The 72,089-nt window shown below is 41.8% G+C and overlaps 2 protein-coding genes and 2 non-coding genes across 4 annotated transcripts; 2 read left to right on the top strand and 2 right to left on the bottom strand.

Moving 5' to 3' along the window:
• Positions 1–29,074: 29,074 nt before the first annotated feature.
• Positions 29,075–29,181, top strand: LOC133813004 (small nucleolar RNA R71). The gene has a single exon (XR_009884056.1). It is a non-coding gene; the product is annotated as a small nucleolar RNA R71 (small nucleolar RNA).
• Positions 29,182–31,994: 2,813 nt separating this feature from the next.
• Positions 31,995–33,922, bottom strand: LOC133796331 (thioredoxin domain-containing protein 9 homolog). The gene is made up of 4 exons (XM_062233803.1): positions 33,745–33,922; positions 33,364–33,639; positions 32,565–32,723; positions 31,995–32,456 (listed from the first exon to the last, which is right to left on the bottom strand). Exons 1-4 carry the CDS (start codon positions 33,763–33,765, stop codon positions 32,283–32,285), a joined length of 630 nt encoding a protein of 209 aa, XP_062089787.1. The 5' UTR covers positions 33,766–33,922; the 3' UTR covers positions 31,995–32,282.
• Positions 33,923–37,753: 3,831 nt separating this feature from the next.
• LOC133813588 (small nucleolar RNA R71) lies at positions 37,754–37,860 on the bottom strand. Its single transcript, XR_009884598.1, has one exon. It is a non-coding gene; the product is annotated as a small nucleolar RNA R71 (small nucleolar RNA).
• Positions 37,861–38,218: 358 nt separating this feature from the next.
• Positions 38,219–39,424, top strand: LOC133818823 (uncharacterized). The gene has a single exon (XM_062251899.1). It carries the CDS (start codon positions 38,219–38,221, stop codon positions 39,422–39,424), a length of 1,206 nt encoding a protein of 401 aa, XP_062107883.1.
• Positions 39,425–72,089: the final 32,665 nt, after the last annotated feature.

Below are 72,089 nucleotides of genomic sequence, written 5' to 3' on the forward strand. Positions count from 1 at the left end.
CAATCTAGGGACGTGCCCTACAACAACACTATGGGCCCATGCCCTACTCTACGGGTGTTACAGTTTCCTTACCTGTATCCCGAGCTTTCCGATGCACCAAGGTCACAAGCACGGTCCTCTATCACGAGCCTCTCCAAAATCCTAGTCACAGCACATATAAAACACTTTTAATACTAACCAATCCCAAAACCACTTCCCGGATCCAATCCCGTACCATCGGGACCTCTAATTCCCTAAAACAATGTATCGGAACCATCCCCCGAGCCCCCAGGCAAAAGCCCTAAAAATGCGATATTTGGCTGCCAAAAATAGCCTAGGGTCGTGGCACTCCCATCAAGGGACGCGGTGCCCAGAGGCTTTTCCCTCATCCTGATGCAAGCTTGCGCCGCGGCACCCCAACGCGAACCCAGATTTCTGGGTTTTCCCCTGCATTTTTCCCGAGCCAAAACAACTCCAATTCAACCCAAACAAGTACCTAAGCCCCAAAATCAATTTAAAACCCCAATTGAACCCTTTAACAACCTATAAACATAAAAAAAAAAAACTCAAGTACACCATCACACTCAAAATCCACTCTTGAGTTTCAAATTCCTAAAACTTAAACCATGGCTTCCAAGACTTAAACTAGAGCTTGAAAACTATAAATCATGCCTCTAAAATCTTAAACCACATCAGATACGAAAATTTAAACATGTTAGAACTCTTACCTCAATCAAGAATCTGGCTTGAACTCTTCTCAATTCCAACCTCCAACCCCCTTCCTCTTGATTATCCTAACTGAATTTCCAAGCAAAACCAGCCATATTTCCTTTAGGTTCCCACACTCAATCTCTGAAAATTTAGACTTAAGTTTAATGAAAACAGAGCACAATTCTTACCTTTGAACAATCCTAGCTTAAATCTGGTTTTGGTTGCCTCAAACTCCTTTGAATTTCCTCCTAGGTTTCAAGTTCCAACCCTCATTCTTGCTTCCCTTTCTTTCTAGCCTTTTCTTCCAATTTTCAGCTTAAACCAGTATATGACCAAGTGTTATACGTGAACCATCCTTCCCTTCAGCTCAAACTTATCTATCCTTAGCCAATTGACCATTCTACCCTTCCCTCGAAATTCTCTCCTAACTAAACCTCAAGGGCACTCTTGTCCTTTCACCTATATTACAATTCTACCATTTTTCCGTCTGAACTTGTTACTCTTAGCAGTTACTAATGGTTACTCAGGTTATTCAACCACCAATAACCATTAACCACTAATTCTCAAATTTACAAGATTCCCAAAGTGCCCCTAGGCACCTCCCGAGCCAGATATAAAATCCCGTTGTGACTTTTAAGTTACTAGCTCTCTAGGACCGTCTCGGCACGTGCATCACATTAATATCACCACACTCACGTGGTACAAATCACATAATACAATTATCACATTTATGCCCTCAGCGGGCTAAAATTACCAATTTACCCCTATCATGCAAACGGGGTCCACATGCATATCTATACCACCTAAACATGCATTCTAATCACATACTCATTTGAATTCATATATTATCATGTTAATTCGCTTATTGCCCTCCAGGCACGCTAATCAAGGTCCTAAACCTTATTAGCAACTTGGGGTGTTACAGTAACGCCCTGGATAGCCAAGACCGTTACACTGTGTGTTTATAAAAGTGCTAAACTTGCTAATCAAGTCGTTTAATTAAGAACGTATTACTGAAACTATAAAGGAACTAGGGTTAAAATGTTTTGGTCTTAAAAGTCACATTTCTCATAAAGAAACATTTTCTGTTTACACGGGATCCCAAAAATATTAAGATTAAAACCATTTACAAAAGATTCAAGAACAAAAAACAGTATTAGCCATATTAAGGGAAAACAGACAATTAGGCAGTCTCTGTCCTGATCCACTCCTCGGCCATGGTGACCGAATAGCTGCCTGTGTACACTCAACCCCGCAGCTCTCCATCTCAAGATTGGTCCAACTTGCCTTTGCCTTTGCCTGCACCACGTAGCACCCATGAGCCAAGGCCCAGCAAGCAAACACATTAACAGAGCATAAGCAATCAACATAAAATCCAATATCTCATATTGCATAACATATTCTCAACCATATAATCATTCAGAATAATCAAGTATTCAGCATACTAAACATATCAACTCATATCATACATCAATTCACAAATGATAACTAGGGTTAGCGCCCTCAGGCCGCACCCTCTGTTATCCCACTGACTCCGGCCCGCTTAAACCGAGCTCAGTGAATATTAAGCTGTCCTCGGCTACCAGTGGCCAAGTCGCGCCCTGTGCGCAAATATTGTGTACGACACCCTTAGGCTGCTATCACATGTCCCATGGCATAATACCATCATTGACATTATACAGATATCGGGAGCTCTTAGTCCCATCACATTACAAACAAATAACCGGGTGCAGTTTTCTTACCTTTGGATTTGTTAGCCTTGTTCACTGTGATCCTTGAGCACGATTCCCCCTTGAGCCCTAGCGTACACCTAGCCACAGCCATAGATCAGAATCATCACCAAACCTCAAATCCAAAACCTAGCCTCGGGACCAATCCTGATCCCCCCAGGAATTCCTAGTTCCACCAAACAAGGTGGTGGAATCGAACCCCGAACCCTTGGTCAAAAACCCTTGAAAATGACCCTAAAACCCATTTCTGGAAACAGGGAAGTGCTACAGCGCTATAAGCAGAACCAAAATCCCCCATAAAGCATGGCCTAGTGCTACAACGCCCAAAGGCTAGCGTTGTAGCGCTAGTCACAGACAGCCAACACCACATTTTCCCTTCCTGCGATTTCCCCGAGCCAAACTTAACCTAAACTTCTCCAAACCTTCACCAAACTCAAAATCAAGCTCACTAACATATCTAACTCATCCCAAGAATCATAACCACATAAAATATAATCACATGCACCTCTAATCCCAAGATTCACCATAGTCACTTCTAGACTTCCAAAACTCAGCAGAACACAGCCAAAACTTCAAAGTTAAGAATTTAGAATTTATACCTTTGATGGAAATTCGACCTTAAGTTGCCTCTATACCTCCTTAGCTTGCTCTTCCTCAATCCTTAGCTCTGACTTCCCTAGAATTCCCCATCAATTTAGATACCTTAGTTAGAAATCAAAACCAGAACTGAAGAAACTTCAAAGTCTTACCTCAACCAAATGGCTTATCCTTGCTAAACCCTTGCCAAATCTTCAAGCCTAACTCAGAAACTTTATGGCTCAGCTTGACCTAGCTCTCCTATGAATCTTGCTCAAGAAACTCTAGGAAATGGTGAAGGAGATCACTAACCGACCCTTAGAAAAATCAACTCTATTTTCCTCCCTTTCTTTTTCTTTCTTTTCCTTCTTTTCTTTCTTCCTTAGCTTTCTACCTTTTTCTACAATTCCCACTAAGTATAAAGCCTCAACATACCTATCCCTTGCAAACCAAATGACCATAATGCCCTCCCTTTTAATTTTTAAACCTTTAAGTGCATCTAGGGAGTTTTGGTCATTTCACTCCAATTCCCGCTAATTCCTCGAGTGTCTCTAATATTTTTCGCTTACCTCCTGATACCTAATTAATCACCAATTATATTCCTCATTATCAAAATTAACCTCGATATATTCTCTAAATTCCCATTTATACCCCCAGGCTCGCCCCGAGCCGGGTATAAATCCCCGTCGTGACTTTTTCGCTATATGCTCACTAGGATCGTCTCGAATCACAGATCACAGATATATCCACATAATAATGTGGTCTCAAAAATTATCACATATATATATAGTTATGCCCGCAACGAGCCAAAATTACGATTATGCCCTTCTAACCTATTCAGGGCCTACATGCATACTAATACACATAGTCATGCATCTCAAGTATTCAAATAGTCATATAACATGCTTTAAATCATTAAATCACATATATTCCAAATATGCCCTCCCGGCACACTAAACAAGGCCCTTAAGCCCTATTAGTAAATTTGGGTCGTTACAGTGTGTGTCAGAAAGTGAAGACGTCAATCACGAGTAGGAGCTTGGGGGGCAAATGGTGTACCCTAAAAGTTAGCACAGGTTTAATCACTTTGCTAGGGGTACAGTTGGCAGATGAATATATGGAAAAAGCATAATAGTAGAACAACTAGCTAGTGATGATGTGAGTAGCTTGAGTTAGGACTTGGCAGTATGACATCCAGATAATTGGTAGGTCCCTTCTTAGGATGACGGTCCAGTTCGAGACATGTAGTGATTGGATCCCCTTTAGGGCACTCTGAATATGTTCAGCTCGTGAAAACCTGGCCATGACGCATACTGAAGGATCCCGAGAGACTTGGAGGCACTCTATACGCTCATTAATGTACAAGCTGTATTGCACATTTATTGTCCGAGATAATAGGAGTATACTCTGTTAGGCAATTGTATCCCTATGTAAATGTGAATTATCTTTATTAAATGTTTATCATATTTATGCACACAGTTACCCAAACCTGTCCAGGAAATTCCACTATAAATATCAGGGATAATGGACAAGAAAGGGGACTGTTTTTTTGTAATACTAAAACTCTGCTGAAATTGTGAGAGAGTAATAATATTGTTTCGTGGACTAGGTGGATTTTAACAACTGAACCACGTAAAATCACGTCTGTAAGAAATTGTTCATGTAAGTTCATTACGGTTTGCAAAAAGCACTAATTTCTTTATTAGATTTCTAAATCTACTGTTGGCGAAAAACTGCGTCAACATTTGCAATTAATATAATAAAATTATTTTTGATTTATAGGTATGTTTTGTATTATTATTATTATTAGAATAAATAACATTTTCCCCCTCAACTATGACCACTATATGATCATGCCCCCCGAATGATTCGCGATGTTAAAAATTCGCCCCGAACTATGCACGTTACTGAAATATGAGGCTTCTGTTAGATTTCGTCCTAGGTGGCTAATGGATTGATGATGTGGCATTTTAATAGTTGATGTGGCACTGTCATGTGTATAATAATTAGCAATTTTGCCCCCCAAACTTTGACCGCTACCAAATAATATCCATTTTATTAAAAAAAATATTATTTTTTTCTAAAAATAATAATTAAATCCTTAAAAATTAAAATTTTAATTAATAACAAAAAATTCTTTTTTACTTTTTCATTTATTTTGCAATATAAAATATATCTATTTTAGAATGAAAATTGAAAATAAATACTAAAACAAAGAAAAAAACCTTTAATTGAAGAGGAGGACAAATGATGAAGGACATAAATAAATAAAAACTTTTAATTTAAGAGGAAGAGGGCGAAGGGGAACAATTAAACATTTGTTTAGGATTTATTTTTAATTTTTATTTTAAGATATATTTATTTTATATTGTAAAAGATAAGAAAAAGTAAAAAAAAAATAATTATTTGTTATTAATTAGACTTTTAATTTTTGAGTAATTAAAAATTTATTTAATTAATTTGAAATTTTTAGTATTGTTTATTTTATTAATCTTTTAAAATAATTTTTTTAATTTTTAAGGATATAATTATTATTTTTAAGGAAAAAACTTAGGTTTTCTTAAAAAAAAAGTAAATTAGTATTAATTAAAAGGGCACAATTTGGTAGTGGTCAAAGTTTGGGGGGCAAAATTGCTAATTATTCTACACATGGCAGTGTCACATCAACGGACAAAATGCCACATCATCAATCTGTTAGCCACCTAGAACAAAATCTAACAGAAGTCTGTTCAGTAACGTGCATAGTTCGGGGAGAATTTTTAACATCGCAAATCATTCAGGGGACACAATCATATAATAGTCATAGTTCGAGGGAAAAAAATATTATTTATTCTTCTTCTTCACAAAAATGTTATTTATTCTTCTTAATAATAATAATAATAATAAGAAGAAGAAGAAGAAGAAGACGAATATATGATATTATTTATGTATTTCATTATATGATCTAGTACCCTATTAAAAAATCTCTTTGATAAAATACTTTTTTTAAAATTCTTTTTTATCTTTTTGAATATATTTATAAATATTCTAAATTTAAAAAAGGACAAAATACTTTTTCCCACGAACTATAACACTTGTAGATATTTCCCCTGAATTTTTGAGCTTGGCAAAAATACTTTCTGAACTATAGCACTTGTTGACTTTTGTTCATTTCATCCAAAATAGTAATAGTTTGATGATGTGGCAGTTAAAAAATATTTAAAAAATTATTTTTGATCAATTGATTGATTTATAATTAGAAAAAATCAATAAAAATCATTTTAAAAAAATAAAAAATCAATAACAAATTATTTTTAAATTTATTAAATTATATAAAATATAATAAATAAAAAATCAATAAACATAAATAATTTTTAATCCAAATATAATTAAAAAAAAATTTTTGCAGGTTTTATAGCTACGCAAGTATACGTAATTGTAATTTGTAATAAATCTCGATAAAAACGAGTATCGTCTCACGGAGACTAATTTATCAATTACCAAATAATTAATTTCTAGTTTCTATTTGGCTAACGAAAACTGGATTTGTGAAATTTGAAAACAAGAAAATAGAAATAAATGAAAATTGCAGAAATCAAATAATAACAAGAACACAAGGATTAAATTCATTATGAAACAATTAGGAATTCTAATCTTTTCTACTATCCACTCTATTATTCTTTAATGCAATTACTACTGAAACTCTTCTCACTGAAATGATAGGCATGCAAAAGTGTTAATTATTCAAGTTAAGAAATAGAAAAATCGACCTAGTGTGAATTCCCTATATTTCTATGGTCAATTCAAAGAATAGGAAGCAATGAATACAACCCTAAATCACATAAACCAATTTGATACTCTCATTCTAAATTGAAATCTATGTCTATTCAATTTTAGCATATTCAAATATCACTTTTCAGATTTTGATTCAAATTCATAAATCGTATGTAAAAGGTGCGCAGTCAATCACATACACAATAAACACAAACTGAATAGATTTTAGATGAAGAAGAAATATATAAATGCATTAAATCATAATAGAGTTTGAAGAGAGTCAATTAGAGAACCTAAACAGAAATTTAGTTCATAAACATGACTAAATCAAACATAAACATAGAATTTAACATAGTCTAAATCAAAAGATAAAGAAAAAGAACTCTAGGTTTTTTTTTTTTGTTTTCTCTCTAGCTCCTTCTTGCTTAATCTGATCTTCTCCCCTCTAAAAACGTCATTAAGGAAGCTTTTATAGTCCCTAATTAATTCTGCATGAAAAGAAAAAATTTCCCCTAAAAATTCCCCCAAATTCTGCTCCCGTACGGACTCTAGTGTTGGGGCAACACGGGATAGCGCTGAGGCTATAGATAAATCACAAAACATGCTCTCTGGAAAGATGATAGCATTGGGGCGCTATTATATGGCACCTAGGCGCTATATTTGGATTTTTCTTCTTCTTCCTTCATTGTCTTTGGCATGCCGTCTTGAGATCCGTTTGACATCAAAGTCACTCTGAACACTACAATTGGCTTCAAACTAGCCAAATATCGCCTTCTTATAGCATTTTTCACTCCCTCTTAATAGTGAAACCAATAAAACCTGAAACATAAACAAAAACAAGCATAATACTGCACTAAACAAATACAAAAAACTCAAATACCATCTAAAACACACCCTAATAATAGGACAGATTAGACCTAACAAACTCCCCCAAACTTAATCTTTACTCGCCCTCGAGTAAAAAACTCCAAACAATCCTAAAAACATAAAACAACCAAACAAAGACAAATCAAGTTGACAACAATAAATCAAGCCTCCAAATTATGTCTGTCTTGCTCATATAGTTTTCAGGAAAAAAAATGCAACCATAATAATAATCTAGAATTTCGATCAAAATATTTCTTCAACTCGCTCAAGTCAAAACAAATATATGCTCTCCTAATCATGATAAATAAATAGCATACATTTGAATCCATTTAAAATTACCAAATTACTCACCACAAACCATCAAATCTTATTATCTCATACGCTTGCATCACTTACCACTCTCCACTAATATAGACAACACATGCTCAAGAATCAATAGGACTTTTATAGCTTATAACTGTTGACTTAGGCATGGATAGATGAAATGTCATTTAAGCTCAAAATTACCATAAGCATACAAACCATATGAACTAAACTTGATATCCATATTACAACCCAAAGACAATCCCAATGTTTTTCTTCTTCTTCTTCTTTTTTTCTTTCTAAGATTGAGAAAATTCACACTTATATTTTTTTTCTTTCAAAATTACACTCCCCCAAACTTGCTTTCCACTGCATGTTCAAAAAGAGTGTAATCTACTTTCAATATTTTTTTTTCTTTATTAATATTTCTCAATCTATTTTTCTTCAATTTTGTTTCTATTGATAACACCCAATCCAAAATACACACCATTACAAAACCAATCCCCAATCATCATTCACTTATATTCTCATGGTAATTATTTAAGGGAAGGAAACATAATAAAGTATTTCAAGTAGGCTCAAAATAGGTGTCACAACAAAGAATTTAACGTCAAGCTCAAAAAAAAAAAAAAAAACTAGGGATTAAATTAATCAAGGTTGGCTTGAAAGGCTCAATCATTCCAAAAATTTCCTAAATCACCTTCCTAAACATGCATTATCTAGGATTTCGTCTCAAGTAACAAGCAAGAAAGTTCTAAGCATAATCATCCATCTTTCCTTAAAACAAAATGTAGCAAGCATAAATATCATCAAATTCACAAAATTTATCTAAAAATCATGATCAAGCTCTCACATATTTAAATGGACCCAAGCAACTCAAAGAAATATTCAACCAAGCACACAAATTTGGTTCAATTTTTATGGCTTTCATTTCATCAAACTATACAAGAAATTCATTCATTCATTCATTATCATCAGCTAATCATTATCAACTTGACTGATCAAACACTCTAAACACCCTAGACACAACACAGCCTAAACAAAAACAACATAATATTTCACAAAAATAAAACAAAGACTATTACAAAAACCTACTCAATATATACTCAACAAATTTCTTCCCTAGGGATTTTACGTGGTTGGGGCGTTAAAGAGCCTTAGTCCACGAGTCTATTATATTTCTCTGAGTTTGAGCAGAGTGTATGTGTACAAGAGAAAAATCGGGGATCCTTTCCACAGTGCACAACTGTTCATATTTATAGGCAGTTGAGTGCTCTGAGCTTGGGTTGGACTAATTCGGGCCCAATAAGGATATAAACACTATTTTATTACTGATGGAGGCTTAATACAAAGGATTTTATTAAATAAAATACACTAATTAGGGACCATTAGGCCGACTTGAGCATAACCACGTTGTAAGACTAACAACAGTACACAACTTCAGTCTGGTTCGCATGGGCTTCTAACGAGATCCGGGGGACAAGATCCGTCAGAGTAGTGGCAGTATTGTTCTGAATAACGGCATACATCTTGTATGTAACCTCTTCTGCAGGTTAGTTGAGGAGACAAAACTCTGTGTTTCTCGGGGTGATGTCAGTATCGGGGACAGTTTATCACCCCTAACCTGGTCACCTGATCCGGGTTCGTTTACCAACATCCCAATCCATTTACAAGGACCCTGGTTCGTTTACCAGAGCTCGGGTTCATCCCCTATCATCCTGGTTCATTTTAGACTTGGAAGCGTATTCCTTATCGTCATCCCGGGCAACATCTTACCCTGGGTTCGGGAAGAAAAAACATGCAAACTTCATGGCCCTGACTTATATTCCGGGATAATGTTGGGCTTATTGATATTTGGGCCACCACGATGTACTCCTTCCCCATCTATTGGGCTCGGTCTGGGCCTCGGATGTCTTCATGACACCCGTGGACTTAGTGCACGGGGCCACGCATGCGGGGAGGAAACGGGGATAACATTTACCCCCAAGCCTTTATCTGCGTTCGCGCAGTGGAGGCTTGTTTCACTTCCCGAATCAATTCTCGGTATCCCGATTTGCTCCCCGGGAAACGGGTCTGTTTTTGTGGGGGATCGCCTACTGGAAACATGCATAAAAAGCATTTGTGCTAGTATCCCTGATCAAATCTCAAAGGTCGAGTACGTTTACTAACATCCCGACCCATTTACTAGGACCCTGGTTCGTTTACCAGAGCCCGGGTTCATTTACTTGAAGGTCGTTTGGGTGACCCCCGACCTTTCGACTTCATCACGCTACACGCACGTGTCTCCCTGTAACTGGTGTGTCAATATTACTCGTGCCTATCAGATTTTGAGGGAATCTCTTGGTTTTTGTGTTGGTAACCAAACGTCAGCGTGAAGTTCGAGGCATCCCATCTGTACGAGTGATGTCAATAGGGTAATCGAGTGGATCCTTTAGTATTCCTGCATCACTTGGGACCGTCGGATGAGAATTTTTTTAAAATTTCCTTTCTAGGACCGTTGGATCGGGATGGCGCGGATTGCGTCTTGGGGAATCCGCGATCCGACACTAGAGTGGGCTAGTTAAAGCCACTGTGTAATTCAGGATCGTTAGATGGGGGAAGTCATCCTGAGCCGTCGGATCGAGTAATGTGTTTTTGGCCCTATAAATACCCCTAGATTTTCATTTTCAAGTTTACGCATCCTAAACAACCAAAGTTAAAAAGAGAGCTTTTTATGTCCAAGTTCGCCGACGAACTTCTCTGACAACTACTCTGTTTCCGTCGTAGCCTTTTTCTGACACTTCCTATTTCTGTTCCCTTGTTAGACAGTGCGATCCCAATCCAACCATTAGACGAACTCTTGTGTCCCCTTTGCCTATTCCAGACCGTGATCTTGCCGTTCCTATCGCCGGAAATGTTGTACCCTTCACAACCAACACTTTAGAGTAAGTTCCCTGAACCTTCATTTTCGTTTTCTTGTACTTGTTGTTTTGTGGTGTTATATTTGTGGCTATAGGGTTGTTAGAGCAGGGGCCACCGTTTAAGGTGGTTCTGGGCATATTAGGTTTGTAGAACAAGCGGTCTAGATCGTCCCGGGTCTTCTCAGGCCTGGGTCCTCTCTGAACAAGCGGTAATAGGCCGACTTGGGAAAACTTAGAAAAAATCCTTCTTCTTTGTTCCTGATCAAGATTCCGGGGATCTTCAGTGATCCCGGATCTGGTCTGGAGGGGACTCCTCCAAGTAGTTCTTAGGAGAGCCCATGTACCTTAACCAACCTTTTTGGGTTTTGGTGCTAACTACTTGGTTGTTTTCTTCTTCTTTTTTGTTCCTAGATCACCAACCATGAGCCTTGGCGTTACTCTCCACCGAGAAGAATACGTCCAGTCAACTCCCATCGTCCTGGAAGGGCGCAAACCTCCCAGTGGCCACACATGGGAGATGGACGGGGAGAAAAATGAATTCTAGAACTACCGGATGTTGGATGCTTTGGAGAAGCATATGGGAGTGGAGTCGACCCTTGGGCTCTTTTACAATCGGCTAGCCAAGAAGGAGGAAAAAGCCCATACCAGCGTGGGCGAGTTCAAGGCCTGGAGCATGGGCCACTCTCCCACTCCATGATTATTTCGGGCGATTCCTGAAGTTTGTGGGGATCGCGCCTTTCCAGCTCCTGCCCCAAGCTTACAAACTTATTGTGGGATGGTGCATTTTCTGCGTGAAGAAGGGCATTCCGGATTCCAACCCAGCAGAGGTGTTGTACTTCTACAAGCTGGAGTCACAGCTCAATGCCAAGGATAAGACCCGAGATCGCTTCTACAGAATGAAACCTCGCAGCAATTATTTTGCCCCTACCAGCTCCTGGAAGCACCCCTAGATGTTAGATACTACTGGTTTATGACATCAGGGTTCCTTTTGGATCGGAACCCCACATTGGTGCTGGACTTCCAGCGCGTGGGTAAGTGGTCTTCTTTCTTAATCTTTTTCATTTTTTCCCTCTTTTATTTATTTCTTTTTACCTTTTGACTTACGTTCCCAGATAACAGGACCTTATGACCAGACACCCCTCTCCAAGTCGATCCTGGAGTAGAATAAATACTATGCCACATTGAGCGCGGAGGATCTGGACGTGGGGGGCTACGTCAACACCACAAACCTGCGAGTGGTCGAGATGCTGGCGGCCAATTAGACAATTGCAGCCCCTAGCCTCCGGGGGATTCAATGTGAGAGGGACCCCACCTTAAGGGAGGAGCTAGCCCTCATTCATATAGAGGTCGTCGAGGCCACGGCCTAGGCGGACGCGGCAAAGAAGAGAAAAGAGCCGGCCCAACAAACGGAGAGGGCTGCATCCAAGGAGTTGGATGCCCTCTTTGACGAAGTCCAACTGAACATAGGGGATCCTGGGGCTAGTACATCGGGGCAAGGTAATTCTCCTTTGCTTTTGACTTATGCTCCCCATTTTGGGGACTTAGTTAGGGATAGGCAAGTTTACCAAGGCCCCTTGTTCAGGGCCGTCAGAGAAATGGGATCTTCACCCCCCATTATCTTAAACCCGGAGACTCTCATGTACTTGTCTGGGTTCCTTCAATATGGTAACTTCTTGGACCTGAATGACATAGGGGACCAAATCCATTCCTTCGCTTTATGAGAGTTGAGTCGAGCTCGAGTTCTTGATAAGGGTTCCTCCCGAAGGACCTTAGACTAGCTTCTATTTAATTTTTATCCCTACTTGTGTACTTTTCTGACTGTTTCTTTTTATTTGTCTCTTTCAGAAAATTCTGACATGTCCAACGTCGTGCCCAAAATGAAGCAGGCTATGGAGGTCCGGGCAGCCAAGGCCAGGGCGTCAGCGAAGAAAGCTGCCAAAGGTGTGCCAAAGAATAAAGTACTGGAGTTGGTCCATGGGGACTCGAGGCCAGAGCTGGATGCTGTCAAGGAGGTTCCAGCCACGATCCCTCTCCTGACGGTACGTATTGAAGTCATCCCGTCTCCACCTGCTCATCTTCCGGGCATCGACTTGGGGCAGGAGCCCCTGGCGAGTCGGGGGTCAGAGAAAAGAGATGTGGACTCAGCTGCTGATGGGTCTAAGAATCAGGCCAGGAGAGCTAAGACCAAGGACCTTTCTTTGGCTGAGGAGAACTCTTCCGAGGAAAGCTTGCTCGTCACCCGGGAGCTCCCGGAGGCTCCCACACTCCCCGTCAATTCAGCTTTCCCCGAGGAGGGGGACATGGTCCTCTGGGAGGAGAGATCGAGGATGGTATCCCAGGCCTGGGAAGATGGCCGGGGCAGAAGAGAGGAAGTGTACCGGGCCTTGAAAATCCGGCGCAAGGTGGAGTTTGTCGAGCGCCCGGCTGCTTTCAGTGCCCCGCAGCCGATCGTGGACTGGCTCGTTGCTGAGACCGGATTTCATCCCAAACTAGGGCAGGACGCGGCCTCCCTTGCCGTAGATTTGTTGGATCAGGTTGGGACTACCATGTCCAACCTCCAACTGAAACGGTATGCCACCTTGGCCAACCAGGACGCCTTGTTTAAATCTCAGGCCCTCCGTCACCAGGCCACTGCTATAAGCTATATGTCCATATTTTCCTTTGCTTTTCATATTTTCAACCCGTATATTTTCTAGCTTTGATTTGTTCTGGGATGCTTTGCTAGCCCATCGGAATGCTGATTTAGTGGCAGAGATGGCGATGAAGCTGGAGACGGGCCAACTGGAGTTGGAGGGGGCCATGAACTAGCGAGAAGCCGCTAGGGAAGCCCTGACCAAGGAGGTTGTTCGAACGGAGGCCCTGGCCAAGGAAGCTGCCCAAGCCAAGGCATACCATGAGGAGGCACCTGGACTCGGTTCCAGCTCGAAGAAACTTTGTCCAAGAAGGAAGCCAACCACAAAAAGTTGATGGATAGCCTGGAGGCAAAACTTCTTCGTGTTCGGGGCTCTGAGGCATCATTTAAGATCCTCCTAGAGGCAGCTAAGGCCCAGTCTCGCCAGGATCGGGAGAAGATCACCGCTCTTGAATCCCGGGTCTAGGCCCTGGACAGCCTGCTTCAGCTGGAGGTGAAAAGGCATGAGGAGGCTCGCCAAGGGAAAGAGCAGGCGGATGCCTTACTGGAGGCCACCTTCGATGAGGCTATCTACATGGCCTGGCTCCAGGACAAGAACATGAACCTCCTGGTTTGTCCCGATCTGACCGCGAAGAGAGCTGAGTTCGAGGCTAAGGAGAAAGCTGACGCAGAGCTCATGGCCGAGGATGAAGTAGATGGAGACGATCCGGAGGCATCAGAGCAAGGTGAAGCCTAGGCCTAGGCCTTTAATTTGTTTTTCGTGGATTTTTTTTGTAACATTTTTATGGACGCGGGTGCGTCCAAGACAATTTTTATATTCGTATTTAATTTATTTCTTGCACAAGGTTTTCCTGTTTCCATTCGTTAAAATTTCACTAAGTGTTTTACCACCTTGCATGAATGAATTGAATGTTCGGTCCTTGTTCCAACAGCCGGGACCATTGGGGAAAAGTTGTAGAAAACGTTTATCTCATCTAGGGACCTGTGTTCAGGTCTTTACGACCTGGAGTGAATTATCCCGATTTTATAATACAGGCTCCAACGGCCTGGACCATCAGAGATCTCTTTTTAGGTTTCAACTTATTAACATGCTTTAACCCTGTTGTTCAGGTTCCAATGGCCTGGGACACTAGGGAGTTAATAATTATCACCAAATTTATTTGTCTTGATTCTGGTGTTCAGGTTCCAATGGTTTGGGCCATCAAAGATTTGTTGATTAGCTTATTTTGAATCTATGGGTCAAGTTCCAATGGCCTGGGCCATTTATAAGACTAATTTAAGATAACTTCTACCTAGGATTAACGTTCTAATGGTCTGGGCCATTATAGAGAAGATGTGGACAAGTATTTGGTTATTTGGGACCACGTTCGGTCAACCGATATTTTAGGTATTTTATATCCCCAGACCATTTATGCACGAGTTGGGACTAGGCCTGAGCCTTACATCTTATTGGGTTTGTACCCCGCAGACCATGCATGTCTGGGTTGGGACTAGGCCTGAGCCTTACGTCCTATTAGGTTTGTACCCCCAGGACCATGCATGTCCGGGTTGGGACTAGGCCTGAGCCTTGCGTCCTATTGGGTTTGTACCCCCCGGACCATGTATGTCTGGGTTGGGACTAGGCCTGAGCCTTGCGTCCTATTGGGTTTGTACCCCCCAGACCATGCATGTCCGGGTTGGGACTAGGCCTGAGCCTTGTGTCCTATTGGGTTTGTGCCCCCCAGACCATGTATGTCCGGGTTGGGAATAGGGCTGAGCCTTGCATCCTATTGGGTTTGTACCCCCTGGACCATGCATGTCCGGGTTGGGACTAGGCCTGAGCCTTGCATTCTTTTGTTGGGAGTTGCGTTTTTGCTACCCCCAGTTTGTACGGTCCGGATTGGTACTGAACTTTGCGTTTTGCATCCTTTTTTTTTTTTTGTTCCTAGACTTGTTCGTACAGATGGTTATACCCCCCCCCCCCCCCCATGTGTGCGAAGACTATGGTCTTGGGTCACTTGTTTGTGAAGACGGACGCGAACTTTCATTTCTTTACAATGTTTATTTATGATGTTTTGTACACATTATTTTCATTAAATAAGAAATTGCCCTGGTGCGTACATTGTTTACAAGAAAAATTAAAAACAGAAACACATCCTCCTAACTACTGATAGTACTTAAGGAGGTGCTCTACGTTAGTGAAGTGGACGATGTCAAATTGCTTCTAGTTGTCAGATACAATTTTGTGAGGGAGGCCATATCGGCACACAATGTTGTTGATGATGAAGTCTAGGGCCGTTTTTGAGGTGATGGTGTTCATTGGTTCTGCCTTAACCCACTTAGTGTAATAATCGACGACCACGATGGCGTAATTCATACCACCCTTCCTGGTCGGGAGTGACCCTACTAGGTCGATACCCCACACTGATAAAAGGCCAGGGATTGGTCATCAGGGTTATTTCCGTTGGACGGGCTCGCGGGATCTTCGCGTACCTTTGGCATTGTTCATACTTGCGGACGTAATCGACACAATCCTTCTTCATTGTTGGCCAAAAATATCCTTGCCTTAGGATTTTCTTGGACAAGTTGAGTCCGGCTGTGTGATCTCCGCAGAAGCCTTCGTGCACCTCGTGCATGATTGCACTCTTTCGATCCCGAACATGCATAAGAGATATGGCATGGATAACCCTCTACGATATAGTTTACCCTCCATCATGACGTATCTGGGGGCCTGGTACTGAAGCTTCCTGGCCGCTGCCCTGTCCGCGGGTAACCCCCCAATTGTTAGGTAGTGGATGATAGGTCCCATCCAGGATGTGGAATAGTCCATGGCGTTGATCGTGGGGGTTTGAATACTCAGTATGGGAAGATGGTTGATCGGGAAGAGCCCAAAGAGCTCCTCCTCGGCATCCGTGGCCAGTTTTTCCAATGTGTCTACAAACACATTTCATTCCCTGGGGATCTGGCGGATGGAATATTTCTTGAAAGACTGGAGTAGTTCTCGGGCTCGTGTCACATAAGCTGCCATCTTTTCCCCCTTCTTTTGGTATTCCCCCAAGATTTTTCTGACAACTGATTGGGAGTCGCTATAGACTTCTAGACTCGCTGCCCCTACCTCCCTGGCCAAACGCAATTCGGCCAACATGGCCTCGTGCTCGACCTCGTTTTTCGATGCATCGAACTGGAAATGTAGGGCACTTTTCAAATGGTGTCCTTGTGGTGATACTAAGATGATCCCAGCCCCGACCCCATTTTTCATTCGAGGCCTCGTCTACGAAGACCTTCCATAAGGGTACTGCGAGGTCGATGGGACCGTCATCTTCAGTGATCCCGGTGCACTCCACGATGAAGTTGGCTAGAGCCTACCCCTTGATTGATATCCTGGGGACATATGCAATGTCAAACTGACTCAGTTCCATGGCCCACTTTAGGAGTCTTCCCGATAATTTGGGTTTTTGTAACACTTTCCGGAGGGGGTGGTTGGTTAGTACTCTTATGTCATGGGCCTGAAAGTGAGGCCTAACCTTCCGGGATGCAATTAGTAAGCAAAATGTCAATTTTTCGATTAGTGGGTATCTAGACTTCGCACCCAATAACCTTTTGCTTACGTAATAGACCGGGAGCTGGGCCTTCCCTTTTTCTCGTACGAGCGCAGCACTGATGGCTTGTTCGGACACGGCCAAATATAGGTACAACGGCTCCGCATCCACCGTCTTTGCTAAGATTGGCGCTCGGGCCAAATTCTCTTTCAGCCTCTAGAAAGCCTCTTCACATTCGTCCGACCATTCAAACCTTTGGCTTCCACGAAGGATGTTGAAGAACGGGATGCACTTGTCAGTGGATTTCGAGACAAAACGGCTCAGGGCGGCTATTCGTCCCGTCAAGCTCTGAACGTCTTTGTGCTTTCGTGGCGAAGGCATATCGATCAGTGCTTTGATCTTGTCTGGGTTGGCCTCTATCCCCTAAGAGCTTACTATGAAGCCCAGGAACTTCCCGGACGCCACACCAAAGGTGCACTTCTTGGGGTTCAGCTTCATCCCATACTTCCAAATGATGACAAACACTTCTGCCAGATCATCGGCGTGTCCTCCGGAGGTCTTGGACTTGACTAGCATGTCATCTATGTAGACCTCCATATTCCTTCCTAGTTGGCCTTGGAACATTCTGTTGACAAACCTTTGATACGTGGCTACGGCATTCATGAGCCCAAAGGGCATGACAATGTAGCAGTACACCCCCTTGTCTATCTGGAAGCTGGTGTGTTCCTAGTGTGCTACGTGCATTGAGATCTGGTTATAGCTGGAATAAGCGTCCATGAAGCTCAATATCTCATAACCGGACGTTGCATCTACCATTTGGTCGATTTGGGGTAGAGGGAAACAGTCTTTGGGGCAGGCCTTATTGAGGTCCGTGAAGTCGATGCAAGTTCTCCACGTCCCGTTTGGCTTGGGCACCAGCACCGGATTGGCCAGCCAGACGGGATACAAGGCTTCCTGAATGAATTTGATCGAAGATAACTTCTCAACTTCTAACTTGAGGGCCTCTGCCCTCTCCGTCCCCAGAGGTCTCTGTTTCTGTCGGACCAGAGTCGCGCCCTCGTCGATGTACAGGGCATGACATACGATGTTACGGTCGATCCCGGTCATATCTGAGTGTGACTAGGCTAGGACGTCCTGGTTCTCCTTTACTTGGGCGATGATGGCAGCCCGGACCTCTGCATTTAGGTTTTTCCCGACTTGGATTACTTTGGTCGGGTCGGTGTCGCTGATGCACACCTATTCAATGTCCTCCATGGGCTCTAGTGCGTAGTCCGCCCCTACCCGCAGATCCATATCATCTTCATCCCAAACCATCCTCTGTGCCGGGGTTGGAGGTGGGACTAGATCAATATTTTCCTCCTCAAGAGGTTCTTCGCGGACCATATAAATTGGTCGGGCAAATATATGGTAACACTTCCAAACGCTCTTCTAGTCTCTCCGGACTGTTCCTACCCTTTGTCGCAGGGGCACTTCATACAGAGGTGGCGGATGAAGGTGATGGCACTGAAGTCGACCAGCATGGGCCGACCAAAGATGACATTGTAAGCGGTGGGGCAATCCACCACTACGAACGTACAAAATTTGAACGATCCTTGAATCTCGTTCCCCAACGTTACGGGCAACTGGATTTTCCCCATCGGGAGTATCATATCTCCATTGAACCCGTAGTTCTGCATTGGGCATGAGGCCAGATCTGTCTCGGTCAAGCCAATTGCAATGAAGGCTGGCTTGAACAATACGTTGACGAAACTTCTGTCATCCACCAATACTCGAGACACCATTTTGTTGGCGATTTGGGCATCGATGACCAAAGGATCATGATGCGGGAAGTGGACGTTTCAGGCATCCTCTTCCGTGAAGGTGATGGGTAAATTCATCAACTTCAGGTGTTGATCTGGGGCTTGGAGCAAGGCGCATACCTCGTGGTCATGGTCGAGCTCGCTGAGATACCACTTTTAATCATTTCGGGATGGTCCCCCTAGGTACGGCCCTCCCGAGATGGTGGCCACGTGACCATCTATCCGTGGGGGCACAATTTCAGAGGGGAAAGGCATCCCGGGTCCAGGTGCCTGCACGATTGGGGCCCCCTGAGGGGCCTGTGCTCCTGGTCCTGTCATGTACCCTCCCTGGGGAGGGCGGTACGTCTTGGTGCACTCAGGATCGCAGGTTTTCCGGGAGCTGCTGGTAGTCCCAGAACTCCCACTGGCTTCCTGGCCCACTAATGGAGATGCCCTAGCTTGATCAAATTCTCGATATCGTCTTTCAGCTGACGACACTCCTCGGTCAAGTGACCCACGTCTTTGTGATACGCACATCTTTTATTGGTGTCCCTTAAGTTCTTTCCCCCCTTGAACATGGGGGTGGGTTTCCTGTAATGAACCATTCTCTTAGTGGCCAGGTATATGTTTTCCCTGGTGTCCACTAAGTTGGTGTACTCTGAGTATTGGGGCTTGTAACCCCTCTTGCCCTTTATAGAGGGCTCGGATCGGTTCTGTCCTTTCCCTGATCTCTTCCCACAGGAAGGGTTTACGCTTGCCTCCATCCCTATTTGAGATGGTTGGGCCCCGCCCGGGGTAGCACTATACCCGACCGGGGCCATTCCATATCCAGAAAATGGGGTGGATTGGGCCGGTGTGTATCCTGAGGAAGCAGGATCGTAGACCGTCGAGGCTGTGAAGGACATTCCGAGAGTACCCATCGATCCTGGCGCTACCGGGGGTATTGGATAGTGGGCGGCTAGATACTGCATCCCATACCCGGGAAAGGTTTGGGCACTCGGCTGGGGGGCCGACTTCCATCCGAATGCCTGGATTCTGGCCTCCTCCTAGTTGATAAAGCTTTGTGCCCTTCTTATGAATTCTTCAAGGGTGGCCACCTTACTGTGCTGCATGTCATCCCAGAGAGGGGACCCGGCTCGGATCCCGGACTAGAGGGCCACCAAGCGCTCCCCAACGTCCACCTTGGTTTTTGAGGCTTCTTCCGTGAAACGATGGATGTAGGCCCTCAGAGTCTCCATGGGGAGCTGTTTAATGTTGGTGAGGGCACTAATCTGCATGTCCATCCTCATGGCGGCCACAAACTGCTTACGGAATGCCGACTGTAGTCCGGACTAGGATTGGATAGATCCCGGCTTGAGCCTCTTCCACCACTCTTCTGCGGGTCCATCTAGAGTGATTCAAAAATAGAGGCATTTTCTGTTGTCACAAACGTGGGCTACGGTCATCAACTAATTGTAGCGGGACAAGTGGTCCCCGGGGTCTGTGTTCCCAATGTAAGTGGGCATGTTTGACATTTTGAAACCCTTACGAAACACCGCATCTAGGATGTGTCTGGCGCACGGTTCCTTTTCCTCTTCCTCAGAATCAGAACCTCCTCCCTCTTGTTTACGGACTAGATGGTCCATGACTTTCTTTAATGCGGCCAGCTGTTCCATGAGCTGCCTCGCCATTCTGTCGTCTAGGGGGACCCTTTCGTTCCTCCTGTCATTGAGGTTATTCCTCATATCTCCCCCTCGGGGGCTGATCTTCTCCTTGCGGGACCGCTCCTTTCGTGAATTTAGACCGTCATGCAGGTCTATCCAGGACATGTCCTCCCCTGAACTAACGACTTCTGGCTCGTCAGCACGCTAGCACCCTCGACGATCATTATTCACGGAGGTGCTGGGGTGGAAATGTTGCTCCCGTCCGGTCTGTCTAGGGACAACCTGAGGCTTGGTACCATGCGGGCACATCCCTTGCGGATTGATCATATGATCCCATCCTAGGATGGGATGCATCTTCTCTTTCCGAAGGAGCGACCCTGGGTTGGACCCAGTTTTTGGGACGGGATGAGTTTTCCTCTGGGGGTTTTCTTTTCCCACAGGGTCAGCTGTTTTGGCTTTCCCTTTTTCTTGAACCGGGTTAGATAGGCCGACTCCGGGATCTTGTCCCGGAGGAAGGATTGGCTTGTATTCTCGGACATGTCGGTCCTAACTAGTGGGGGACGCCTGTATTCCTAGAGGAGGAATAGTTGGAGGATTGGTAGCCAATCCTTGGGCAGCAATGAAGGGCTAAAGGGTCAGGAGGGGTTCTTGCATCTGGCGAGTGGCTTCTTTCTGTTCGGCTATCCTGGCCTCTTGATCCAGGACTTGTTGTCTCAGTTTAACCACCTCTGGGTCCTCTTGGTCAGGATCCATTTCTTCTTCAGGGATCGCAAGATCCTCAGCTTCATGATCATGGTATCCCCCTTCATTTTCCTCGTCTTCCTCATAGTAACCCTCCTCGTAGTCCGCCCCATCCTCAAAATTCTGGGAATCGTCAGGCTGGGGCATTTGGTAGGGCGGACCCTCAGGTTGGTTTTGAGGGAGAGGTTGATTAGGCAATAACTCCCCATTGCCTTGCTGTTCTTGGTGAGCAGGGTTGAATGTAGTATGTCTTATGTTCACCATTGTTGCAGATGTTCAAGATCACTCAAGCTTTCTACAACTCTCAATGAAAGCACCAAAATGTTTACTGATTTTTTCGAAAACTAGAATTATGAAAGATTTAGAGAGCTAAGAGAAAAGAGTTAAAGATAATCACACTAGGGATTTTACGTGGTTGGGGTGTTAAGAGCCTTAGTCCATGAGTCTATTGTATTATAGATTAAGGAGCTTTAGTAATGGAGTTTTCTCTAAGTTTGAGTAGAGTGTATGCTTACAAGAGAAAAATCGGGGATCCTTTCCACAGTGCACAACTGTTCATATTTATAGGCAGTTTAGTGCTCTGGGCTTGGGCCGGACTAATCTGGGCCCAATAAGGATATAAACACTATTTGCTCACTGATGGAGGCTTAATTCAAAGGATTTTATTAAATAAAATTCACTAATCAGGGCCCATTGGGCCGGCTTGAGCATAACCACGTTGTAAGACTGACAACAGTACACAACTTCAGTCTAGTTTGCGTGGGCTTCTAAGGAGATCTGGGGGACAGGATCCCTCAGAGTAGTGGCAGTATTGTCCTGAATAACGGTGTACATTCTATGTGTAACCTCTTCTGTAGGTTAGTTGAGGAGACAAAACTCCGTGTGTTCCCAGGGTAATGTCAGTATTGGGGATAGTTTATCACGCCCAACCCGGTCACCTTATCCGGGTTTGTTTACCAACATCCCAATCCATTTACCAGGACCCTGGTTCATTTACTAGAGCCCGGGTTCATCCCCTATCATCCCAGTTCATTTTAGATGTGGAAACGTCGTCCTTATCGTCATCCCGGGCGACATCTTACCCTGGGTCCAGGAAGACAAAACATGGCAACTTCATGGCCCCGACTTATATTCCGAGATAATGTTGGGCTTACTGATATTTGGGCCACCAGGATGTACTCCTTCCCCGTCTATTGGGCTCGGTCTGGGCCTCGAATGCCTTCATGATAGCCCATGGACTTAGTGCACGGGGCCACGTGTGCAGGGAGGAAACAAGGATAACAGCAACCAATAGTGGGTTAACATGCATAGGATCATTTGGTGGAGGTTCCATGTGCTCGTCTTGGGCTAGGGTGTCTGTTCAACGTTGCCTTGCTGCTCGAGGCCGTGGGGTTGGTGCAACAGTGGGAAGAGGATATTCCGCTATAATAGCACGAGTAATGGGAGTTGTAGGCTCCTCTGGAATATCAGTGATATACTCAGACACATTATGAGCTCGACATAAATCAGTAATAAAAGAGCCATGCCCAAGACCTCCCGTTGTAGTGCCACGAGATATATGCTTTATACTAGTAGGAATAGCAGGCCCAAGATCCAAAGAAAACCCTTTCATTATCGCATAAACCATAAGAGCACGCTGTACAGGAATGGTGGAAAAATGACTCACTGGAAGGAGACGACAACAAACAAAATATGTCCAAGCACGAGCCTCCCGATTCATTTGACACAATGGCATAATTTGAGGCACCCCATTCTTCATAGTCCATTGAGCCCCCAAGAAACACACTGTAGCAGCCACTTCTTCATAATCAATGTCATTAGGCAGTAAATTATAATACTGATCGTCAGCATCTTGTAAAGGAGTAGTCCCAAAAGTAGCATTAACCAAACGATGATTGACTTTAACTGAAACTCCTCTAACAATGACTTCATTTTTCAAATCTTGCGGATAATTGGAAAAAAAATCATAGACCAGGGACTTGTTAACATCAGTCAAATTCCCTTTCACAAAAGTAGCCCATCCTCTACACGCTATGTTAGCCCATATAGGCTCATAAATCGGATCCTCATATGGCTAGCGTTGAAACTCCATACCTCTTTCAGGAATAACTATCTTACGACACAATTTTTCATATCTTTCTCCCGCATCTTTACTAACAAAATGATCATTGTCATAATCTGGTGGAGGCGAGGGGTCCCTTCGACGCCTAGATGATGATGCCCCAGTATTCCTTGTTTTTTGGCCCCATTGTACACAAATCACAGCCCTTACAGTCAAACAACAACCATCCAACACACCACCTACCCACAAAATTGTTCACAACAATTCTACCCAAATTTTGGCAGCACCTCCCCTTATTTTGCTTCCTTTCCCAAAACAAGAATAATGCAAAATATAATCCACTAACAATCATGATCACAATTATACACCAAAAATCCAAAATTTCTCTTCCAAAATCTTCAAATTCACCCCAAAAATTGATTAATAGAGATTAAAATTAAAGAATAACTGAGGGAACCTTACTTGATGATAATCCATAATCAAAGCTTATGAGGATGAGCCGACAAACCAAAAACCCATGAGAATAAAAGAAATTTTTAGATTTGAGAGTAGGGCTTGAATGTAGAATAGATTTTTATATTTTTAGAGAAGAAGAGGATGATTGAGGGCTTGGGTATGTTGAATTTGTGGAATAAAGAGGTGATTAGGGAAAGATTTTAGTGAGATTTAAGGTAGAATGGGTGGTTATGGAGGTAGAGAAAGAGTGAGAATCAGAGGTGAAGAAGAAGGAATGAATTTGGGGTAAAATTTGAAATTTCGGGGGTTTTTAAAATCTGGGCCCGAGGTAGCGTTTGGGCGCTACTTGAAAAAAAATTATGGGCTCTCGGGTTTCTTCTCAGCGCTGGTTTTTGGCGCCTAGGTGCTGTCTGGGAAGAATTTTCTGGCCTTCTCTGACTTGAGTAGCGCTGGGGCGCCACTTTGTAGGGCTAGGCGCTAGTCCTTGAATCAAATCCCCTTTCTATTTTTTTCACGCTTTCCACAGTTCAACTTACAAAAATAATCCAAAAATTGTCCAAAATTATAAAAACCGAAACAACACTTAAAATTTTTCAAAACTAAATAAAACATAAACTAAAGCAAAACAACTAAAAGAATGGGATGCCTCCCAAAAGCGTTGTCATTAACATCATTTAGCTGGACGCTAAACTCCTCTTCAAATGGGATTCAAGAGGATGACAAACTTGCATTGATCGATAGGACCACCCAAGTATGGCTTCAACCGTTGACCATTCACTTTGAACGTCGAACCATGGTTTCCTTGCACTTCAACGGAGCCATATGGAAACACCCTTACCACAGTATATGGACCCGACCATTTGGATTTCAATTTGCCTGGGAAAAGCCTCAACCTTGAATTGAATAACAGTACATGTTGTCCAGATTGAAACTCTTTTCTGATAAAGTTTTTGTCATGCCATGCCTTGGTGCGCTCCTTATAGATCTTGGCGTTCTCGTAGGCTTCATTTCGAAACTCATCAAGCTCATTTAGTTGCAATAGCCTAGTCTGTCCTGCAGCCTTCTCATCAAAATTTAGCTTTTTCATTGCCCAATAAGCCCGATGCTCAAGTTCAACCGGTAAATGGCACACCTTTCCAAACACCAACCTATAAGGCGACATTCCAATTGGAGTTTTGAATGTCGTCCTATAAGCCCACAGTGCATCATCCAACTTCTTGGACCAATTCTTCCTGGAGCTATCCACAGTCTTTTCAAGGATACTTTTCACCTCTCTATTCGAAATTTCAGATTGTCCATTCAACTGAGGATGATATGGTAAAGAAATGCGATGATATACTCCATACCGGGCAAGTAAAGCATCAAGTTGCTTATTACAGAAATGACTCCCTTCATCGCTAATAAGAGCTCGGGGAGTTCCAAACCTTGTGAAAATGTTCTTATGCAGAAAGTTCATTACCGTTTTTCCATCATTTTCTTTTGTTACAGCGGCCTCGACCCACTTTGACATGTAGTCCACTGCTAACAAAATAAACTTATTGTTGAAAGATGATGGGAAAGGGCCCATGAAATCAATGCCCCAAACATCAAAAATCTCAACCTCGAAATCACATGAAGTGGCATCTCATTCCTCCTTGATATATTCCCAGTTCGGTTGCAACGATAACAAACTTTCACAAAATAATTAGCATCTTTAAACAGACTTGGCCAATAGAACCCACTTTGCAATACTTTCATTGCTGTCCTTGATGCCCCAAAATGGCCACCACATGGCAGAGTATGACAATGAGTGAGAATTTAGTGCATTTCCTCCTCTGGAACACAACGATGAATGACTTGATCAACACAATGCCTATAAAGAATAGGTTCCTCCCAATAGTAGTGCTTCACCTCATAATAGAATTTCTTCAATTGTTGCCTTGACATCTCAGGAGGCACAACCTTTGCTACCAAGAAACTAACATAGTCAGCGTACCAAGGCACTATAGAACTATCACTTACCCCAAATAATTTTTCAACAGGGAAGTGATCATTTATTTGCACTTCCTTGTCAAACTGGCTCTCTTCCACCTCAAGTCTTGACAAATGGTCTGCTCCCAAATTTTCTGTGCCCTTTTTATCTCAGATCACCATGTCAAACTCTTGCAATAGTAAGACCCATCTAATGAGGCGGGGCTTGGCATCTTTCTTGGTCATCAAATACTTAATGGTAGAATGGTCAGTGTACACTATTACTTTGTTACCAATAAGGTACGGTCTAAATTTATCAAAATCATAACAAGCTAGGGCTCTTTCTCTGTTGTGGCATAATTCAATTGTGCTTCACTCAATGTCCTACTAGCATAATAAATAGACTGAAATACCTTATCAATACGTTGACCCAAAACTGCTCCTACTGCGTAATCACTTGCATCGCACATCAATTCAAATGGAAGATCCCAGTTTGCAGCAACAACTATTGGCGCTGAGATTAGCTTCTCCTTAAGTACCTTAAAAGCATTTAGGCATTCTTCGTTGAAATCAAAGGCAACATCATTCATCAACAAAGTTGAAAGAGGCTTCAAAATCTTCGAAAAGTCCTTAATAAATCGTCTGTAAAACCCAGCATGTCCTAAAAAACTTCGAACTCCCTTAACTGACACAGGCGGTGGTAAGTTTTCAATGGTAGAGATTTTTGCTCGGTTAACCTCAATGCCTTTACTATAAATTCTGTGTCCAAGTACTATGCCCTCTTTTACCATAAAATGGCATTTTTCCCAATTTAACACCAGATTTGCCTTTTCACATCGGTTCAATACATTCTCCAAGTTACCCAAACACATATCAAACGAAGAGCCAAAAACAAAAAAATCATCCATGAAAATATCAATGCTCATTTCCACCATATTCAAAAAGATATCCATCATGCACCGTTGGAATGTTGCTAGTGCATTACATAGTCTGAATGGCATTCTCCTAAAAGCAAGTGTGCCATAGGGACATGTAAATCTCGTTTTTCTCTTGGTCCTCTGGTGCGATGGCAATTTGATGATACCTTGAGTAACCATCTAAGAAGCAATAATACTCATTACCAGCCAACCTATCCAACATCTGATCAACAAAGGAAAGTGGAAAGTGATATTTTTGTGTCACCTTATTTAACTTGTGATAGTCAATGCAAATGCGCCATCCGGTCAGTGTTCGAGTTGGGATTAGCTCGTTATTTTCATTCTTTACTACTGCTATTCCACCCTTCTTTGGAACCACCTGCACTGAACTCACCCAAGCACTATCAGAAATTGGGTAGATCACCTCGACGTCCAACAATTTAAGGATCTTCTCAAGTACAACCTCCTTCATAGCTGGATTGAGTCTTCTCTGAGCCTCTATAGATGGCTTGCTATCTTCCTCCAATAAGATTATATGCATTACTGTTGAAGGACTTATTCCACTAATATCCGCCAATGTCCACCCAATGGCCAATATATGAACCCATAAAACCCTTAACAATTTCTCTAATTCAATTTTTGAGAGGTCAGCTGAAATAATTACCGTTAAAGTCTCCTTCTCACCCAAGTATGCATAACACAAATGATCTGGAAGAGACTTTAATTCCAATTACGATGGCTGCTGAATAGATGTTAATGGTCGTTCGGGTCCCTCCGCCAACTCTTCTTGTATGGTTGGTAGAAGTTAATCCACTTTACATATTCTCTCATCTCGACATCATCATCATCATCATCTTCCTCACCACTTGTCAACACTGCCTCTAAGGAATCACTACTCACCCTTCTTCCCGAGACTGCTTTATCTATCACATCCACAATGTAGCAATTGTCACTAGCCATCAGATATGTCATTGCCTTGAAGACATTGAATACCACCTCATCCCCCTGAACTCTGAATTTAAGCTCTCCCTTTTGAACATCAATGAGAGCTTGTCCTGTTGCTAGAAAAGGTCGCCCAAGAATAATTGGGACATTTGCATCTTCCTCCATGTCCAACACAATAAAGCCTGCTGGAAAAATGAATTTATCGACCTTCACTAGGACATCTTCAATTATCCACCTCGGATAGGCCACCGATCGATCTGCCAACTGTAGTGAAACAGTGGTTGGCTTTGCCTCACCCAAACCAAGTCTTTTGAATACTAATAGAGGCATGAGATTGATATTGGCTCCCAAATCACATAGTGCGTGTTTACACTCAAAGTTATGAATTGTACATGGGATTTTGAAACTTCCAGGATCCCTCAACTTCTGGGGAAGTTTCCTTTGTAGAATAGCACTACATTCTTCATTCAATGCCACAGTTTTGTAGTCTTCCATATTCCTCTTCTTAGACAGAATTTCTTTCATGAACTTTACATAACTGGGCATTTTCTCTAAGGCCTTAGCAAAGGGAATGTTGATGTGTAACTTCTTGAACACCTCTAAGAATTTGGAAAATTGTTTATCAAGAGAAGTTTTCCTAAACTGTTGAGGGTATGGGATCTTAACTGGGGGGGTCAACAATAATTGTTGGTGTTGCTTTCTCTGTGGTACAATGGTCTTCAGTAACCTTCTTAGTCTCGGAACTAGATGTCTCACCAAGCTCTTCATTCTTATCTACAAATGACTGATGCACAAATTTTTCAATTTGCTTACCACTTCTCAGAGTGATTGCCTGACATTGTTCCTTGGGATTCACCATTGTATTGCTAGGAAAAATCCCCTGCGGTCTATTATTCAATATTCTAGCCAACTGACCCACTTGTGTCTCAAGTTTTCGAATGGAGGACCTGGTCTCAGTCATGAATTGAGTCTGAGTATTAGTGAGGGTCAACAAAGCTGCTTGCAATTCATTGGGTTTTTCTGGTTGATCCTGTGGCCTGGGCTGCTGTGAAGATAAAGCTTGATTCATAGGTTGTTGTGACATATCCTGCTGGTATTGGCCTTGAAACTATGACTGTTGGACTTGATTGTTTCTCCACGAGAAATTTGGGTGAATTCTCCACCCAGGATTGTAAGTGTTGGAGAATGGGTTGTTGAAAGGCCTCTGAAAATTTCCCACTGCTTAAACCTGAGCTTGGTCCATATGAATATTATTATTAGGGTCACCTAAAGGACATTGATCGAGAGAGTGTGGACCCCCACAAATTCCACAACCTATTGGAATTTGAATGGCATTAGCAGACACAGTATTTTGTTGTAACTGTTTTCTTAAGGAAGCTACCTGAGTAGTCAATGCAGTGATTGCATCTAATTCATGAACCCCAGCTACCTTTATGTTACTAGGCGTAAGCTCATCCGACCATTGATGATTTTTTGTAGCCATATCTTCCAACAACTCATATGCATCGTTGGCACTTTTACTCATAAATGCCCGTCCAGCTGCGACATCAATTATAGTGCGAGTTGTACCGCACAATTCATTGTAAAAATTGTGGACCAACATCCACTTTTCAATGGCGTGATGGGGATATTTTCTCAGCAACTCCTTGAACCTTTCCCAAGAGCCTTACAAAGATTCACCATCCAGCTGATAGAAATTATTAATCTCCCCTCTCAATTTAGCAGCTTTTGATGGAGGAAAAAACTTGGCAAGGAATTTCTGAGCCAAATCCTCCCAAGTATTTATAGAATTGGATTGAAGGGAGTTCAACTAACTCTTAGCTCTTTCCCGCAGAGAAAATGGGAATAGCCTCAACCTGATTGCATCGTCACTCACTCCATTATACTTGAAAGTGGCACACAACTCCAGGAAATTAGCTATGTGCATGTGTGGATATTTAGAGGGTAGACCACCAAACTGTACTGTACCTTGAACCATTTGGAGGATAGCCGGCTTAATCTAAAAATTATTAGCGGTAACAGCCAGTGGTCTGATACATGTCTGCACCCCCGTAACAGTAGGGAGTACATAATCCTTCAAACTTCGAATGACAGGATTCTGAGGTTGCACCTGGGCTGGCGAGGTTGGGTACACTCTTTCATTACCATTGTTCCCCACATCATCATTATTTATGTTCTCAGCCATGGAAATAGCAGAGTTCTCAACCCTATTGTTTCTACGATTCTCCCTGCAAGTCTTCTCAATCTCAGGATTAATAGGAACAGTATTATTTGCTCCCCTCCTTCTACGCATGTAATAAAATTACCTGAAATAGAAGTAAACAAATGCAAGCAAACCAAGTTAGAAACTATTTAAAAGATAATCAAATGAGTAATAAAATTAACTATTTTAATATTGATAATTTTTCAGTCCCCGACAACGGCGCCAAAAACTTGTTGCGGATTTTATAGGTACGCAAGTATACGTAATCACAATTTATAATAAATCTTGATAAGAATGAGTATCGTCCCACGAAGAATGATTTATCAATTACCAAATAATTAATTTCTAGTTTCTATTTGGCTAACGAAAACCGAATTTGTGAAATTTGAAAACAAGAAAACAGAAATAAATGAAAATTGTATAAATCAAATAATAACAAGAATACAAGGATTAAATTCACTGTGAAACAATTAGGAATCATAATCTTCTCTACTATCCACTCTATTATTCTTTAATGCAATGTCTACTGAAACTATTCTCACTGAAATGATAGGCTTGCAAAAGTGTTAACTATTCGAGTTAAGAAATAGAAAACTCGACCTAGTGTGAATTCCCTATATTTCTATGGTCAATTCAAACAATAGGAAGAAATGAATACAACTCTAAATCACATAACCAATTTGACACTCTCATTCTAAATTGAAATCTATGTCTATTCAATTTTAACATATTCAAATCTCACTTTTCAAATTTTGATTCAAATTCATAAATCGTATGTAAAAGGTGCGCAGTCAATCACATACACAATAAATATAAACTGAATAGATTTCAGATGAAGAAGAAATAGATAAATGCATTATATCATAATAGAGTTTGAAGAGAGTCAATTATAAAACCTAAACAGAAATTTAGTTCATAAACATGACTAAATCAAACATAAACATATAATTTAACATAGTCTAAATCAAAAGATAAAGAAAAAGAACTCTAGGTTTTTTTGTTTCTTCTCTAGCCTCCTTCTTGCTTAACCTGATCTCCTCCCCTCTAAAAACGTCATTAAGGAAGCTTTTATAGTCCCTAATTAATTATGCATGAAAAGACAAAATTGCCACTAAAAATTCCCCTGAATTCTGCTTCCGTATGGACTCTAGCGCTGGGGCGCCACGAGATAGCGCTAAGGCACTATAGATAAATCACAAAACATGCTCTCTCGAAAGTTGATAGCGCTGGGGCGCTATTATATGGCGCCTAAGCGCTATATTTGGATTTTTTTCTTCTTCTTCCTTCCTTGTCTTTGTCACATCGTCTTGAGATCCATTTGACGTCAAAGTCACTCCGAACACTACAATTGGCTTCAGACTAGCCAAATATTGCCTTCTTATAGCATTTTTCTCTCTTTTCACTCCCTCTTAATAGTGAAACCAATAAAACCTGAAACATAAACAAAAACAAAAACAAGCATAATACTACACTAAACAAATAAAATAAACTCAAATACCATCTAAAACACACCCTAATAACAGTACGGATTAGACCTAACAAAAACTAAACTCAATATTCATAAATTAAATTATATTTTGAACTAAACTAAATTAAAATCGTAAACTTTTTGCTTGATTGTTTTCTAAATGTGTTTAATTATCTAAATTTGAAATATAGATTTAGTTAAGTTTTTAATTTTATTTAATTTAAAGATTTTAGTTTTTTTAAGAAATATAGATTTTAGTTTTTGTTAAAATTATATTTGGATTAAAAAAATAATGTTTATTTGTTTTTTATTTATTAGGTTTTGCATAATTTAATAAATTTAAAAGTAAGTTGTTATTAATTTTTTATTTTTAAAATAATTTTTATTTATTTTTTCAAATTTATAATTAATTAATAAAAAATATTTTTTTAACTTCCATATTATCAATCTGTTATTATTTTAGACAGAAAAAGCAAAAGTCTCTAAGTGATATAGCTCAAGGAGTATTTTCGCCAAGCAAAAAAATTCTGAGGGGTGAAAGTCTAAAAGTACTATAGTTCGAAGAAAAAAATCATTTTTTCCTTTTAAAAAAAATATATATTTAAATTTAATTTTTAATTGAAAAAAAAGTCTACATTTTTTGTTTTGTTTTGATCCCTCTTTAAAAAAAAAAAAACAACTAACAACAACAATAATAATAATAATAATAATAATAATAAGAAGAAGAACGAGACTTTAAATGCCAGGCAGGAACCGTACAAGTATTAAGTCTCAACACATCTGTTAATTCCACAATCGACAAGTGTGTCGATTGAATTAGCAGGAATACTCAAAATCAGAAAGCTAGAAAAGATAACTCAAATACAAAACTTAATACCATTTTGATATCATCAACCCAATACTTGCAATAATATTATCAGGTAGTAATCCTTAATCAAGTGAAAACATTGTAAAGCAATTCGTACAATAATTCGACTAGTGGTCGATTGAATTAGCAGGAATACTCAACATCAGAAAGCTGGAAAAGACAACTCAAATACAAAACTTAATACCATTTTGATATCATCAACCCAATACTTGCAATAATATTATCAGGTAGTAATCCTTAATCAAGTGAAAACATTGTAAAACATATAATTCGTATAATAATTTACTCTGAATCTGATGAATCTGGATTTGTGCTTTGCCGGACACTCCTCTTGGTAGACTTAGATGAAATATGCGATGATTCACCTTCAAAAAAGATTACTTTAGATTTAGCCAATCTCTCCTCCAGTTCCTCTGTGCTGAACCCATCTGTCCCACCAAGCTCATCAAATCCGACCTAATATTACACATTAAACGTATATCAAAATGTAAAAAAAAATCAACAAAGAACATAAAAAGTGAATTTATAAAGTCTGTGACGGGTGAACTGTTTTATATAGCATACCACATAATCATCCACTTTGGTGTTTTTTATGAGGGCGAGTGTTGGCAGAACAACTATCTTCAACTTCTCGGACAGGAATGGGCTTTTCTCCGCATTGATTTTCACAAAACGAGTCTCTATGTGCTGCTTTGCCAATATACTTAAGTGCTTGTCCATCACCTACAAAATTAACTGAAAAATTACTTTTCTTTTTCTAAAATTTGAGTTAACATAATAAAGCTAATTGTTTCATTGAACACATGAGAATATTTCATAGAACAAGAAAGCTTAATTAGCATAAATCTGTCTATATATAGAGAACGTGCTTAACTGGTTTAACTACAGTTCTTTCTTCCGAATATTATAATTTCTCAAAGGAGAAAAGACAGTCAAAGAACCTTGCCTAAAATCCAAACTTGTAATTTTAGAAAAGAGCTGTCAAAATCCACTTCGTATCAGATCATCTCCTTCCAATACACATCAGTATCAATCCGAATATGTATAAAATTCCCAAACTATCAGGAAATCCTACTTTCAACCACAAAAACACCCATATGCTCGTATTACAGCAAGCCACTGAGTTCACTCAGTGCCCAATTATATAGTTCCCTAGTTGTAGTTTTAGAAATCTGGAACCATAAAATTTGGTAGCTTCCATTTCTAAGTAACAATTTTATTGTCTATGTTGTTCAATATAAAATTCTAACAAAGACTCCAAAAACTTCACCTAAATCAACAACATTTCGCCAAGAAAACCCTAACCATCCTGGCTTTAAGCTCTAATAATTCTTATAATTTTTATGTAATGAAAGGAAAATACCTTGCAAGGCCAGTTTTCGCGGTAGAAATGACAGACAACGCGATCGCTAGCCTTAACGACGGTGAAGAAGTCCTTCTCGGAAGGAATCTCGGAGTAGTCACCATGGCCGAGGGAGATCCAACGGCTACGCTTCTCCGCCATCTTCTTCATCTGCTGGAGCCTCCGCTCCCTGAGCACCTCTATGTCGTCAGTATCGAGCCGATCCAATGCCGCGATCTCATCATCTATTTTATCCTCGACCGCCTTCACCACCGTCAACACCTGCTTCTCCAGTATCTGTTCCGCGACCCCAAAAAAAATGAAAAAGAAAATAATGAATTGTATACACAATTATGTAGCTATCTGATTGTGAATTGCACAAAAACAATGGACGGGAAGTACCTCTTGAACCTTGTTCTCCATCGATGAAGACTCACTGATTCAGTCTCTCACTGAATTTTGGATTTTGTTTTTCAAATACACAGATAATTTAAAATGAACTTCAAGAAAGCAAAAGAAAGAGAGCGAGCGAGCGAGAGGGACTGACGGAGCCATGTTTCTCTCTGTGTTTCCATTTTTGTCCTTCTGTTGGGTCGACTTCACCACACGACGCCGTTTTAGATACATCGTACGTACGTGGGCTGTGGGGTCTGCATGAGCGGCTAATTTCGTCGACAACCCGGCCCAATATATTCCAATTTGATCAGGTATTTTTTCAGGTGGAAATTACCTCAAATATGAGAATTTTTTTTTTAATTTTAATAATTATGGTAACTTTTTTCTTAAGCTTTGAATGGCATATATATATTTTACATTTTTATGTGATTTTTCTCCATATTTTTGTAAAATGATTAAAATATGTCAATATAACTAATAAAAAAAATTCATTATTAATTATTTTAGGAATATTTTTATTATTGTATTTGTTATTATATTTAGGTTAATAATATATATACAATTATTCATATACATAAAACAATATATTTTCCTCCATCATATATATATATATATATACATTGTTCTAGGCTTTGTTCGGCCTACCGCCCACGTCAGCATCTAATGACACGTGGCAATTTACGTAATACACTTCCTGAGAAGTTCTCGAAGGGGAACTACCTAGCCGAGAAGTACACAGAAAAAAATCTTTCGGACCCTCGAGGAGGGGTCTCAGAACCTTCCGTGAATTCCTGAAGCGTAGCTCTTCAGGGCGTTCCGAGTTTAGATTTGGGAATACACTTTTACAGTGGTGTTAGGCTAATTTTAGCCTCCCTTTTTAAGTGTCTTTATCAGTGTCTTTTTAATGGTTTTTGTGTTTTTGGAGCGGATTTATGCTTGTTTTTGCTTGATTTCAGGTTAAGCATATGTTTTGGGTATTTGGAGTGGATTGTGGAGAAAATATGCTAAACTAGAGGGTTATTCAAGTTTTTTTTGAAATTGTATTAGGGCCGCGGCGCCAGAATTAGTGCCGTGGCGTTAATGCGTATTAGAGCCGCGACGAGCCCTTTTCCAGAAACCCGAGATTTCACAATTTCCGAGTAGAGCCGCGGCGCTGACGTCCGTACGCCTCAGAATTTTAAGGGCAATTTTGTCATTTTGGGAAAAATATAGAATGAGGTCTTCATTTTTAATTGGGGATTGCGATCTTTGAAAGGGAGACAGAAAGAAGGTCGAAAAAGAAGAAGAAGAAGAAGAAGCGTGGAACGAGCGTGGGCGATCTGTGACAATTCCCAATCTAGTTTCATTTTCTTATCTTTAATTTCCTATGTTATTGTTTATGTTTAGTTTGATTATGGATATGAATACTGAGATTATGAGCTAAACTCCTATTTAGGGATTTGATGGATATTGACTGAGATTATTCCATGGTTTAATGCTATTTGATTGTTCTTTCTTCCTTGTTTATGTGATTTGTTCATCTTTGTGCTTAATACATGTTTGAGATTGATCACCTTAAGCATGATTCATGATCCTAATATGAAATCTGAAAAGTGAATATTAGGAATGCTCTAAATGAATGAACATAGGTTTTGATGTGAAACGAAAGTATTCGCATAGCTTATGTGACTTTTAGATTATTGCTTAATGCGAATTGTTTGTTGTACTATCTCAGAGATGCAGTAGTTGACATGCAATTTAGTACCTTCATGATCTGAAAAGAGTTTAGGTGATTTTATAATCTGTCATCTCATTGGAGGAAGAAGAATAGTTGACTAGTATTAACAATTGGGTAATCAAAGCAATTGAAATCATATCCCTAATTTCACATCCATTGTTAAACCCTTTTTATTTGTTGTTTTGCTTGTTGTGTTTTCTGCATTATTATTTTAAAACCAAATTTTATTGTTGCCAAATAGAAATATAAATCCAATTTGGTTAGTACTTAGCTGCAATTCCCTTGGGTTCGACCTTACCTGTGTGAGTTACTACTTGTATGATACGTACACTATAAAATATCGCAACAAGTTTTTGGCGCCGTTGCCGGGGAATTGTTTAGTTGATATTACGTTAATTGGATTAAATTCTAATTTGGTTTTCTTTTCACTTTTTGCTAACTTGTTTGTGTCCAATTCTTCTTGTTTCATCTCAGGTACCATTGGTTTATGCGACGTCAAGGACCAGCTGCAAGAGTGCCTGTTGATCCTGAGATAGAGAAGACTTGCCGGCAGAACAGAAGAAACAAAAGGCTGGAAAGAGTTGTACAAAGGATTGAGCTAGAGGAAGTTATGACCAACAACGGTAATAATGGGGGTGCTGTAGAAGATCAGGCTAATGATCAGAATCCACCCGACCGAAGCCTGAGGGACTTGTTGGGGTTTTATGCCCTAATTAAAACCCAAATTCTTTGTAATCTCATTTTATTATCAATAAAAGAATAGAAATCATTTTTTGACTTGGTCAATCACTTTGCTCACATGTTTTATTTTCATGATTATTTGTTTAATATAAACTTCTATTAAATCCCGAGCATATAGCTAATCTTATTTATAGTGACGTAATCACAGTGGAATATAAATATGATTATATGTTCAAAAATAAGTTAGTCCTAAGATTAGTCAGTGCACCGGATTTACACTGACTTGCCAATCTACGATATGATCTACTTACACATTACAGTGTTATGTTCTTTCCAGAACATTAGCAAAGTAGATAAGATCGGATGTATTTGTTACATCGGACAGGACCGATATTGACAGTTGATAAGATAAGTAAACATACCGTTATTATCTATTCTAGTCATATCATATAGTTGACCATAGGTCAATTCAATCTCAATTCTGAGTGGTTAGTATTCTAAATGATTGTATTATTTGAGTTCTTTGACTTGTTCGTTACCAGCTTACCCTACGGACTAGCCCATACTTACATCTTGGGAACTCGGTAGTATAATTGAGTGGGAGTGTTAATCATAGATATGAACATCTATAGCTTCTGATGAAGAAGTGAAACGATGGTTTCCTTTTAGTTTGGTTCAAGGTGTTAAATGATAGAGATCTCATTTCAGTAATTAAATTAGTTTACTGAAATATCATTTACAAGGAACTAAGTGTTTTCGACCTAGGGCTTCAAAATGGCTGTTATTTTATTGATTTTTTAATTAAATTAAATGGCCTAATTGAGTCTATAAAAGGAGTGCTTAGAGAGAAGATTTTAGAGACGACAGATAAGTCACAAGTCAGATTTTCTGATAGTTTTATATTCTCTCTAAACACAAGTCCTTTTCTAAGCCACTTTGTTATTTTCTCTTCTTCTCTCTATATCTATCTCATGTGTTGAGAATTGCCCACACTAGTCTAGGTGGTTCTAAGGATACATTGGAAGATCGTGAAGAAAATAGAAGATCGGTTCAGTTTCTTAGTAATACTCTGCGACAGAGAGGATACAAGAGTTAGAGAAACTGAAGGAATGACTCTTTAATTCCGCTGCGTATACTGTAAGTATTCTAATTTTTGTTTTTCTTTGAATTCAATTTTAGAAACATGTTTTAGGCTATCTCGTATTAATTTGTTTAATATTAGATATACATGAAAATAAATAAAGATCATGTATAAGTTTTTCCAACAGGACTATGTGTTGCCAACAATGACGGGGGTCCAGTCTTGTATAAGACCACCTGCCATAGATGCAAACAATTTTGAGATAAAGCCAGCCATACTTCAGATGATTCAATCCACAGTTCAGTTTGGGGGACTACCCACTGAAGACCCAAACATGCATCTCTCTAACTTCATGGAGCTCTGTCAGACATTTAAGATGAATGGAGTTAGTGATGATGCTATCAGACTTAGATTATTCCCATTTTCTCTGAGGGAGCGAGCTAAGAGTTGGTTGGTATCCACCTAACTCAATCAATACATGGAATGATCTAGCGCTGAAGTTCCTCTCCAAGTTCTCCCCTCCAGCTAAAGCAGCTAAGTTGAGAGGAGAGATCAATAATTTTTCTCAGTTGGATAATGAGTCTCTTTATGAAGCTTGGGAGAGATTCAAAGAATTGATAAGAAAGTGCCCGCATCACGGAATAGAGAAATGGATGCTAGTCCATAATTTTTATAATGGGTTGTGTGGTACTACTCACACACTCATTGATGCAGCAGCTGGTGGTGCGTTTATGAGAAAGAGCGCCAATGAGGCATATGACTTGTTGGAAGAAATGGCCATGAATAATCAGCAGTGGCCAAGTGAAAGAAGCTCTTCAAGGAAAGTGGCTGATATGTATGAAGTGGATGCAATTTCGAAGTTGACTGCTCAAGTTGAGGCCTTGACTAAGCAATTGCAAGGCAATATAATAACAGCTCCTGTGCAACAGGCCCAGACTCTGTGTGAAGTATGTGGGGGCCCTCATGCCTATGAACAGTGTTAGTATGCTAATGTAAACAACATGCCTATGGAGCAAGCTCAGGCTATTGGGATTTTTCCTCGACAGAGCAACAATAACCCTTATTCCAATTCCTTCAACCAAGGGTGGAGGAATCATCCCAATTTTTCTTGGAAGAATGATCAGCAAGGCCAATCTTCAAACCAACAACAGTCAAACCAACAACAGCCACAGGGGTTCTTTCAGCCGAGATTTAGGCCGCAGCAACAACCTCAACCGCCGACTCATCATCAACAACAACAAAATTTTGGTGGAAATTCTAATGCTCAGTCAGATGTGCTAAACCAATTCATGGCTGAAACTCGGTCTTCTATTAGAAATCTAGAGACCCAAATGGGACAATTGGTTACTCTCATGGCTAATCTTGCCCAAGGTAACTTGCCTAGCACCACTAAAGTCAATCCGAAAGAGAATTGCAAGGTAATCACGTTAAGAAGTGGGAAGAATTATGAGGGACCAAGTGAGAAGCAGCCAATTGAAGAAGTGGATCAGGATCAACATGCACAGGCACCAGCACAAGAGGAAAAGAAGCACAGTGAGAAGAAGGCTACTGAAGGCATACCAACAAAAGAAGCTTCGCCACCAATTAGTATTGAGCATCACATAAAGATTCCCTACCCCCAAAGGCTCCATAAGAACAACATGGACAAGCAGTTTACTAAATTCCTGGAAGTATTCAAGAAACTGCACATCAACATTCCATTTGTGGAGGCCTTAGAGCAAATGCCGAGCTATGTCAAGTTCATGAAGGACATCTTGTCCAAGAAGAGGAAGATGGAGGACTTTGAAACTGTGGCATTGACGGAAGAGTGTAGTGCTATACTGCAAAAGAAGCTCCCTCCTAAACTGAGAGATCCTGGGAGTTTCACAATACCGTGCACTATTGGGAGAATTGAGGGAATAAATGCTCTTTGTGATTTTGGGGCTAGTATCAACCTGATGCCATTGTCAGTTTTCAAGAGATTGCAACTTGGAGAAGCCAAGCCCACAACTGTAACTTTGCAACTAGCTGATCGTTCGTTGGCACATCCAAGAGGGGTAATTGAAGATGTCCTTGTCAAAGTAGACAAGCTTATTTTTCTTGCCGATTTCATAGTTCTTGACATGGAAGAGGATAGCAATGTTCCCATTATCCTTGGGAGGCCCTTCTTGGCAACAGGCCAAGCACTTATAGATGTTCAGAAGGGTGAGTTGAAGTTGAGAGTGTAAGGGGAAGAAGTTGTATTCAATGTGCTCAAGGCCATGACTTATCCTGAAGCTAGTGATAGTTGCTTTTCGGTTGATGTATTGGGTAACTTAGTGGAAGAGAGAAAACTGATAAATGATCCTCTTGAGTTGAGTTTGGTTGAAGATGAGGTTAGTGATCAAGATGGAAAAGAAGCTATGGAGTACGCAAAATGGCTTAATTCTTATGGGCCATTGAAGAGGAAATACTTTGAAGAGCTTGGGGCAGTGCCAAAAAGGTCATTGCCCTTAGTTGAGAAGCCCCCGGAGTTAGAACTGAAGGTGCTTCCTAACCATCTGAGGTATGAGTTTTTGGGGGAAAACAAGACACTTCCGGTTATAGTTTCAGCTTCACTTTCTGATGTGGAGACTGAAAAATTGTTGAGAATTTTGAGAGAGCACATGAAGGCCATTGGGTGGACTTTGGCAGACATCAAGGGGATCAGCCCCTCTACTGTTATGCACCGGATTTTAATGGAGGACAGAGTCAAACCAACCATAGATGCCCAAAGAAGACTTAATCCGCCAATGAAGGAAATTGTGAGAAAGGAAGTGGTGAAGTGGTTAGATGCAGGGGTGGCTTACCCAATTTCTGACAGTAAGTGGGTGAGTCCAGTTCAGGTAGTACCTAAAAAGGGGGGAATGACGGTAGTGAAGAATGAAAAGAACGAGTTAATTCCAACAAGAACTGTTACTGGTTGGAGAATATGCATTGACTGCCGCAAGCTCAACAAGGCAACAAGGAAAGACCATTTTCCCCTTCCATTCATTGATCAAATGTTAGACAGATTGGCGGGAAAGGAGTATTATTGTTTTTTGGATGGTTACTCCGGGTATCATCAAATAGTCATTGCACCAGAGGACCAAGAGAAAATGACATTTACATGTCCTTATGGCACATTTGCTTTTCAAAGAATGCCATTTGGGCTATGTAATGCACCAGCAACTTTCCAACGGTGTATGATGGCTATTTTTTCTGACTTGGTTGAGAATTGTATAGAAATTTTCATGGATGATTTCTCAGTGTTTGGCTCGTCGTTTGACCATTGTTTGAGGAACTTGGAGCTGGTATTGATTCGATGTGAAGAATCCAATTTGGTGCTTAATTGGGAGAAGTGTCATTTCATGGTTAGAGAGGGGATTGTTTTGGGACACAAGATCTCACAGGAAGGCATTGAGGTAGACAGAGCCAAGGTGTCTACTATTGAGAATTTGCCCCCTCCAGTTTCGATAAAAGGGATTCGTACCTTTTTGGGTCATGCCGGTTTCTACAGACGGTTTATAAAGGATTTCTCAAAGATCTCCAAGCCATTGTCTAATTTTCTTGCTAATGCAGTGCCCTTTGAGTTTGGAAAGGAGTGTATGAAGGCTTTTCAAACTCTTAAGAAAAAATTGATTTTAGCACCTATAGTCATTGCACCGAATTGGGAGCTTCCGTTCGAGTTAATGTGTGATGCAAGTGACTATGCTGTCGGGGCCGTGTTGGGTCAACGAATTGACAAGGTTTTTCACACCATCTACTATGCTAGTAGGACCTTGAATGATGCTCAGTTGAACTATGCTACTACTGAAAAGGAGATGTTGGCCATAGTCTTCACTTGTGACAAGTTCAGGCCATATTTAATCAGGAATAAGGTTATTGTGTACAAAGACCATTCGGCGATCAAATACCTTATGACCAAGAAGGATGCCAAGCCAAGACTAATCCGATGGGTCCTTCTCCTCCAGGAGTTTGATTTAGAAATCAGAGACAAGAAGGGTACCGAGAACCTAGTAGCAGATCATTTGTCAAGACTGGAGTTAGAAGAGATTCAGAATATGAAGGAAGTCTAGATAAATGATGAGTTCCCTGATGAGCAGTTGTTTGCTTTAAAGGAAAGTTTTATGGTCCCATGGTTTGCTGATTATGTCAACTTTCTAGCTGCAAACATCACACCTCCTGACATGACAAGACAACAATTGAAGAAATTCTTTTCCGAGGTAAAGCACTATTATTGGGAAGAGCCAATCCTCTACAAGCACTGTGCTGATCAGATAATCAGAAGATGTGTGCCTGAAGAGGAGATGTACTCTATCCTGAATCATTTTCATAGTTTGCAGTGTGGAGGTCACTTTGGTGGGACAAGGACTGCTGCAAAGGTTCTACAAAGTGGTTTCTTCTGGCCAAATCTCTTTAAGGATGCTCATAAGTTTGTCAAGGCATGTGATCGTTGTCAGAGGACTGGTAATATTTCAAGAAGGAATGAGATGCCTTTGATTGGTATTTTAGAAGTGGAACTGTTTGATGTGTGGGGTATTGACTTCATGGGTCCTTTTCCGTCATCATACAACAATCTGTTTATTTTGCTAGCTGTGGACTACGTTTCTAAGTGGGTGGAAGCGGCTGCAACTCATGCTAATGACAGTAAAACAGTTCTTACTTTTCTCCAAAAGTACATTTTCAACCGGTTTGGTACTCCTAGAGCTATTATCAGTGATGAAGGGAGTCATTTTTGTAACAAGCAATTTGAAGTGTTACTTGCGAAATATGGAGTTAGACATAGAAAAGCATTACCTTATCACCCGCAGAGTAATGGACAAGCTGAGATTTCCAACCGGGAAATTAAGTTAATCTTGGAGAAGACGGTACAAAGTTTGAGGAAAGACTGGTCTAAGAAGCTCGATGATGCTTTGTGGGCATACAGAACAGCTTTCAAAACACTTATTGGTATGTCACCATATAGGTTGGTCTTTGGGAAAGCGTGTCATCTTCCAGTGGAACTTGAGCATAGAGCATTTTGGGCCATGAAGACCTTGAACATGGACTTGGTAGTAGCTGGTGAGAAGAGGCTTTTGCAATTGAACGAGTTGGAGGAGTTTAGAAATGAAGCCTATGAGAACGCCAAGATTTACAAGGAGAGGACTAAGAAGTGGCATGACCAGAACCTTGTCAGGAAGGAATTTCAACCAGGTCAGCAGGTATTACTCTTTAATTCAAGATTGAAACTTTTCCGGGCAAGTTAAAATCGAGATGGTTTGGTCCTTTCATGGTATTACAAGTGTTTCCTTATGGCTCCGTCGAAGTAACAAGTGAAAAGACTGGCAAGTTTAAAGTAAATGGTCAGCGATTAAAGCTCTACTTGGATGGTCAGTTTGATCAAGCCAAGTCCGTCATCCTCTTGGCGCCGCAGTAAAGAGGAAACCAGCGTCCGGCTATATGACGTTAACGACAGTGCCATTGGGAGGCATCCCAAATTGTATTTTTTTTTGCATTTTAATCTTTGGTTTGGAACAATTAGTATTTTTAAGTGTTTTTATTTCGTATTTTTATTGTATTCTGTGTAAATAAAAAAAAAAAAGGAGAAAACCGTGAAAAGATGAAAAAAATTTGTTTTTTAATTAGGGTCGCGACTCTTAGGGGCATTAGCGCCGTGGCGAGGTGCTTGGAAGAGAACAACAAAAAAATTGGAGTCGAATTAGTGCCGCGGCCCCTGTTCCTGCCCCGTGGCTCCTGGAGTGAGAAAAATACATTAGCGCCGCGGCGCTAACTCGGGCCACCATTTATAACCTAAAAAATTTCCCCATTTTTTTAGACCCTCCAAAAATACCCCATCCGCCTCTCATCATCTTCTCCGCCTCTCCTCCGCCCAAATCACCCTACAACCACCATAACCACCAATATTTCACTCATTTTTCATAATTTCTTCACCCCATTCCATAAAAATCACTTCCCCCATCATTTTCTTTGTTTCTTTTCATCTAATTTCCTCAAGAATACCATTTTGCCCACTCATCTTTACCCTAATCCGAAAATCCCATTTTCTTCCTCAATTTTTTTTTATTTCTCCAAGCTTTGGTCAACAATGGTGGATTATCAATGGGTTTCTCATTAATGTAAGTGATCTTGCCTCTCATCTTTTCAATTTAATGAGAATCCTTGGGTTATTGGAAAATCTAGTGTTAATTGGGTTTTATTATGAATTAAGTGGTGCATTTTGGATATTGTTGCTATTGTGAAAAAATTGGATTGGAGAATTGTGGTTTGTGAAGGAATTTTCTGATTTTGGGAAGTGCTAAAAACAAGGGGAGGTGCTGCCAAAAATTCTAGTGATCCTACAAGTTTGTATTTTGAAAGTTATTTTACTCAATGGGTCCAAAGAAAGGTCTTGTAAATGCTTCAGGTGCTTCATCGTCTCGCCCTCCTCGTGTCTCCACAAGGGCGGATTATGACACCTCAAGATTTGTGAGCAAAGAGGCTCAGGAACGGTTTGTGGTGTTGTCAAGGAAACCTATTCTTGAAGAAAGAGGTATGGAATTTAGTTCAGAACCCCTGGAAAACCAGCCACTGTATGAGCCTAATCGAGCTGAGATTGCTCGACGACAGTGGGACCAGTTTGTTGACTGTAATGGCAAGGCTAATCACACGATGACATATGAATTCCTTGCTAATTGGCCAGAAAGAGAAAATAATGCTGTCATGGTGTGGGGCAAGAAGATACCAGTTACTCTTGCAGCATTTAATCAGTTGTATGATGTACCTGACTTTCCATTGGAAGAAGAAGAGCTGCGGGTACTGGGGGCCAATAATCTAGATTATGTTGACATTGCGAAAACATTGGGTTTTCCTAGAGCAAGAATTCATTTGAAGGATGGTGAGCTGAATTGTATGTATCGCTATGAACTTAATCAAGTGGCTCATGCTTGGTGCTATTTTGTGAGTGCCCGATTGATTCCCAACAATCATTTTTCTGGCATCCCTATTGACCGACTCAAGGTGACATATGCTATTTTAAAAGGGTACAACCTAAACATTGGGAGGTATATTCGGGAAAGTATCAATCATATAATTCAGGGTACCACTACTGGCGGGTTGGGACATGGCAATTTCATTACTGAACTTTGCGTTACGTATGGCGCACCTCAATACTTAACTGACATGAAGGTGCCTCCGCAAAAGCCAGTCGGATTGGCCATGGTGAATCGCCTCATTCCGCGCATCCCTATGATGCCCCGCAAGTTCCGAGAGGGAGAGGTCGCCGCTGACAAAGGACCAATGATGGTGAGGACGAGCTTGAAGTTTTAGGTGGTCACATGGATCCTGCTATGCAGTACACTCATGCTCCGTTGAATTACCTAATTCAGCAAAACATGCATATGCAGACGTATATGGGGCAGCGGAGTGCTTATGATGCGAACCATATTTAGCAGCTGAATAATTTGGTGTCTCGGTGGTCTTTGGATGAAGAAGATGAGAATTACTTTGCTCTACCATTGCGTTTCACCCCTTATGATCAACCACCGCCACCCAACCCATTTTGAGGGGTTGTTAGGTAAGTTTCTCTCTTTTCGATTGTCATGTTCACATTGGGGACAATGTGAAATAAAGTTTGGGGGAGGGACTTACTTTTCTGTTTTAGTTTAGTAAAAAATTTTGTTGTCTACTTTTATTATCTTCGTTGTTGTGTGTGTGTCAAAAGTTAAGCCGATGATACGTATAAATGCCGTTGTTGTCATTTGTCAAATGTAAATTGTGTTTAACCGTGTGCTTGATTTGATCACTCTTTGGATTAATTTTGATGCCTTTTGGAAATTTTAGTATATGTTGCAAATGTGAATAAGTGGATTATGCTATACATGTCTTACTTGGGTTTGAGGTATGAATTGATGAAAAGGATAGAACTTGCATTGCTTGCCTTTTGAGACGAAATCCTTGATGACATGTGTTTTGGAATATGATTTAGGCAATCTTTTGGAACGTTTGGGCCTTTCAAGCTTACCCTTATCATTATTATCCCTAGTTTGCCTAATTGTGCCTTAACTTGTTTGATTGATTGTATAACCACTTCATTAAGCCAAAAATGTACCAATTATTATTTTTCCCTGTCCTGCGAATTATGCCATAAGCCTAGAAATAAATTTGGGGGAACAAATTGTAATTGGGTAAAAAAAAAAAAAGTATTGGTGTGAGTGGATGAACGATGTAATTTTTCGATTGAGACAAGTGTAAAATGTAAAAGTACTTGCAACATCACTAAATTTTGATATTTTTCTCTAAATAAATAAATAAATAAAAAGGTGATGAATAATTAAATAAAGTGATGTTGGAGCATTGATTATGAGTTCTCAATCGATGGAAAGTGGGTGAATTAGGGGATGGTAATTGAATGCAATGTGGGTTGTTTGATTGGTTTTTGATGTGCTTATGGTATAATGAAGCCTAAATGTCTTTTTATCTACCTTTACCTAAGCCAAAATGTTATGAACCTTTGAAGTCCTTTTGATTCCATAACATGTGTTGTTGACATTAGTGGAGAAAGCAAGTGTGCAAGCGTATTGAATTTTGGTTAGTGGATTGTTGGAATGAGTGGGGCATGTATGGTGTTATCTAGTTATTCATTTGTTATTTGCAAGGTATAATCTAATTTCCAATTGAGGCATTCAGATTAATTGTTGGAGTTTTTGAATTGAAATTCTGGTTGATCAACAGTTGAAGTTTTGTGAGTGATGACGGCGTAATTTAAAGAAAACTGGAGGCTTAACTTGTCATGTCTGTTTGTTTTTGTTTAATGTGTCGTTTCCTTACTCGAGGACGAGTAAGAAGCAAGTTTGGGGGAGTTTTTTAGGCTAATTTTAGCCTCCCTTTTTAAGTGTCTTTATAATGGTTTTTGTGTTTTTGGAGCGGATTTATGCTTGTTTTTGCTTGATTTCAGGTTAAGCATATGTTTTGGGCATTTGGAGTGGATTGTGGAGAAAATATGCTAAACAAGAGGGTTATTCAAGTTTTTTCTGAAATTGTATTAGGGCTGCGGCGCCAGAATTAGCGCCGCGGTGTTAATGCGTATTAGAGCCGTGGCGAGCCCTTTTCCAGAAACCCGAGATTTCGCAATTTCCGAGTAGAGCCGCGGCGCTGACGTCCGTATGCCTCGGAATTTTAAGGGAAATTTTTTCATTTTGGGAAAAATATAGAATGAGGTCTTCATTTTTAATTGGGGATTGCGATTTTTGAAAGGGAGACAGAAAGAAGGTCGAAAAAGAAGAAGAAGAAGAAGAAGCGTGGAACGAGCGTGGGCGATCTGTGACAATTCCCAATCTAGTTTCATTTTCTTTTCTTTAATTTCCTATGTTATTGTTATGTTTAGTTTGATTATGGATATGAATACTGAGATTATGAGCTAAACTCCTATTCAGGGATTTGATGGATATTGACTGAGATTATTCCATGGTTTAATGCTATTTGATTGTTCTTTCTTCCTTGTTTATGTGATTTGTTCATCTTTGTGCTTAATACATGTTTGAGATTGATCACCTTAAGCATGATTCATGATCCTAATATGAAATCTGAAAAGTGAATATTAGGAAGGCTCTAAATGAATGAACATAGGTTTTGATGTGAAACGAAAGTATTCGCATAGCTTATGTGACTTTTAGATTATTGCTTAATGCGAATTGTTTGTTGTACTATCTCAGAGATGCAGTAGTTGACATGCAATTTAGTACCTTCATGATCTGAAAAGAGTTTAGGTGATTTTATAATCTGTCATCTCATTGGAGGAAGAAGAATAGTTGACTAGCATTAACAATTGGGTAATCAAAGCAATTGAAATCATATCCCTAATTTCACATCCATTGTTAAACCCTTTTTATTTGTTGTTTTGCTTGTTGTGTTTTCTGCATTATTATTTTAAAACCAAATTTTATTGTTGCCAAATAGAAATATAAATCCAATTTGGTTAGTACTTAGCTGCAATTCCCTTGGGTTCGACCTCACCTGTGTGAGTTACTACTTGTATGATATGTGCACTTGCGTGTAATAAAATATCGCAACATGTGGCTCCTAAAAGAGCTCGAGAAAGTCCCTTAACGGTCTCGTGAGATTATCGAAGATTCGGGGGACCACATTTCTAAAGAGTGGTCCCAAACGCCTTTTCAATTAGGATTTGGGGACTGCCTACTTTATAGGCTAGGAAATCGCCTAGATAGGCCTATGGGCAGGCGACATGTGTAATAAACCTATTATGTAATGAATAATCCTCAAAGAATAGGGGAATATAATGTAAACGTTTTAAAGGGGGACAACCCCTTTAGCTCCTCTCACGCCACCTATAAATAGAGCATGAGGGGGTCATTTGAAAGGATTTGAAACCCTAGTTTTTGGACTCTTATTTTACCTTGGAGCAAGACTATCCTCTGCCCAAGTTGTAAACCCTAAAGAGCCTATGATTCTGGCAAGCTCCCTCTTATACAAGTAACTCGTGGATTAGGTCTCGCGGCCGAACCACGTAAAATTCTGTGGTGTGATTCATTTCTTTTTACTATCTCTTTTTCTCATTTTGTTTTGTTGACAAAAATTGGAGTCAACATTTTGGTGCTTTCATAGAAAGCTGTAGAAAGCTAGAAAAGAACCTCGACCATGGTGGATATGCGAAACCAGTCTTGAGTGAATCTTGATGTGCCTCTGTGTCATGAGAGGCCAGATGACCTTCCCTCCATCGCAGATCTACTAGCAGAGGAAGAAAATGACATACCAGACGAAGATGAGTACTATCTTGACAATGAATACGAGGGAAACGAACTAGAAGGTGATTTCACGACTGATGATGATTGCATCTCGGAGGACGATGTTTCTAGCACTGTGCGTCCTTAGGATTCGAAAGTAATTGACCTTCGAAACCAGGTGGCAACACAACAGGCAGAGTTGGAAACGCAGCGAACGAACATGGCCACTATAATGGCAAACCTTAACGCCATTCGAGCCACACTGGCCACGCGAGGACTCCTTGTGGATCCTCCAGCTCTAGAGGCCCCACAGGCCTAGCAGGATCTCCCGCTGGTCCCTCTGGTGCTTAGTGCCAAGGGAAGTGGCTCTCAAAGGGCTCAGGAAGGTGTCCGTGTTGGGGTTTTATGCCCTAATTAAAACCCAATTTCTTTGTAATCTCATTTTATTATCAATAAAAGAATAGAAATCATTTTTGACTTGGTCATTCACTTTTCTCACATGTTTTATTTTCATGATTATTTGTTTAATATAAACTTTTATTGAATCCCGAGCATATAACTAATCATATTTATAGAGACGTAATCACAGTGGAATATAAATATGATTATATGTTCAAAATAAATTAGTCATAAGATTAGTTAGTGCATATGATTTACACTGACTTGCCAATCTACTATATGATCTACTTACACATTGTAGTGTTATAATTTTTCCAGAATATTAGCAAAGTAGATAAGATCGGATGTATTTGTTACATCGGACTGGACTAATATTGACTTTAGATAGATAAGTAAATGTATCGTTATTATCTAATACAGTCATATCATAAAGTTGACCACATGTCAATTCAATTTCAATTCTGAGTGGTTAGTATTCTAATTGATTGTATTATTCAAGTCTTTTGATTTGTTCGTTACTAGCTTACCCTATGGACTAGTCCATACTTACATCTTGGGGACTTGGTAGTATAATTGAGTGGGAGTGTTAATCATAGATATTAACATCTATAGCTTCTAACAAGAAGGGAAATGATGATGACCTTATAGCTTCGTTCAACGCGTTAAATGATTGAGTACTCATTTCTGTGATTAAAGTTCGCGAAAATATCATTTACAAGGAACTTAGTGGTATTTAAGGATAAAATACAATGAGGGGTAAAACATTAATTTGTACCCGACTCAGTTGTAGATCATCAATAGAGGATTGAATGACGAATTATGGTTGTAATAATAGATAACATATTTACTTTTAAGTGTAGAGCGTTCTAGAGTTTAAGAGTGCAATTCCGAGTCTTTAGTGGAGTCACGAAAAATTAATAAGGTAGTGAAATTATATGATAATAATTTTACGGTAACTTATTGGAGTTTGAATTCATGGGTCCATGGTCCGTACAATGCCTTTGATTAAATCATCTAGATAGTCCCGATTAATTGATTTAATTATCAATTAGGATTGTCAAAATTGGTTTGTGTCAATTTTGGACAATTTTACTAAGATGAGGAATTTAGAGAAGAAAAGTGAATTTTGGGCAAATTTATTAAGTATGATAAATTGGTGTCAAATTGATAAATAATATTAAATCAAAAATCAAATTATAATTAGTTAATTTGAATAAATGATTTAATTAATTAATTAATTATTATTTAAATATAATTATAATTATATATAAAGTTTTAATAAAACACGTTTTATATATAACGAAATATGTTTATAATATATGTACGCCTTGATTTTCCCACTGACTGATTAACGAGCTGAGATACGGCCTAATCATGACTACCATGTGGACATCCCCAAGATCGGAGCTGCCATCGTAAGGTCCTGCCTCCTTAGCTCGAGGTAACCTAAGGGTTCGCCAAAATTGCTTAAGGACTGAGTCTGGACTCTGAAGGCCGCAGGTCGAGGGAAGCATCCAGCTCGTTGTACGAGCTGGAGTTGGAGGCTGTGACCTTTTATAAAGTCAATCACGCAAGATAAACGTGCATATATCAGACATCACGTGTCTGATATACCCCTGACTTCTCGGACACGCGGCAGGAACGTGCGTATTCAGACATCCACGACTGGTTTGGGCCGTGCGGCCCATTATCCCCTTACCTATTGATTTGACCACACTCATGTGTCAGGTTTAGGAATTAATCTTGAATGTCACAGAGTTGACATGATAGGTAAGAAGGTCACGGGATGACCTTCTTACCAACTCTCAGGTGCCCTCTCCTATAAATATGGAGACCTTGGGAGTTAATAGAGGTTGGATTCTATATTGTAAGAAATACCTTGTAATCAAATACCCAGTATATAGCAATAATACTGACTAGTGGAGTAGAAGGATTTCAACCTTTAAACCACTTAAAAAACGCATTTCGAGTCACCATTTCATTTTCTAAGATCATTTATCTATTTCGGTTCAACCTAAGCACTAATCCCTTTCTCTTCTTTTCTTAATTACCTGTTGGCGAAGAACCACGTCAACAGTTTGGTGCTTTTGTTGAGAGCAAGTTCGATTAGTGCTGTCGCAAACATCCAACTATGGTGACTACTCGATCTAGACACGGTAACGAGACGGAATAGCATGATGGGCAGGAGGCTCATCATACTGCCATCCCTGGTGAACAAATTCCTGAAGTCCAACAGCGGCCTGGCAAGCAGCCGGCGGGCCAAGACGACACTGGAAGTTCGGCGCCCCGACCACCTAATCTGAACCCATGTTACTACACTGTGGTGGAGATGGAGAATGCTCAGCTGAGGAGCCAGCTCGCAATAGCTAATCAGCAGATCAAGGATGTGCTGGCCCGACTACCCCCTCTCACAACCAACGCTAACGTCGGAGAGAGGCAAGGCGAGGCTCCTAAGTCTCGCCGGGGTAATCGGTCCAGGCATAGCTGCTCAGACAAACTTCCGATAGCCAACTCCACTCCCTCGTCGCACCGTCGAGAAGCAAACTTCGGAGAAATGCCTAGAGCCGAACAACAGCAATACATCCGTTCGGTCAGAACTTCAACTCCTAGCTCCCAACCAGCCTCGAGCGTGCCCAGGGCAGCTCGAAGAAATTCCAGAAGGAGGTCCGGGGAGGGCTCGCAGCGTCAGCCCGTCCCCAACAGCCGTCCTACGCCTCGTCCAGATCGCCAGGCGCGGGACCCGCAGGTTGACAGGGCCGAGAGGCCCCCACCTAACCTCATCCGTCCTGATGGAACCAGGATCGCCTCTCCGGTCAGGCATCCTCCATCTTCGATCAGATATCCATCTCCTCCTCGGCCCGTTCAAGATATTTCGGCCTATGGAAGTAGCAAGAGAGGCCCCCCATCAGCCGGACCTTCCCGACGTAGCAGGGCGCTGAGGGAATGCCCAGATCCTCACCACCAAAGGCAGACTCCGAGCCTATCTAACAGGAGCTACTGGACCGGCAGTTGCCGGAGCGACCTCTCTGGTGGAGACCTGTGTTAGTGTCTAAGTTCGGCACAAAGTCCACAAGCCACCCAAGGGGGCGACCTGCGAGATCGCCTTAACTCTCATAGAGGGGAGCCAGCAGGAGGAGACAGCCATGCTCGCTCAGGGGGGCCTTGTCCGAAGTACGTAACGGCGGGAATGCCCCAAATAACCTATCTCAAGATAGGAGGGGCAATAACCCACCAAATATGTACAATGGATCTGGAGCTGTTGAACAGCCCCGGATTAACCAAGGACATCAGGACCAAACCCTCGAGCGCCTGGCCCAGATGGAGGAGCTGACGAGGAAGCTCCTATCAGAGAAAGAAAAAGATGAATATGATTCAAGGGACGAGATGGAGCTCTTCACCCCCAGCATAGCAGCGACGGCTTACCCACCTGGTTTCCGTATGCCGCACCTGTCTAAGTTCAATGGAGACGAAGATCCTTTGGATCATCTGGGGATGTTCAACACCCTGATGATGGCCCACAACATTGGCCCCGAGCTGAGATGTTTGATATTCCCTTCCACACTGACTGGACCAGCCCGGTAGTGGTTCAAGCAAGGCAAGAGACAATCAATCAGCTCCTGGAAAACTTTCTCGGCTGATTTCAAAAGGGCATTCCGAGCCTCCCAGGATGCCCGCGTTCAGACCGACTCTCTGGCTAACGTGAGGCAGCAACCCGGCGAAAATCTGAAGGCCTACCTGAGCAGATTTGCGAACATCGCTGCTCGGGCCAGAGACGCGGATGATAGCTCCAAGTTCATGGCCATGAGAACTAGAATCCTCGTCGGAGGGGAACTCTGGAAAGATATACAAAGAAAGGGAGTCAGCTCGGTTAACGAATTCCTCAACAGGGCCCAGGAATGGATCAACTTGGAGGAAGCCGAAGCCTCAGCTGCAGGAACCAGCCAGGTCCCTGATCAGCCCGCTGGAGTGGGGACGGAGGTTGTGACAGCGACCCAAAACGTCACGCAGAACAACCAGCTCGGTGGAGGCAAAAGAAAGGGGAATTGCGAAAACAGCCAGCACGGCCCAAAGAAGAATAAGTCCGTAGACAAGTTCAAGCTCGTCTACGCGACTTATACAGAGCTCACCCAGTCTAGGGAGAATATCTTCCTAGCTAACTCTACTTGCCTCCCCTGGAAGAGGCCGAAGCCGTTGAAGCACCAAAAGGGGAAGAGAGACACCTCCAAGTTTTGTCATTTTCACAATGATGTTGGCCACAATACTGATGATTGTAGGCATTTGAAAGATGAGATCGAGACTCTCATCCGAGCCAGCCCCTTGGCTCAGTATGCGCGAAACAGGGTTCCAGCAAGTCGACCTGCTCCAGAAGTCTCGGTCAGTCAGCCCGGGTCTCGGGTAGATCAGGACGTCCCTCCTCCCGTAATAGGAGGGGAGATATCGACCATCTCTGGAGGTCCACATATGGCTGGCACGAGCAGGGGTGCCCAGAAGAGGTACGTTAACGAACTTAAGGCGCACAATGTAGTAGAGTTCGTCCCGGAGCAGCGCCTGCCAAAGCAACAGTGATTGGAGAAGCAACCAATCATTTTTACAGAAGATGATGCGGGCCATGTCCAATTCCCGCACAATGACCCTCTGGTCGTAGCAGTTCAGCTCGCTAATCGGAGGGTTAGGAGGGTGCTGATCGACAATGGGAGCTCGGTGAACCTCCTATTCTGGTCCACATTAGAGAATATGGGTTTGACTGTCGCCGAGCTGAAGGCGACCTCCATGATGCTGTATGGTTTTTCAAGGGAAGGATTGGTGGCCATAGGGACGATCAAGCTGGTGATCACCCTGGGAGAAGGACCTCGGACAGTCTCAAAACTCCTCGAGTTCGTGGTCATCGACTGCTCTGCTGCATACAATGCAATTTTGGGACGACCTACGCTCATAGCTTTTGAGGCCGTCACTTCCATTCGCCACCTCGCGATGAAATTCCCCACTTCCATGGGAATATGCATGGTCCATGGCGATTAGCTCACTGCCAAGGAATGCTATAGCATTTCCATAAAGGGAAAATCTAAACCCGGGCAGCTGGCAATGGCCATCCAAGGTGGTGAAGAGGAATCTCAGGAACCTTTAGCTGATCCTGAGATTGAAAAACCTCAAAGCGCCGAAGGGGAAAATATCATCTTAAGTGAGGATATTGACCCCCGAATAGCCGAGGACAGATCCGAGCTCCAGGCTATTGAGGAGCTCGAGGAAGTGAACATCGATCCGCAGAACCCTTCACGGAAGGTCAAGCTCAGAAAAAACCTCTATAGCAAGAGGAAGGCAGAGCTGACTAAGTTTCTGCGGGGTAACCTGGATGTGTTTGTGTGGTCACACGAGGACATGGTGGGAATCAACCTGAGTGTCATCATGCACACACATCATCTGGATAAAAGCGTTCCTGCGAAGTCCCAGAAGCAGAGACGCCTAAGAACAACCCGGGCTGAAGCCTTAGAGGAAGAGGTAGCCCGGCTCAAAAAATGCGGCTTTATCCGTGAAGCCAAGTTTCCAATCTGGGTCGCCAACCCCGTGCTGGTCCCAAAGCCCAACGAGAAATGGCAGACCTGCATCGACTTCTCCGACCTGAATAAAGCATGCCCCAAGGATTGTTTTCCATTGCCAAGGATTGACCAGTTGGTGGATGCCATGGCGGGGCACGAGCTCATGTCCTTTATGGACGCGTACTCAGGCTACAATCAGATTTCCATGAATCCGACGGACCAGGAGCACACCAGTTTCATGACCCCGACTAACGTTTATTGTTACAAGGTTATGCCCTTTGGGTTGAAGAACGCTGGAGCTACGTATCAAAGGTTGGTGAATAGAATGTTCGCAGACCAGATCGGAAAAAACATGGAAGTGTACATTGATGACATGCTAGTCAAGTCAAAGACTGTCGATAACCATGTTTCTGACCTGGAGGAATGCTTCAAGATACTACGGGAGTATGGCATGAGGCTAAATCCATAGAAATGCACTTTTGGAGTCGCATCGGGAAAATTCCTGGGTTTCATTGTCAATACCCGAGGAATCGAGGAAAACCCCGACAAGATCAGGTCAGTGCTCGAGCTTCCCTCACCCAGGTCACGCAAAGATGTCCAAGGCCTGACAGTAAGAGTGGCAGCCCTCAATTGGTTTATTTCCAAGTCCACCGATAAGTGTTTACCGTTCTACAACCTGCTCCGAGGAAATAAGAAGTTCGAGTGGATAGAAGAGTGCGAAAGCGCTTTCCTCAACCTGAAGGCACATCTGGCCGAGCCACCCGTACTGTCCAAACCAAAAGTAGAAGAGCCTCTTTTTCTCTACCTGGCTGTCACAGAGGATGCAGCCAGTGCTGTATTGGTCCGGGAAGAAGATCGGATTCAGAAGCCAGTCTACTACATCAGCAAGAGACTTCTCGGAGCTGAATCCCGGTACCCGTTGATGGAGAAATTGGCGTTCTGCCTAATCACAGCCTCGCGAAAGCTCAGGTCGTACTTCCAGTCCCACTCCATACACGTCATGACCGATCAGCCTTTAAGGCAGGTTTTGCAAAAATCTGAAGCATCGGGACGCTTGTTAAAGTGGGCAATCAAACTCAGCCAGTTCGAGATTCTGTACACCCCGCGAACAGCTATAAAGAGTCAGGCCCTGGCCGATTTTGTAGCCGAGTGCACAGGATTCCGGGAGGATCCTGCAGAAGACTCACCCCAGGTCGCCTCGGCCCAGGCATCGTGGAGGATTTTCGTGGATGGTTCATCCAACGAGAACGGCTCCGGAGCTGGAATCATTTTGATATCCCCCGAGGGACATAGATTCCACTCGGCGTTGAGGTTCGGATTCAAGGCCTCCAACAACGAGGTCGAGTACGAAGCTTTGCTGGCCGGGATGAGGATAGCCCAGGAGCTGAAGGCGAGCTCCGTCCAGTGCTTCAGTGGCTCCCAGCTCGTGGTAAACCAGGTTCTGGGAGAATATCAAGCATGGGGACCCAAGATGGCTGCCTACCTAGCAAAGGTAAAAGTTGAGTTGTTCGCATTCGGGCGAGGCCCGATCGAGCAGATACCTCGGGAACAGAATGCCAACGCGGACGCTCTCGCCAAGCTCGCCACCTCCGGGGAAACGGAGACCTAGGGGTTAGTGCCAGTAGAATTCTTGGAGAAACCAAGTATAGAAGAAGTCAGGACGGAGGTCGAGATGATCGACGCCAGGCCGACCTGGATGACCCCCATCCTTGAGTATCTCGTCGAGGGAAAGCTACCTAAAGGGCGTAATGATGCGCGGCGAGTTCTGTATCAAGCTCCCAGGTACACTATAGTAGATGGGGTGTTATACAGACGTGGGCACTCCCTACCTCTCCTACGATGTGTTCTTCCAGACGAAGTAAAGGTCATCCTGCAGGAAGTGCATGAGGGTTTTTGCGGAGATCACACTAGGGGGCAAAGCTTGGCCTTAAAGGTCCTGAGGCAAGGTTATTACTGGCCAACTCTGTCCAAAGACTCAATCTCATACGTGAAGAAGTGCGACAAATGCCAGCGATTCGTCACAGTTGCCCGAGCTCCCCCAGTCGAGCTGAAGATGATCTCTTCCCCATGGTCATTTGCAGTTTGGGGGATCGACTTGGTTGGCGCCCTCCCTACTGGAAAAGGCGGGGTCCGTTACGCCGTGGTGGCCATCGACTACTTTACGAAGTGGGCTGAGGCTGAACCTCTGGCAATGATAACTTCCATAAAATTCCTCGACTTCGTGGTTAAGAGCATTATCTGCCGATTCGGGCTGCCCAAGAAGATCGTTTCCAACAATGGGACTTAGTTCGACAGTGACCTGTTTACCAAATTTTGTGAAAGGTACGGAATTGTGAAAAGTTTCTCATCCGTGGCCTGTCCTCAGGCGAACGGCCAGGTTGAGGCTGTCAACAAGACTCTCAAGGCGAGCCTCAAGAAAAGACTAGATGAAGTAAAGGGGGTCTGGCCAGAACAGCTCCCCTAGGTCCTATGGGCATACCAGACCTCGCATCGGACTCCTACGGGTCATACTCCTTTTTCCCTGACCTTTGGGAGTGAGGCAGTCCTCCCCGTGGAGATTAAGGTACTTTCGCATAGGGTCCAATCATATGACCAGGACCGCAACCACGAGCTACTGTACGCTTCCCTTGACTTGGTTGACGAAAGACGAGAAGATTCGCAACTCCAGCTCGCCCATTGTTAGCAGAAGATCACTCACTATTTCAACTCAAAAGTCAAGAATCGCGCCTTTAACGTTGGCGACCTGGTCCTCAGAAGAGTTTTCTTGGCCAGTAAGGATCCCAAAGATGGAGTCTTGGGACCGAACTGGGAAGGGCCATATCAAGTCATTGAGGTCATTAAGGAGGGAACTTATAAATTAGCTCAGTTAGATGGAGGGGCAGTCCCACGGACTTGGAATGCCATCCATTTGAAGAGATATTATCAATGATTAACTTGTAAGGCCTAAAATGCCATTTTTTATGTATTAAGCAATGAGAATCAACTTTTTGTTTATATTTGTACCTGTTTTCAAGTGTAATCTAAAGTAACCACGAAAGACCCTTTCCTAGTTACTTGGGGGGCATATGGTACCTGGATATAACCAGGTCACCTTATGACTTAGAAGTTGATTCATATCGATTGATCGTTGTTTTTCTTAAAAAACGCGAGATATTGGTAAGGATTAACGCGAACTAAGTCCTATCTTGGATTTAACCAGGTCATAAAACTTAGAAGTTGATTTAAATCTATTGATCGTTGTTCTTCCTAAAGAGCTCGAGATATTGATAAAAATTGACACGAACTAAGTTTTCAAATTAAGTTCCTGGATATAACCAAGTTATAAAACTTAGAAGTTGATTTAAATCTATTGATCGTTGTTCTTCCTAAAGAGCTCGAGATATTGATAAAAATTGACGCGAACTAAGTTTTCAAATTAAGTTCCTGGATATAACCAGGTCATAAAACTTAAAAGTTGATTTAAATCTATTGATCGTTGTTTTTCCTAAAGAGCTCGAGATATTGATAAAAATTGATACGAACTAAGTTTTCAAATTAAGTTCATGGATATAACCAGGTCATAAAACTTAGAAGTTAATTTAAATCTATTGATCGTTGTTCTTCATAAAGAGCTCGGGATATTGATAAAGATTAACGCGAACTAAGTTTTTCAAAATAGTAACTAAAATGTATAGAGGCAAAGGGCAGTAAATCAATTAAAAATAAAATTGATAATAAATTGTCTCGAGGTGTAAGCACCTCATGCAAAAGTTACACAGAAAAATTTAAAAATATTCAAGGAAAGGGCACGAGAGAGGAAGGCCCTAAGCTCTGCCAGTTGGCCCCTTGGAGGTCGCCGTCTCGCCCTGCTCAGCTGTGCCGGAGCCTTCCCCGGCCTCGGAGGGTGCTTCTTTATCGAGGCGAGCTTTGAACTTCTCCAGGAAGGGCTCCCAGACGGCCGCTGCCAGGAAGGAGAAGTCGGCGTCCTGGGTATAGGCCCAACAATGGTAGAACATGTCTTCCATGGCGGCGTCTGAAGTTGCTCGCTCGGCCGCCAGGGCGTCCTTGGCCTCGGCCTTCGCGGTATCTAGGTCTGCCCGCGCAGTGGCGAGGGCGGTCTCGAGCTCTTGAAGCTTGGGGCGAGTCTTTTTTAGCTCGGCCTGCGAGGCTGCCAAGGCATCCTTAGACGTCTGCAGAGAAGTCTGGTGGGTGGCCACAACTGCCTGGTGCTCGCTCCTCATTTCCTCGAGCTGAGCCTTGGTCCTGGCTATGCTCCGATGAAGGGCAATGACGCTCTTTGAAAGTGGAGAGGCAATTGCCTTAGAAAAAACAGGGCAAGGTGTAATAATCAAAAACCATAAAAGATAGAGGTTAGCTTACTGTTAGGGCCATGCCCAGTGAAGACTCCAGCACGCCCACCGGGCTCCTGGTTTCGATGGCCTTGACCTCCTTCTTGTTGAACTTGTATATGTGGCTGACGGCGTAGTTCGCCGACTCATACACCGTCCCCCGGAAGGCCTCTGGAATCTTCTCCAGGTCCTGAGGATCAACTGGGATGCGCATCTTGGAAGGTACAATCGCCGAAGCCCCGAGCTCCGCCCCTGCGTCCCGGACGAAGGTCGGAGCTCGCGGAGGGGGTGGGGGCATGCTGCTCCCCCCTGCGGCAGGAGGAACAGTTCCCGCGACCTGGGCGGTTGGGGGCTGCTCTTTCTCCTTTGCAGAAGATTTAGTTGGGGTTCCGGCGGCTTTTTTCGATGTCCGGAGCTTCTTCATTTTTGGCCCAGAGGCCCCGGCTGATGGGTTCCCCCCGGCGAACGCAGCTCGCAGACTCCCGTTGGGCTGAGACATCTCTTCTATCAAAACAAAGATATGGTTAGTACACAAGTTAACAGCCATTCAAAAACAAAAGCAAAGAGAGATTCAAGTACATATATATACTAAAAGGGATCCTACCCCCCGAATTAGAAGAAGAACCTATGGTTACGACCATCGGCCTCGGAGCTCCTGCGGGAGAATCTAGGTCAATTTTTTCCCGAGCTGGCGCAAGTTCTGGATCCGACTCTGGTTCCGGGCTAGATTCTTCTACATATTGCCTAAGTCCTGGAGCTACGACACCCCTCCGGAGTGATGGCCATGATCGAAGATTGGTTCCATACTCCTCAAATAGGATCGACATAAAGGCTAGGGTGTTATCTACGACTACGGTACCCCTAGGTTGGCTATCTTGGTAATCCAGCACGAGCTGGTTGACACAGTGAAGCAGGGTTGTATCCAGGTCCGGATCACTTCGGTGACGTTGGACGAGCTGTCTGGGATTGAACCTAGCTAGCCGGGGGTTGGCAATGGTCCTATATAAATTCCTAAACATGTAAGGGTTACCTTGGCTAGAAGGACCCGTGGCTGCTCCGGACCGGATCCTCTCCTCGTCCGTTCTCTGGGCGACCTCCAGCGCCCGCTTCCTGTTCCTCACGAGGGGAACCTCATCCTCCTCATCTTCATCCCCCGCAACCTCCTCCACGATGGTAGGTCTGGTATCGAGGGCTGGGGGAAGCGCCCGGGGCCTCCTTAGGTTCAGAGTCTGATTTGGGAAGATCAGCTTGCAGGCCACCATCGTCTCGTCTGTCACGAGCACGCGGTAATCCTTTTCACTGGGGGGCAAGCCCGCCAGTGTCTCGTACTGGGCCCTGAGGGTCACAGATTTCTCTGTCCTCGCGAAGATAGCAGCAGAATAAATCTAAGTCAGAGAGGGATATAGGAGGAGCTAAATGGTACTTAACTTACGAGCTAAGGATGAAAAGCACTTACGAGGATGATTGAAGTAGTGGAGCTTGCAGTTTCGGAACCCCATCGACATAAAGAATTGATCTTTGAAGTCATTGGGGTGGCTGGGCAGCTTGATGACCACAGCCGTGTTGGGGAACCAGGTTAAGTAATAAAACCCGTCGCCTCGCCCCCGCTGCTCCGGGCTGGCCTTGAGGCAGAAAAAGTACAAAATATCTGCAGGAGTGGGGACCTCCCACTCCTGTTTCAAGAATAAATATCTTAACCCCGCCAACAGCCGATAAAAGTTGGGGGGGAGCTGGAATGGGGCCAACTTCACGTAATTGAGGAAGTCAGCAAAATACTGATCCAACGGGAGGAAGGCCCCCGCCTTGAAATGCTCGTCGCTCCAGGCTGAGAATGCCTCGTCAAGCGGTACGCAGCTCCGCTCGCCCTCTGCGGGAGGTCGGGCAATCACTGATGCTCTCCCCAGCCCGATGTTGTGGGAGAGGAATATTTTGTTGACCTTCGTCTGGTCGGTAATCTTTGAGATGATCCTCTCCGCCTCAAAGAACGCGTCAGGAGCCACCTCGAGCTCCTGTTCCACCGCTGGCCTGAAGTTGGGGATCGGGGATTCGGCCATCACCTCTTTTCCTTTGTCCTGACGGGAGGACGAGCTGCCTACAGGCTTCTTGGGAGCATTCTTCTTGGGTCCCATCTGATCGCCTAGCGAACATAAAGAAGAAATTTTAGAAGAAGGTGACTTAAAAATGGAGAACAATCTGTTTCCTTGACACGAGCTGAGGTAAGCCCAGCTCGTGGAGAGTGAGACCACGCAGTTCTAAGAACACGCACCTGTGCTCCCAACAAATCCCCAATTACTCGGAATTCGTGTGTCAGGAGGGTCAGGTTAGAATTTTGCCTTGGAGGGAAAGTTCCAATAGGCGAGAAAGGCAAAACCGCTTGTGAAGCGTGTCCCCTAAGCTACCCGGTTTTGCACCCAAAATACTAGATATTTTGAGCTAATATCTCAAAAATCCTACCCAGAAATTTTCCCCAGAAAATGCATCCTGTAAACCATGCCCCTAAACGGTTTTCTACTGCAAAGATACCCTAACCTAAAAGGCTTTCACCCTTCATTCCCACAAAACCCATCAAACCCTTGCATGTGGCTACAGTAAATATTTACCTAAGCTACAGTAAAAAATAATTTCGAAACATGCACAGTCAGGAGACTTACAGAGTGTTTGGCTGGGAAGTGGATGAGGATATCGCCTGGGTTGGGGCTTCGTCGGAGCAGTTGGTTCCAAGGCTTCGAAGGAGTCTTTGTGCTTGAATTTCTTGAACGTTAGGAATGGCGGTCGGGAAGAAAAGGATTTTTTCTCTTGAAGATGAAGAGAGAAGAAGAGGAAAATTTCTGAAAATTTCAAATGAACGGGTGGTCCGTGCGTAAGGTGGCCACCCCTTTTTATATGCGTGAAGGGTCACGTGAAGAGGGCCATTGGATTGCCCTGATGTGGGATCCAAGGCCCTCCACTCGAAAGACGAAACGACGGCTGGGCATAGGCTAGGCCATTAAATGCGGTTCTCGGAAGACGTACCATCACCAACCACGATGTTCCACGTATTCGGCGCCTGCGTAGAATGTGGAATATGAAGAGTTCATGGGGAAGCCTAAAAGCCCCTACTGTGGCCCTACACGATGTCGTGTACCACGAGCAGAGGCTTGGGGGCAGATGTACGCCCTGATTTTCCCACGGGCTGATTAACGAGCTGAGATACGGCCTAATCATGACTACCACGTGGACATCCCCAAGACCGAAGCTGCCATCGTAAGGTCCTGCCTCCTTAGCTCGAGGTAACCTAAGGGTTCACCAAAATTGCTTAAGGACTGAGTCTGGACTCTGAAGGCCGCAGGTCGAGGGAAGCATCCAGCTCGTTGTACAAGATGGAGTTGGAGGCTGTGACCTTTTATAAAGTCAATCACGCAAGATAAACGTGCATATATCAGACATCACGTGTCTGATATACCCCTGACTTCTCGAACACGCAGCAGGAACGTGCGTATTTAGACATCCACGACTGGTTTGGGCCATGCAGCCCATTACCCCCTTACTTATTGATTTGACCACACTCATGTGTCAGGTTTAGGAATTAATCATGAATGTCACAGAGTTGACATGATAGGTAAGAAGGTCACGGTATGACCTTCTTACCAACTCCCAGGTGCCCTCTCCTATAAATATGGAGACCTTGGGAGTTAATAGAGGTTGGATTTTATATTGTAAGAAATACCCTGTAATCATATACCCAGTATATAGCAATAATACTGACTAGTGGAGTAGAAGGATTTCAACCTTTGAACCACTTAAAAAACGCATTTTGAGTCACCATTTCATTTTCTAAGATCATTTATCTATTTCAGTTCAACCTAAGCACTAATCCCTTTCTCTTCTTTTCTTAATTACCTGTTGGCGAAGAACCGCGTCAACAATATATATTACATTATATTATATTTATTTAATTAATAAGGGTTTTGTTTTATTATATAATTATAGAAAATAATAGTATTTGAATTTAAATAGCTTTTATGCTCTGAATTTAAAAATAGAAATATCTCAATGCTTGACAAAATATCTAATATTCAGCCATATAAGGATTTTTAAGCTATTATTTTAATTATTTAATGAAATTAAATTAACCCTAAAATGTTGCTATAAATAGAGACATAAGTCTAAGATTAAGTGTTAGGTGTGATTAAGCAAAAATCTAGACTCAAAAGATACCTATCGTGGTCGCCCATCACTACACTCTTCTTCTCCATAATTTTCTCATCTCATGTGTTGAGAATTGCCCACCCTAGTCTAGGTGATCAAACGAAATTGTGGAAGACTGTGTAGTTTGAAGATCCAGTTCACTCTCTTGTTATTACTCTACGACTAAAAGGAACAAGGGTTAGAGAGAGTGAATGAAGGAGTCTTAATATGCGCTGCGTAAAAGTAAGATTCTTAAACTCTGTTATTTCATTTACTTTATGAAATTCATTTGAAACATACATGAAAATATTTATGATACTCTAAAATATATTCTTAATAGTCCGACCACTTGTCCAAGAGTCAGGAAACCCTTGGCCACGAGCAAGACCTCAGCATAGGGCTCAGAGGTCGGTGAGTGTGCAATCGAAAGCTCGGGTGCCTTCTGCGCCTAGCCCTCAGTTGCCTCGGGAAAATCCAAGCCTAGGAGCCCGCAGGAACGACTAAACTTCCCCTCACCATCAAAATATCAACATTTATGTTAACAATGATTTTGTCTATGACGAGAACTTAGACGAGGAAGAACTGTATGCGCCTCCCAAAAACCTAGATCTCCGAGAAGAATTGAATGCTCATCGAAGAGGCGCTCGACCACCTGGTCCACATGGATATGAGCAGCCCAACATGAAAGAGGGTTTGAACACTCGCAAGGGAGGGGCCGTACCCCACAATGACCTAGGCGGCAGGCCCGAGCAGCTCGACCCACGAGACATTCTAAATGACTGAAGGCAGGCTCAACATGCCGAGTGGCCCGAGAACTTGGCGGATAATCCAATTGTTCCTAAAATTGCAAGAATGCGATGAAAAATGGATAAGCTCCTGAAACGCTAAGGACGAGACTGAGACTCTGACAAGGATGGAGGCGAGCCCTGTGCTTGCCACCTAGTCGAGGCACCTATGCCTTTTGGATTTAGGATGCCCATGCTGGATTCCTATGATGGGACCATGGACCCTACCAACCATTTGGAAAGATTCAACAGGAAAATGATGGTACGCAAGGATTCTGAGGACGCGCATTGCACATGCTTTCCATTAACCTTCACGGGGGCAGCACGTGAATGGTTTAAGAAGTATAAGTCAAGAACCATACAATCATGGTCCCAGCTATCATCGAAGTTCAGAAGACAATTTGTGGCCAAGAGAAAGGTCAACGTGCTAGCCAATATAAAGCAAAGACCTGGTGAAACTTTGAAACAATACATCAACTGCTTCAACCAGGAGACTTCTCGAACAAAATGACTAGATGACGGACAACAGTTGATGGCCTTACTGGCGGGAATCCTCCATCAAACGCCTCTGTGGGATAACTTACAAAGAAAAGGTTGTCATTGGCTGGACAATTTTGCCAGGCGAGCCCAGGCATTTATTAACTAGGAAGATGCTCTGTTAGAGTTACCAGGAGAGTTGAGAGCTATGCTTGGGTCCTCGATGTTGATAATAGTGCCCTTAAAGCAATTCTAGTTGACAATGGTTTTAATGAAATGAATAAATGAGTTGAATTATTGTGTATATGTAGCTTATGTACAATATTATTGTTAATAATATTAAGTAAATATCAGAAAATTCCCAAGTTCATCTATGTGGTCTCAATCTCATATTGGTATGAGAGGATTGAGATTGAGATAATAGACTTAAATAGTTCGCAGTAAAATAAAGTTGTGGAATCTTTAGATTAATTACTGCTAGTACGGTTCAGTAGTATTATGAATACATGTGACCTAGATCCGGGTTACTAGTGTAGTAGGACACTTTAGTGGAGGTACTTTGCATACCGAGAGTATGTAGAACTAGACCAGATGTGATTTGATAGTACTTGTTTAAATACCGTTTTGTAGTATTATAAAACACATCAACTGACGATCATATATAAACTAATCTTAATCCTGAAGTTACTATGAACTCCTATATATGTCATTTGATCCTTTGATTCATGTGTTACAGTTTGTCAGAATGATCAGACTAAGAACTTTTGTTTTGGTGACTCAATGATGTATATGGCTGGGGACATAGCTTAACAGATATGGAATCTATACCTTCTTAAAGATTGAATGATGGTTCCCTATTGGGTTGGCTTTTGGAACTGAAAAGGTTATTGATGTCAAATCCATAATCAGATTATGAATTAACCTTCACTAGTACAGTCAATGGTACACTATGAATCAAGATATAATTAAAAGGGTAAAACGGTAATTTTATTCCCACTTACTTATGAATATTCAATAGATGATTAATTTGTACGTAATGATAATATCAATTGACACTTTATGGTTACAATAGAATACTCAGTAAATATATGTCTTTAATTCTGAAGAGTGTAGTCCCATATTTATAGTGGAGTAATTATGAGATTAATAAATATGATTATTAAATCAAAGAGTTTTGGTTAATAATATATTATTTATTGGAGCTTGGAATTATTGGTCCATAGGTCCCCAGGGCGGCTCTATCAACACTATTCAAGGTAAGAGTTGATACAAGAGTCCAACTGTGAATGGACTATTTGAGAGAATATTTGTTCTTCGGGATAAATATACAATTATGTGATAATTGAAGTTGCACAATTTATTATTGCATTTATGCAATTTTTGAAATCATATAGAAATAAAAGAAATTTATTTTAATCAATTGTTTTATTTAAGTGAGCAATGATAAATATGGATAGTCAAAATTTGTTTTGATTATTATATTTATTTAATTAATAATAAGATGATAATGAAAAATCAAATTTTGAATTTTGAATTTAAGTTGTTATCTTTTCCTTAAAAAGATGATACCTTATTTGAATTTATAATTATTAATGAATTAAAATAAATATGTATGAAAAAAAATAAAATCCCCTTATTTTAGGGAAGTGTTACACGTATAGGGTTTCCTTGACTGCCCTATGCGTGTACCACTACTGACAGTGATCCGTTATTGGTTTTTTTCTTTTATTTAATTAATTAATAAAACATTTTGAAATTGTTTTTAAAACGGAATGTAAGACTTTGTCTTTAATTATCATTTTTTTATTATTAAAATGATCACTATTATTATTATTATTATTATTATGCCTATATATTCTATATGATAGAAAATAGGAAAATAAGTTTTATTTTATTGAAGCATCAGAAAAAAGTGATCACATTTTTCTCACAAAAGAAAAATATTTCTCTCTAGCCTATAATCAAGAGTCTCATGTGTTGAGAATACTTTTGATTCACAAATTTGATTCTTGTTCTCTATGTGCCCACCCACATCTTGAGGTGTAGAGAACATCTTGGAAGAGATGTGAGTACTCTAGCGAGGATAGGAATATCGAATTATATACGAAAAGATTCAAGGACTCTTGATAGGCTACAAGAGGTAAATAATTTCTTATCAATTTTACATATACATATTTTTTTGCTTAAAATATTGCATATTAAAGGATCCTCATATAAAATTGATTATATGAAATTTTTTGTTGTATACAAAACTACCATTACTGCAATTTCTGCTGCACAATAGGAGTAATTCTTAACACTCAACTCCCATCTTGGGATACTTCGTCAATCCCTAGTATAGCCAAATGGAAACTGTAAGTTTTGGAGGGGTCCCCAATTCCCAGTATAGCTTTTTTGCCCCCAAGGCTAGTTTCAGCGCCATGCCAATGGCCTAAACTCATCCAACTATACAGAGTAATAACCAAGGGAGCAGGAAAAGAGGTAACATAACCTAGTCCCAAGGAGGAAACAAAAGAGGTATAAAGAGTTAGGAAGACAAATATGGCCCTCAATATGATGAATACATCAATTTGGTAGAGACCTGTGAGAACATTTTTGTGGCAACGGAAAGGAAAATCCCATATAGGAAGCCCCAACTGCTTAGGTGATATCTGGAGAAGAGAGATCCCTTCAAGTTTTGCAAATATAATAATGACATTGGGCATAGCACCAATGAATGCTGACACAAACATGAGATCGAGAACCTCCTAAAGTTGGGACGTCTCTGACACTATGCTCGAGGGCAGCAACAGGGAGCTCCACAAGGTCTGCTCCAATGGCCATAGGTCACTGAGGGAGTGCAGTTGGCACACCCCCTCCAGTAGCGCCTAGGCACCCTGCATCCAACAATCAGTTACCAGCTGGGGATCAAGAACAGCCGCCTCTGATCCCTCCAAGACCTAATGGACGAGTAAATACATTATTTGGATGGTCGCATTTAGGAGGACAATCAAGGTTTTCCCACAACAGATATGCTCGAGCTGTCAATCATGATGAAGAGATCTATGCCCTTGGCCAATCTCCTACACAGATGCCAAGAATGACTGACCAAGCAATAACTTTCACTGAGGAAGATGATCGGAGGGTTCACTTTCCTCATCATGATTCGTTAGTAATTGAGACTCAAATGGCCAACAAGATAGCGACCCATATCCTCATCGATAATGGAAGCTCAGTGAACATTTTGTTAATAGGGCTTTCATCATATAATGTAATCTTAGGTCGACCGACCTTGGTAGAATTTTGGGGCCATTACCTCCATCAGACATCTCTGCATGAAGTTCAATCGATATAGGAGTCAGAATTGTCTGAGGAGACCAGAAAGAGGCTCGACAATGTTATAATGTGTCATTCCAACTTCTGAACCAACCTAATACTTCGATCATGGTAATAATCGAAGAGATACCTAAGACGGAGGCACCCAAACTTGATGACCAGGTCCTTGAAATTCATCAAGAAAAGGAGGATTTGGACCCCCCATCAAGGAGATGAACGTTCGGCTGTGGAGCCAGGGGAGGTCCTGGAGGAAATACAACTAGATGAAAAAGATCCCTCTAGAGTGGTCAAAATTGGAAAGGGCTTAAGCTTAGACCTTCGCGAGAACCTTGTCATTTTCCTTTGCGAGAGCCATGATGTTTTCGCATGGTCCCAGGCTGATATGGTTGTCATTAGTCCACATGTGATCAGCCACACTCTCAATATAGATGAGAATGCCTCCCTTGTCCAGCAGAAGAGAAGTTGATCAATTCCGACCGGTTTGATGCCCTGCAGGCCGAAGTACAGAAACTGTTGTTATATTATTTCATATAATATAATATTAGATTAAATAATGTGACAAAATGTGATTTTTCACACAAATGTGATTTGTCACACCTTGTAACATATTATTGAGAGTCACAAAATTGGACACATGTGTGTGCCCAAATGTGACATATTTTGGAGTTACAAAATAAGTTACAAATTTGTAACTCCCAAATATTACCCAATAATGTGTATATTATATGTTACACATTTGAGATTGGATTTCATAAAGCCATAATGAAATATGGTTGTTGGAGACATGTTTTTAACTCCCAATAGGTGTTTGGAGGTTACAAAATTATGTGGGAAAGGATTTCGGACATTTTGGAACGATTTGGAAAATGACAATTTTTGTGTTGAAACTAGGTTGTGGCCGCGGCCACTGTCTTGCCCTGGCCGCGGCCTGGGGGACAGAGGCCAGTGGCCACGGCCACTGATGATCCTAGCCGCGGCCAGTGAGGCTGATAACCTATGTGAATTTTCAGTTTTTTCCAAATTGAACGGTTCTAACATCCCAAATAACTCCCAAATCTCCATTTTAATTCCATAAACATCCCATTAAACATTGGTAACAACCATGGGGGTTGGTGGAATTTTAAATTCAAAGGGGTATTTCAAACTCTATAAATAGGAGCCTAAAATACACCTTGAGGCTTGATTATTCCAGAAAGCATTTCCAAAAATCTGTGAGAGATCCCTTAGTGCTTGAGTTAGGGGGAAATAAGCTTTTGGACAAAGGTTTTAAACCTTGTTCAAGTTGGTGATCCCCAACCCTCTTCACTTAGGTTGTGTAAGTGAGAGTTTACTTTTGTTTTGTTCTTGCATTTTTCTCTATTTCTATTCTTCTTATTTTCATTTTCTATTTACTTGTAACTTTTGTTTAGAGTTGTAATCTTCTTTTATTTTGTTTCAAACACCTTTCCTTTACTTGTAATCTTTTGTTTAGAGTTGTATCTTTCACCATTCTCTTCTTCTTCCTTTTCTTTGTTTGTTTGTATTTTCAGTTATATAGTTGTAACACTCTTTTTAATCAATCATCTTGTCCATTGTATTTTTTGTATAAAGTTGTAATATTATCTTACCTTTTCCATTGAGGCAATCTATTTTTCCTAACAACTGTTGGACAACAATTTCATCCGAGAAGCTTTGTACCCAGTCTGGTTAGCAAACTCAGTCCTAGTTAGAAAGCCCAATGGGACCTGGAGGACTTGCACAGATTTCACCGATGTCGACAAGGCATGTCTGAAAGATTTTTTTCCCCTATCGCACATCAACCAATTGGTAAATTCCACCTCGGGGCATGAAATCTTAACCTTCATGGATGCCTACTCTAGTTACAACCAAATAGCCATGCATATCCCCAATCAAGAGTACACTAGTTTCTTCACAGATAAGGGAGTGTACTGTTATAAAGTGATGTCGTTTAGGTTGAAAAATGTAGGCACAACTTACCAGAGGTTGGTCAACAAAATGTTTAAGGATCAACTTGGACGTAATATGGAAGTATATGTGGACGACATGTTGGTAAAGTATAAGAGCTCAAGAGGACATGTCACGGACTTGAAAAAAGCTTTCACTGTTCTACACAAGTTTAATATGAATCTTAACCCTTCGAAATGTACCTTTGGCTTCGAGAAATTTTTTAGGTTTCATTGTGAGTTCACGGGGAATAGAAGTGAACCCCAAGAAAATTAAGGCTCTCATGGAGGTGTCGTTCCCTCGAAAACAAAAGGATGTCCAAAGCTTGATGGGAAGAATTGCAGCTCTGAGTCGTTTCGTGTCCAAGGTGACTGATAAATGTGTTCCATTTTTTAATGTCCTCTGAGAAGCTCAAAAGTTCGAGTGGACCGAGAAGTGCGAGGAGGCTTTTCGGGCTCTCAAAGCTCACATGTCTTAGCCACCTATTCTCTTGAAACCAGTGGACAGAGAGGTATTGTTTTTGTATTTAGCCATCTCCGAGCACGCAATTAGCGCAGCCTTGGTGCGTGAGGAAGGGGAGGCGCAACTTACCGTATATTACATAAGAAGAAGACTGCTGGGAGCCAAGTCACAATACCCTCTGATGGAAAAGCTGAATTTTTTCCTAGTAGTGGCTTCTCGAAAACTTCGCCTTTATTTCTAGGCACACGCCATAAAGGTTCTGTTTAACCATCTCCTGCACAAGTTTTGTAGTAGTCAAATGCCTTAGGAAGGCTACTAAATTGGGCAATAAAGCTCAACCAGTACGACATAGCGTACTGCTCAAGAACAATAGTTAAAGGGAAGGTCTTACCTGATTTCATTGTTGAATGCATGGGTATATGCAATGAGCTAGAGATGTGTGGGATAAAGGTGCCTATCTAGAAATGGTTTGTTGATGGCTCCTCGAACGAGAATGTAACGTCCCAAAATTACCTAATAAGGCTTAGGGCCTTGATTAGGGGGCTAGGATTGCAATATATGGAATTATGTGCTTATTTGTTGTATTTAATTGAAATTATGTTGATTATGTGATAATATGATCAGTTGTGCATGTTTAAAGATATTAAATGTGCATGTGGGCCCGCTTCTTATTAGAAGGGCAATTCTGATAATTTGGCCTGTTGCAGGCATAATTGTATATTTATGTGATATATGTGTGAGACCACATTATTATGTGGGTTTATTTAAGTTACTCGGCATGAGGCGATCCTAGGGAGCAAGTCAACAGGAAAGTCACAACTAGGCTCAATACCCGACTCGGGGCGAGTCGTGGGGTATTTTAGGTATTAGGCATTTAATTGGGTTATCAGGTTATGTAAATGAATAATTGGAGATATATTTGAAGTTAGTGAGTTTAGGAGGGAATATTGGGGAATTTGACCATTTTTCCCTCGGGGACGTTTTTGGTACCCCGAGCCTCGGGATTAGCTTAAGTCATTTAACCTTAGGAAAAAAAAGACAAAACACTTAGAAACACTTCTTTGACTGACTCTCTCTCTCTCTCTCTCTCTCTTTCTCCTCCACTCTTTTTCTCTTGAACTTTCCTAAGCTTGTCCTTGAAGAATCAAGAGGATTTTGGGCTAGAAACAAAATAATTGAAGCCTAAAATTGGGGAGTTAGCTCTGTTGTAGCTTGTGGAATTAATCTTCAGTTGATGTAAGCTCTAGATTATGTTTTGGTCATTAAAATTCTATGTTGTATTTGGTTGTTTTGAAGTGTTCATGAACCTTTGAGCTTGAGAATTGGCCAAGTTTTTTGGAAGAGTTTTAAGGTTGGATTTTGTTGGGTTTTTTTGTTAGGAAGATAGAACTATTGTGGTAATTGAATTATGGTTTTGGGGTGAATTTGGGTTAGTTTGAATTGAAATCGGATGCTGAAAATGGAAGAAATTATGGGTTCGAGGGGCCAAGTCATGGCTGTGTTCTTGAGGGGCTGCGACTCAGCCTGAACCCAGGGCCTTGGGATGGCCTTTGTCTGGGGGCGTGCCGTGACTCTTAGGACAAGTCGCGGCCCGTTCGCTTAACAGAGGGAAGGAGGCTCTCTGTTAGGAGGGGTGCGCCATGACCCTCTGGGCCAGGTTACGGTCTGCTTGGGCATTTTTGCCCTTGGGAAGCTTTGTAAAAAGGGAACTTTTCCCTTAGGGCTCAGGATCGATTCCACTACCCGGTTTAGTGGAACTCGAGGTCCCGGAGGCTAGGACTTGGTCTAGAAGCCTTTATTCGATCATTGTTGGTGGAATTCTATTTTATGGTTGTGACTAGGTTACCGCTAAGAGCTCAGAGCCGTGATTGTGCTCGAGGGTCATTCTTATTTACGCTATACTTGGACCTGAGGTAAGAAAACTACACCCAATACGTGTTATATGTGATTAGGGCTTGGCCCAAATGTTATCATTTATCATGACTAGGGCTTGGGCCCCGAGGACATTTATATTTAAGCTTTTGCTTCACATGTTGGTTGATATCTGCTTAAGTGCTTTATGATTGTTGTGTGAATTCCGTGGTTAGGGCATGAGGCCCTGTTAAATAAGTACAATTAGTATTGTGAAAATGGTTACTTGATGGTGTTATGTGATTAACATGCATGTGTGCTTATTGTTGGGATATGCCTATCCATATCTGTTTATGTATTGAGGTCTGTATACTTGGATCAGGGGTTGACTCATTAGTCAAGGAAAACAATAGTACGATGTGCACTGGCCGAAAGGCTTAGGCCTGAACAAGCAACATATTATTATGTTGGCCGAACCTATGGTCGATGAAACATTAAAGCGCTAGGTAAGCTGGACTAGCTCTATGACTAGTTACTCAAGGCTAAGGGCAAAGGCCCCAGGTGACTCTATGGTCACGTAGCTTGGGCATAGGGCCCCGGGATTGACTCTATGGTCAATTGTTTAGGGAAGCAGCCCCAAATTGGCCCAATGACCATTTGTTTGGAACTAAATAATTGTATGTGTAGGTTATTATTGCTGGACGTGCTAGATAAGTGTTTGGAATTTTATATTATCTGTTTTTGCACATGTTGAGTATTCTTGTTGAGCCTTGGATCACGGGTGCTTTGTGGTGTAGGTAAGAGAAAAGAAAAGCTTGACCATCCATGAGTTGGAGAGCTTCGGTGGCGGCGTGTACATATGCGGCTGCTCGACCACCACGGCTGGGGATATCTCAGAGGAACTAGGGTTATA

Source organism: Humulus lupulus, chromosome 1 (genome assembly GCF_963169125.1).
Source record: "Humulus lupulus chromosome 1, drHumLupu1.1, whole genome shotgun sequence".
NCBI lineage: Eukaryota > Viridiplantae > Streptophyta > Magnoliopsida > Rosales > Cannabaceae > Humulus > Humulus lupulus.

Bases quoted from the DNA above. Each gene is read 5' to 3' on its own strand.
- LOC133796331 (XM_062233803.1), bottom strand. From the start codon at position 33,765: ATGGAGAACAAGGTTCAAGAG. The intron at 32,724-33,363 runs GTATTTTCCTTT...TTAATTTTGTAG, and splicing joins GCGAAAACTGGCCTTGCAAG to GTGATGGACAAGCACTTAAG. The intron at 32,457-32,564 runs GTATGCTATATA...GTGTAATATTAG, and splicing joins CCAAAGTGGATGATTATGTG to GTCGGATTTGATGAGCTTGG.
- LOC133818823 (XM_062251899.1), top strand. From the start codon at position 38,219: ATGCCTATGGAGCAAGCTCAGGCTATTGGGATTTTTCCTCGACAGAGC.